General features: G+C 44.1%; 2 protein-coding genes across 6 annotated transcripts; one reads left to right on the top strand and one right to left on the bottom strand.

The window, feature by feature from the left end:
• Window positions 1-49,583: 49,583 nt before the first annotated feature.
• PPP1R3D (protein phosphatase 1 regulatory subunit 3D) lies at window positions 49,584-51,599 on the bottom strand. The gene has a single exon (XM_040435923.1). The coding sequence runs from the start codon at window positions 51,029-51,031 to the stop codon at window positions 50,123-50,125; it is 909 nt and encodes a 302-aa protein (XP_040291857.1). The 5' UTR covers window positions 51,032-51,599; the 3' UTR covers window positions 49,584-50,122.
• Window positions 51,600-51,727: 128 nt separating this feature from the next.
• On the top strand, window positions 51,728-70,024 carry FAM217B (family with sequence similarity 217 member B). 5 transcript variants are annotated; one of them, XM_040435919.1, is made up of 3 exons: window positions 51,728-51,944; window positions 55,423-55,495; window positions 68,844-70,024. In XM_040435919.1, exons 2-3 carry the CDS (start codon window positions 55,458-55,460, stop codon window positions 69,967-69,969), a joined length of 1,164 nt encoding a protein of 387 aa, XP_040291853.1. In that variant the 5' UTR covers window positions 51,728-51,944; window positions 55,423-55,457; the 3' UTR covers window positions 69,970-70,024. The 5 variants fall into 5 exon arrangements, with proteins under 5 accessions (XP_040291853.1, XP_040291854.1, XP_040291852.1 ...); XM_040435920.1 differs by lacking the exon at window positions 51,728-51,944 and adding an exon at window positions 52,065-52,189 and having other exon boundaries at window positions 55,425-55,495; XM_040435918.1 differs by lacking the exon at window positions 51,728-51,944 and adding an exon at window positions 52,065-52,306.
• The last annotated feature ends 2,065 nt before the right edge of the window (window positions 70,025-72,089 follow it).

The following is a 72,089-nucleotide window of genomic DNA, read 5'->3' as shown; positions in this document are numbered from 1 at the left end:
AAAGGGGTAACCCATCACGGGGAGGATGCGTCCCCCAGTGGACATTTGTCTCTGACCACCCAGATACCGCTGTATGATGAAAGACAGCCTGGTGCTCTGCTCCGAGAAAGAATTGGTGCAGATGAGTCCCCAGATGAGGCAAAAGGAACCTGAGGAGATTACCTCAGAGCTAGTCCTGTTCTCTCTGACCACCCAGAGAGATTCTGTATGGTGGAGGACATCCAGCGATGACCCGAAACTGTAGTAGCGGCTGGTGCTAGGGAGCAATGTGGCTGTTTGGTGCACACTAGAACCAGGCATGTGTAATGGCTACAGCCTCTGGAGATGGAGCACAATAGAACCAGACAGATGTAATGACTACAGCATCTGGAGATGGTACAGGTACTCTATCTATGAAGGGAGCAATGTGGCTGCTTGGTGCACACTAGAACCAAACAGGTGCAATAGCTATGACAATTAAAGACGGCCTCTATACCTCGCCTGGAGTGGGAGAATACAGCTGCATAGTGTACTGTAATGGCAACAGGCACTCACTCTGGTGAACCAGGGCTCCCTCTGTATATATGGTTGCGTGTCGCAAGCTAGCACCAGAATGGCTGTTTTGGCTACAGCGCCTGGCGGGAACACTCTCCGACTAGGAGGGTGTGTTGAATATAGCCCCTGGTACAGTGAAATAGCTGTAGTGCTGGGTACAGCATTTGGCAGTGGTACAAGTAACCCCCCGTTAAGAGGAAGGCGTACGTACCTGGGACACCATGTAGATGTGCCGGCATGCTAAACACGTGGCGGGCTGACTTACCTGTGTGCAGCCAGGGGAGTTCCATCCGAAAGTCCACTAGAGGGGATACCAACCCTGGAGAGGAGAGGTTCCTCAGTGGACATTTGTCTTTAACCACCCAGAGACAATCTGTATGGTGAAAGACCGCCTGATGCTCTGTTTCCGAGAGCGAATCGGAGCAGAGGTGTCCCCCGGGCAGCGGATGGAATGGCAGGGAAGGATTTGTCACCAACCTCAGACCTGTCCTGGGAGTGACCCGAGGATGCCGAGGGGGATAGTTGTGACAACCCGAGGTCGTCAGCGGGACCTAGTAGACTGTGCCCCATCCGCAGAAAGGTACCTGGGAGGGCAGAGGTGGCCACAATGTGGGCAGGCAATCGGTGCAGGACAGGATTCTCTATGGCTTTGGACAGGGATGAGGCCCATTCAGGAGAGACTGACACTGAAGGGTAGGTCAGGGCATCAAGAGAGGGCCTGGGAGCTACTGCGCACAAATAGGGACAGGCTGACCGCGTGGCAACCCATTAGCGCAACAGGCGCACGTAATTAAGTGGCGACCACAAGGGAAGGCAGAGGGCTGAGGGGGAGCCTGGAAAAGGAAAACAATGCCAGCCAGAGATTGTCCTACCAGACCCCAGGTGCTATATCCTGATGAGGAGCTGCAGCAGATGCAGAGGAGACCAGGGAGGTTGCAGGAGAGATGGCATCTTCTTCTTCCAGGTGGGGGGGAGATTCGGCCCCCCCCCCCCAACAGAAAGCCTGCGCTTGGCTGGGATAAGAGGATAGGGTAGCCCCTCCCAGAGGCCATGAGGGGCCATTGGGAAAGCCCGGGAAACCTAGGAGAGGGCGGCCTAGCAGGCCCAGAAGCTGGGGCCTCGATTTATGAGGCGGCTGGCAATGGAGCGCCGACATCGGGCGGATCGCGGCAGCCTTCCAACTAGGTGAGGAGGGAGAGGGGGAGAAACGATGCCCGGGGAGGGGCAGACGGAGCACCTGGGGCCCGGGGATGGGGAAAGAGTGGCCTAGTCCAGGGGACTAAAGTAGCGGAGAAGGTCGGGGAAGGAGCGGGGAAAGCCGCAGAGGAAGCGGAGTGGCCAGGGAGGAGGGAAGGAACCCTAGGAGCGGAGAAAAGAGGGAAAGGACCACTAGGATCCCGACTAAAGTGGAACCTACCCCCTGGCTACGAGAGGGAAACTAACCCGGGACCCCTTGGTCAGGGACGAGAAAAGTACTTACCATCCAACGTCTTTGGACTCAACACTTACGTGGGAATGCCGGAAATCCACTGCAGATGCAGTAATGGGGGACTGGGTGACCGTCGATGGTACCTGAGTACATGCCTGCAGGGGGTGCAACTAAAGTGGTAATCCACGATGGAGCCCCATCCTGCAGCAGGTCGAGACCTGCAGAAGAAGGAAAAAATTATAAAAATTAAATAATAAAAAGCAGCAAAACCTACGAAAAAAGAGCAGGTCATGTCTGCCTCCTATGGACACTAGACTAAAACTGAATAGCCTAGTCCCTAGTGGCTGTGGAGAGGGTATAGCCCACCTGGGCGGAGACAACCTTTTTGATATCTAGTGTCGCCTCCTAGTGGTAGCTGGGCATATACCCATGGTGCTGTGTCCCCCAATGATATTAACGAGAAAAAACCCTTGTGAGGTAGAAGCCAATTTTCCCCACTTAAGGGGAAAAAAATTCCAGACTCCAATCAGAATAACTCCCTGGATCAACGACCCCTCTCTAGTAGCTATAGCCTGTAATATTATTACTCTCCAGAAATACATCCAGGCCCCCCTTGAACTCTTTCAGTGAACTCACCATCACCACCTCCTCAGGCAGAGAGTTCCATAGTCTCACTGCTCTTACCGTAAAGAATCCTCTTCTATGTTTGCGTACAAACCTTCTTTCCTCCAGACGCAGAGGATGTCCCCTCGTCACAGTCACAATCCTGGGGATAAATAGATGATGGGAGAGAACTCTGTACTGACCTCTTCGTCTTTTTTCTAAAGTGAATAACCCTAATTTTAATAATCTATCAGGGTACTGAAGTCCAGCCATTCCAGTTATTACTTTAGTTGCCCTCCTCTGAATCCTCTCCAGCTCTGCTATGTCTGCCTTGTTCACAGGAGCCCAGAACTGTACACAGTACAGTGGTCAGTGGTCTGACTAGTGATTTGTAAAGTGGTAGGACTATGTTCTCATCACGGGCATCTGTGCCCCTTTTGATGCAACCCATTATCTATTTGGCCTTGCCAGCAGCTGCCTGACAATGGTTTCTATAGCTTAGTTTGCTGTTCACTAAAATTCCTAGGTTCTTTTCCATGTCAATGTTACCCAGTGTTTTACCATTTAGTATGTACGGGTGACTTGCATTATTCCTTCCCATGTGCATAATCTTTCATTTGTCAGTGTTAAACCTCCTCTGCCACTTCTCTGCCCAAGCCTCCGATCTATCCAGATCCATCTGTAGTAGTATACTGTCCTCTTCAGTGTTAATTGATTTACACAGTTTGGTGTCATCTGCAAAAATTTATATTTTACTGTGCAAGCCTTCTACAAGATCATTAATAAATATATTGAAGAGAATAGGGCCCAATACTGACCCCTGAGGTACTCCACTAGTGACAGTGACTCAATCTGAGTGTGTACCATTAATAACCACCCTCTGTTTTCTATCACTGAGCCAGTTACTTACCCACATACAGACATTTTCCTCCAGTCCAAGCATTCTCATTTTATATACTAACCTTTTATGCTGTACAGTGTCAAATGCTTTGGAGAAGTCCAGATATACCACATCCATTGATTTGCCGCTGTCAAGTCTAGAACTTACCTCTTCATAGAAACTGATTCAATTAGTTTGACATGACCAATCCCTCCTGAAGCCATGCTGATATGGCATTATTTGCTTATTTTCATTGACTTAGTCCAAGATAGCATCTCTTAGAAAACCTTCAGTTTACCCACGACAGCTTGTGGGTGTGGGTCTTACTAGGCATATGAATAAATGTAGATATTAAAGAGATTGTCAGCTAGGTTTAGCTTATAGAGCTGAGGACATGGGCTGCTAGATAACCACTAGCACATCCACAATATACATTTCCCATAGCTCTCTGTGCTTTAATTCAATAAAAAAAAAAACTATTTTATATATATGCAAATGAGGCTAGTAAGGAGCCCAAGGGGCTGTTACCAATGTTTCAGGAGCCCAGCCACACCCACTGTGAAGGAGCCCAGCACCGCCCCGTATCCTCCGAATCTCCTCCTTGCTCCCCCGACGTCACAGAGTTGAAGCGCTGTAATCTTAAGCATGCGCGAGTATGCCGCATGTGAGTGCCGTCATAGTGTTCCTTCCCTGTGCTGGCATCAGCCTCAGGGAATGAACTGCGCATGCGCTAGCTTCCATGCGCGAGATTACGGCGCTTCAACTATGTGACATCAGGGGAGTAAGGACGAGATTTAGAGGATGCGGGCCGATGCTGGGCTCCTTCACAGTGGGCGTGGCTGGGTTCCTGAAACGTTGGTAACAGCCCCTTAGGCTCCTTACTAGCATCATTTGCATATATATAAAATAGTTTTTTTTTATTGAATAAAAGCACTCAGAGTTATGGAAAATGTATATTGTAGACGTGCTAGTGGTGATCGAGCAGCACATGTCCTCAGCTCTATAAGCCTAAACTAGCTGACAGAATCCCTTTAATAAAGATGCGATTAGTGCAGTGTAAGAACACTTACCATGACAATATCAAAGAGATCTTCAGTCAAAGTGAGCAAAGCTTTATTCTTCGCACTTCCAGCACATATCAGAATATTTCTAATCTTTTCATACCAAGCTACCATGTAAAGAACAATGAGAAAAACAATCATTATAGAGCATTAAGGCTGGTCCATGGAAGGAAAATATTTTAGTTGTGGCACATTAGTATTGTAGAAATAACTGGTTAGATACAGTATGCGCAAAAAAAGAAGGTTCAGCAGCAAAAAAGTCAATAAAAACACTTATCTTCTGAACAAGTCCCTGGCTGATCGCTGTCGTGAGCCATTCTTCACCACTGGAAGTCATACATTTGGAACACTTATAAACCACATTGAGTAACAGAGACACATTCTTTATGTCTTTCTTATCCAGTTCCTGAAAAAAGCATAAGCAACATCTGATGCGTGAAAAGAACGTAATAAATAACATATATGGCGTGATTATTATCTACGTTAACAATGCAGGAATAAATATACCATGACGCAGAACTACTCATTTTGGGCTAGAAATTATGGAGAGAATTTATCATGAGGGTAATATTTGAAGAATTTTGAAATCAGTAAAAAGCAATGATAACATAATTGCCTCCATAAACTTTAACCAGTTCAAGACTAGTCTACATGTCTTTGAAAGCCATAACTTTTTTCCACCTCAGTTCCGAAAATAATTTTGAGGGTTTTTTTGAGATTATATGGGGCTTTATTTTTGTGTCATTTTTATTTTAGCTATCTCAATTCAAGTACTTTATTCACATGACATGACTATGGCTCCGTACTTCTCCATAATGTCCTATACGGGGATTCTGTATGATTCAGAGAGATGAGAAGGGAAGCACAGTCTCCGGTCTCTATGCGTACTCTGAGGGGAGCAGCTAGCTAGTGGACTGAGACAACTGAGAATTATAGATGTAGCATGCAAATGAGAAAACTGATACAAAATGTGTACAAAGTACAGAGAAGATACCCTGGAAACCAGCTGATCAACTTTTAGAAGTAACTCTTTGCTGCAGTTTTGAGAACTGGACTCCTTCTGTAGAAATCCTTCAAGGGAATGAAATTCATGTCTTCTTAAAGCATGGTCAACGCGTGCTTCTAACTAATAAACGTAAAAATAATAATCCACATAAAAATCCACATTACCACTCTAAATTGCTCTATATTATCAGGTTTACACATCTATTGCTGTATACTACCTTGAGATCTTCTTTAACAGACATTGTTACATATGGGAGAAAACTACCTGTAAAAAAAACAATTAAAAAATTGAGAAATCAGGGCGCTAGGGCACCTTTGATTTATTGGTGGCAAAATAATATTACAAGAAACTATTTAACACCCCCGCCCCCCCCCCCCCCCCCCCCGCAAAAGTCACAATAAAATTGAAAATAAAACATGAAAATCTCACTTTTATTATTAATTTATGTCTCAAGTAAATATAGCTGGTGCATTTCAACAGTGATGGCCAGTTCGCACAAGTCCTGCGAGGCGCAGGTAAGTCCTTACTTGTGCCTGTGCGCGAGCGGGTCTGAAAACAAGTGCGGTCAGCGGGAGCAGGCAGCTCCGAGAACAGCCACCGGGGGCCTTCATCGGGCTGTTCTCGGAACTGCCTGCTCCCGGTGACCGCATTTGTTTTCAGACTGGCTCGCGGCACAGGCACAGGTAAGGGCTTACCTGCGCCTCGCCGGACTTGTGAAAAAATAAGGCAGCCCGCATATGTTCGCGGGCGAACAATGCGAACTGGCCATCACTGCATTTCAACCCCTTAGGACTCATTCAGATGAACGTAAGGGCTCCGTGCCCATGCTGTGGACCACAATGGTGCAGATGCGTACCCGTTGACTTGAATAAGTCCACGATCCGCAATATAAGCAAAAGATAGAACATGTCCCGAAAGCCCATGGAAGTGCTTTGCAGTGCAGCTGAAGGCATCTGTGTTGGTCCCATGTTCATATGTGCCCGCATTGCTGAGAAAAATTATATTTACATATATGCAAATGAGCCTCTAGGGCATTACACCTACAGGCTCTACTCTACAACGGCCGTGCCCTCTGCACATTGATTGACAGGGACAGGCAGTGTAAACGTAATCACTACCTGGACCCGTAAAAGTGGAGAGGGGCTCAGCTGTTGCAGAGAGAGCAGAGCCTCTAGGTGTAACGGCAACACCCTCGTACTAATAATTAATGCAAAGTTTGTTGAAGGTGAGGAGCCCAGCCCAGCTGCCTACAGGATGGAAAGGTAAGTATTCTCCCAGCACAGCGCTCCACCTCCACAAAGGTGCTCCACTGCCACCAATGATTGCATACAACCCTGTCAGTCAAAGGGAAGGGGGGAGTATAATTAGCACTAGAGGCGTAGCTGTAGCGATGCTCAAAGCGCTAGAGCTCAGCACTTGGTGCTCCAACTGTCTGATTTGCATAAAAATAAAAATCCTCCTATCTCAGGAACACTGCAACCTACAGAAATATATAAGGTATCGTTTTAAAGGGGTTGTCAGGGTTCAGAGCTGAACCTGGATATAACCTCCTTTGTACTCGTTTACCATGTAGGATAGAAGCACTTCTTTCTCCAATGCTCCCCCTTGTGTTGCGCTGCATAGCACAGCACAAGGCTGTTTCTTGTGAGCTGGTGACATACTGGGCTTCACAAGACTATGCCAATCTGAGACTTCTGCCTAGTAGAGAGCCCGATGTCACCAGCTCAAGTGGGCAGTCTATAACCCAGATTAGCTCTATACACCGCCCACTTGAGCTGGTGATGTTACTGGGCTCCCTGCTAGGCGTAGTCTCACATTGGCATAGTGTTGTGAAGCCTACTATGTCAACGGCTTTCAACAAATAGCCTTGTGCTGCGCGATGCAGCGCAACACAAGGGGGAGCATCGGAGCAATCCTATCCTACATGGTAAACCAGTACAAAGGAGGTTATATCTGGGTTCAGTTCTGAACCCAGAAAACCCCTTTCATCATTTAAATATTGTTTAATATTCCTAGTTTATTAGGTTTGATCATGCTGACAGATGTTCTTTAACCCTTTCAGTCCTGGGATGAGAATTGACCACCACATCTAAGAGGTTAAATCCCAGCATCAGAGTAATGCTAGTAACTACAGCAGGGCCGTGTCACTAACAGCCAGGCCCCTGCCCAGATTGTCGAAGCACAGCTTCTGTGCCCGCTGGATCAGTGTGCCATACATGTACAGTGCGGTGTGCAAACGCTATGCTGGCTGCACTGTACAGTGCGGGTCCTTAATGGGTTAAGCGACTCATAACACTAATTAGGGAATAAGTGTTTATCTGCTGGGGGGGGAGAGACTGCTGGGACCCCAAGGGATAATGAGAACAGGTGTCTAAAAGAGGCTGCCAAACTGCCTCATGAGAGTGCAGCTGCTCTATGTCCACCTCTCCATTCACTTCTATGGTAATTCCAGAAACACTGTACTCAGTCCCAAAGGCAGTTCGGCAGCCAGTTGTAGACCCCTGTTCTTGTGATCCCTTGAGGTCTCAGCAGTCGGACCCCCAGCAATCAAACACTTATTCCCTATTTTCATCAGTAAGATAAGAATTGAGCTATGTTTAGGAGGTCAGAGATAAGGAGCCATCAGCTCAGCTGCCTGATGGAACCGAGTGAAAATTCAGTGTCTACTACTAGAAAAACTCAAGGCTTCATAGAGACACGGGATCATCATTTTTAATAACCAAAACTGAAAAAAAGATTTTTTAGTTCAAAGTGAGTACAATGCAATAATAACAATAAAAAAAAATGCCCCCAAAAATATCCATAGCCTTTAAAGGGGTTATCTTAACCACCTCAGCCCCCATGGCTTAAACACCCTGAAAGACCAGGCCACTTTTTACACTTCTGACCTACACTACTTTCATTGTTTATTGCTCGGTCATGCAACTTACCACCCAAATGAATTTTACCTCCTTTTCTTCTCACTAATAGAGCTTTCATTTGGTGGTATTTCATTGCTGCTGACATTTTTACTTTTTTTGTTATTAATCGAAATTTAACGATTTTTTTGCAAAAAAATGACATTTTTCACTTTCAGTTGTAAAATTTTGCAAAAAAAACGAGATCCATATAGAAATTTTGCTCTAAATTTATTGTTCTACATGTCTTTGATAAAAAAAAAATGTTTGGGTAAAAAAAAAAAATGGTTTGGGTAAAAGTTATAGCGTTTACAAACTATGGTACAAAAATGTGAATTTCCGCTTTTTGAAGCAGCTCTGACTTTCTGAGCACCTGTCATGTTTCCTGAGGTTCTACAATGGCCAGACAGTACAAACACCCCACAAATGACCCCATTTCGGAAAGTAGACACCCTAAAGTATTCGCTGATGGGCATAGTGAGTTCATAGAACTTTTTATTTTTTGTCACAAGTTAGCGGAAAATGATGATTTTTATTTTTTTATTTTTCTTACAAAGTCTCATATTCCACTAACTTGTGACAAAAAATAAAAACTTCCATGAACTCACTATTGCCCATCAGCGAATACCTTGGGATGTCTTCTTTCCAAAATGGGGTCACTTGTGGGGTAGTTATACTGCCCTGGCATTCTAGGGGCCCAAATGTGTGGTAAGGAGTTTGAAATCAAATTCTGTAAAAAATGACCAGTGAAATCCGAAAGGTGCTCTTTGGAATATGGGCCCCTTTGCCCACCTAGGCTGCAAAAAAGTGTCACACATCTGGTATCTCCGTATTCAGGAGAAGTTGGGGAATGTGTTTTGGGGTGTCATTTTACATATACCCATGCTGGGTGAGAGAAATATCTTGGCAAAAGACAACTTTGTATAAAAAAATGGTAAAAGTTGTCTTTTGCCAAGATATTTCTCTCACCCAGCATGGGTATATGTAAAATGACACCACAAAACACATTCCCCAACTTCTCCTGAATACGGAGATACCAGATGTGTGACACTTTTTTGCAGCCTAGGTGGGCAAAGGGGCCCATATTCCAAAGAGCACCTTTCGGATTTCACTGGTCATTTTTTACAGAATTTGATTTCAAACTCCTTACCACACATTTGGGCCCCTAGAATGCCAGGGCAGTATAACTACCCCACAAGTGACCCCATTTTGGAAAGAAGACACCCAAGGTATTCGCTGTTGGGCATAGTGAGTTCATGGAAGTTTTTATTTTTTGTCACAAGTTAGTGGAATATGAGACTTTGTAAGAAAAAAAAAAAAAAATCATCATTTTCCACTAACTTGTGACAAAAAATAAAAAATTCTAGGGACTCGCCATGCCCCTCACGGCATACCTTGGGGTGTCTTCTTTCCAAAATGGGGTCACTTGTGGGGTAGTTATACTGCCCTGGCATTTTCCAGGGGCCCTAATGTGTGGTAAGTAGGTAAATGACCTGTGAAATCCTAAAGGTGCTCTTTGGAATGTGGGCCCCTTTGCCCACCTAGGCTGCAAAAAAGTGTCACACATGTGGTATCGCCGTATTCAGGAGAAGTTGGGGAATGTGTTTTGGGGTGTCATTTTACATATACCCATGCTGGGTGAGAGAAATATCTTGGCAAAAGACAACTTTTCCCATTTTTTTATACAAAGTTGGAATTTGACCAAGATATTTCTCTCACCCAGCATGGGTATATGTAAAATGACACCCCAAAACACATTCCCCAACTTCTCCTGAGTACGGCGATACCAGATGTGTGACACTTTTTTGCAGCCTAGATGCGCAAAGGTGCCCAAATTTCTTTTAGGAGGGCATTTTTAGACATTTGGATACCAGACTTCTTCTCACGCTTTGGGGCCCCTAGAATGCCAGGGCAGTATAAATACCCCACATGTGACCCCATTTTGGAAAGAAGACACCCCAAGGTATTCAATGAGGGGCATGGCGAGTTCATAGAAATTTATTTTTTTGGCACAAGTTAGCGGAAATTGATTTTTTTTTTTTTTTTCTCACAAAGTCTCCCTTTCCGCTAACTTGGGACAAAAATTTCAATCTTTCATGGACTCAATATGCCCCTCAGCGAATACCTTGGGGTGTCTTCTTTCCGAAATGGGGTCACATGTGGGGTATTTATACTGCTATAAGTCTGGAATATAAATGTCTAAAAAATTTTACGCATTTGGATTCCGTGAGGGGTATGGTGAGTTCATGTGAGATTTTATTTTTTGACACAAGTTAGTGGAATATGAGACTTTGTAAGAAAAAAATAAAATAATTCCGCTAACTTGGGCCAAAAAAATGTCTGAATGGAGCCTTACAGGGGGGTGATCAATGACAGGGGGGTGATCAATGACAGGCGGGTGATCAGAGAGTCTATATGGGGTGATCACCCCCCTGTCATTGATCACCCCCCTGTAAGGCTCCATTCAGATATCCGTATGTGTTTTGCAGATCCGATCCATGTATCCGTAAAAATCATACGGACATCTGAATGCAGCCTGACAGGGGGGTGATGAATGACAGGGAGGGTGATCAATGACAGGGGGGTGATCAGGGAGTCTATATGGGGTGATCACCCCCCCCTGGAAGGCTCCAGGGAGACGCCTGTATGTGTTTTGCGGATCCGATCCATCTATCAGTGGATCCGTAAAAATCATGCGGACGTCTGAATGGAGCTTTACAGGGGGGTGATCAATGACAGGGGGGTAATCAATGACAGGGGGGTGATCAGGGAGTCTATATGGGGTAATCACCACAGTCATTGATCACGCCCCCCCCCCCCCCCATTCAGACGTCCGTATGCGTTTTGGGGATCCGATCCATCTATCAGTGGATCCGTAAAAATCATGCGGACATCTGAATGGGGCTTTACAGGGGGGTGATCAATGACAGGGGGGTAATCAATGACAGGGGGGTAATCAATGACAGGGGGGTGATCAGGGAGTCTATATGGGGTGATCACCACAGTCATTGATCACGCCCCTGTAAGGCTCCATTCAGACGTCCGTATGCGTTTTGGGGATCCGATCCATCTATCAGTGGATCCGTAAAAATCATGCGGACATCTGAATGGAGCTTTACAGGGGGGTGATCAATGACAGGGGGGTAATCAATGACAGGGGGGTAATCAGGGAGTCTATATGGGGTGATCACCACAGTCATTGATCACGCCCCTGTAAGGCTCCATTCAGACGTCCGTATGCGTTTTGCGGATCCGATCCATCTATCAGTGGATCCGTAAAAATCATGCGGACATCTGAATGGTCCCCTTACAGGGGGGTGATCAATGACAGGGGGGTAATCAATGACAGGGGGGTAATCAGGGAGTCTATATGGGGTGATCACCACAGTCATTGATCACGCCCCTGTAAGGCTCCATTCAGACGTCCGTATGCGTTTTGAGGATCCGATCCATCTATCAGTGGATCCGTAAAAATCATGCGGACATCTGAATGGAGCTTTACAGGGGGGTGATCAATGACAGGGGTGTAATCAATGACAGGGGGGTGATCAGGGAGTCTATATGGGGTGATCACCACAGTCATTGATCACGCCCCTGTAAGGCTCCATTCAGACATCCGTATGCGTTTTGCGGATCCGATCCATCTATCAGTGGATCCGTAAAAATCATGCGGACATCTGAATGGAGCTTTACAGGGGGTTGATCAATGACAGGGGGGTAATCAATGACAGGGGGGTGATCAGGGAGTCTATATGGGGTGATCACCACAGTCATTGATCACGCCCCTGTAAGGCTCCATTCAGACGTCCGTATGCGTTTTGCGGATCCGATCCATCTATCAGTGGATCCGTAAAAATCATGCGGACATCTGAATGGTCCCCTTACAGGGGGGTGATCAATGACAGGGGGGTAATCAATGACAGGGGGGTGATCAGGGAGTCTATATGGGGTGATCACCACAGTCATTGATCACGCCCCTGTAAGGCTCCATTCAGACGTCCGTATGCGTTTTGCGGATCCGATCCATCTATCAGTGGATCCGTAAAAATCATGCGGACATCTGAATGGAGCTTTACAGGGGGTTGATCAATGACAGGGGGGTAATCAATGACAGGGGGGTGATCAGGGAGTCTATATGGGGTGATCAGGGGTGATCAAGGGTGAATAAGGGGTTAATAAGTGACAGGGGGGGGTGTAGTGTAGTGGTGCTTGGTGCAACATATTACTGAGCTACCTGTGTCCTCTGGTGGTCGATCCAAACAAAGGGGACCACCAGAGGACCAGGTAGCAGGTATATTAGACGCTGTTATCAAAACAGCGTCTAATATACCTGTTAGGGGTTAAAAAAAACACATCTCCAGCCTGCCAGCGAACGATCGCCGCTGGCAGGCTGGAGATCCATTCTCTTACCTTCCGTTCCTGTGAGCGCGCGCGCCTGTGTGCGCGCGTTCACAGGAAATCTCGGCTCGCGCGAGATGACGCATATATGCGTGACTCTGCGCAGGGCTGCCGCCTCCGGAACGCGAATCTGCGTTAGGCGGTTAAAGGGAGTCTGTCACCACAATTTGCCCTTATAGACCACTTACATAGCACTGTAGCATAACTATAGATCAGTCAAATGGTACCTTGGTCTTTTTGTCTGGATGTTCACCAGGGGCAAAAATTTAGTTTTATTCATATGTAAATGAGGGCTCAGAAGTGCCCAGGGGCGGCGTTCGGGCTGTAAGTGCCCAGGCCGCTCTGCCTTCTTCTCACATAAAGCCTCCCCAGCCTGTTGCTTGGCCCGCCCTGTAAGCCTCTTACGTCATCCAGTGTACTGGCCGATATCCCGACGGCGCATGCACACTGCATGGAATGATGCTGCTGCCCACAATGGTCATCACAGTGCGCATGCGCTGGCGGGATATCGGCCAGTACAATGGATGACGTAAGAGGCTTACAGGGCGGGCCAAGCAACAGGCTGGGGAGGGGTTATGTGAGAAGAAGGCAGAGCGGCCTGGGCACTTACAGCCCGAACGCCGCCCCTGGGCACTTGTGAGCCCTCATTTACATATGAATAAAACTCAGTTTTTGCTCCTGGTGAACATCCAGACAAAAAGACAAAGGTACCATTTGACTGATCTATAGTTATGCTACAGTGCTATGTAGGTGGTCTATAAGGGCAAATTGTGGTGACAGACTCCCTTTAAGTCTAAAAGATCTCCCCCAATGTCCGGGCCCCTTGTATACATTATACTTACCTGTTTCCCAACACCTCCATCGCTCCGGATCCCTGCACGTCAACGGAGGGGTGCAACAAATAGCAGGCCGCGACAGTGGCCAGCCTCCCGTACAGCGTAAACAGAGCGACGCGGGTTCCGGGGAACAGATAACTATACAGTATACGAAGGGCCCAGGCATTAGGGGGGGATCTTTTAGACCTTTAACTGTTAGATGAGTGGGGTCCGACCGTCGTATCTCTTGTTTGAATTCAGCTGAGGGTGCGTACTCCACTCAAACCCTAGGGCACCGCTGTCCCATAGACACGAAACAAGCGGCAGTGCACGTGCTCGACCACCTCTCTATTCATAAGGGGGACACAACAGTTGGAACCGCTACCTAACATACATCAGTTGTATTAGTCTGGGAGCTGATATAGACGCAGCCTCCATAGTCTGCAGTGTTTTTCTGTCAGGCATCACATACATGTGAAGTTATCCAATATAGGGAGCAGCTATACCATTATAACAAATCATCACATCCCTTGTCAGTCAGGTAATGGCAATGCTGAGCAACAAAAACCCTACAATGGCGGCCATATTAGTGGTCACACAGGGAAACCGAAATAAACTAACTGAACAGAGGACTGCAGGATTCTTCTGATTCAAGAAGCCATCCTTCCTAAACACGACGTCTTTCTGTATAAGGTCTCCAGTGACATAAACCCGGGAAGACAGCGTCTTGGCTTCAGATCACTGGGTGAGCAGCGGTAATCAGCTCCTGTGCCGTTATCCTCCGCCTCTACTAAAGCCGAGGTGCGCAGTCGCCATTACCTCAGGGGAGGACGTCAGGATTTTCCCGCCATTGCGCAGTCATAAAGCGGACAGGATCTGGAAGGCGTGGCCTGCTGCGTCTCCGCTGCCTCTAGCCAATCAGACGCCGTGTTCCTGTTGTCCTGTGATGGCGGAAGCTTAGAGAGGACTGAGGTGAGGAGGAGCCCGGCAGTGTAGCGTCACTAGATAGAAGCTGGCGCTGGGCTCCATAACGTTACTATATCATTTGGGTTGGACAGTTTTACCGCCATGTCTTCCCTGCCAGGACGTGATACCTTCTTAGAGTAATCTATAGGGGTTTAAAGGAGAAGTCCTGGGGGTATAAGGGGGTTGTCCATTGCTTAGTGTGCATGGTGCACTGGCAGCCCTTTGAAATGCATTGAGACTGTGAGGTGAGCCACCCACATTATACCTGTATGAGCTACCCACCTTATATACGGTAAATACTTGAGGTGCTCCACCGTGTCCTTATCACCTGCTGCTTGGGGGACATGTTGCTGTTGCGGCCGGTCACTGGCACACAGGACTCGCGTATGTTGAGGAAGTTTACAAGAGGGGACAGAAGCGCCATTCACACGTCTATAGTTCTGGGTCCACATCCGTTCTGTAATTTTCTGGAACAGGTGCGGACCCATTCATTTCAATGGGGACACAAAAGATGCAGACAGCACACCGTGTGTTGTCCACATCCGTAATTCTGTTCTGCGGCCCCGCAAAAAAGATAGCGCATGCCGTATTCTTGACAACAATAGTTATTTCTATCATAGGGCCGGCCGAATGTGGAACGCACATGGCCGGTATCCCTGTTTTGCAGGAACAGTCTGCAATAAATGCTGAGCAATACTTACCTAGTGGATCCAGCGCCGCCACCTCTGGCTCTCCTGGCCATCAGTGATGGCCAGTTCGCCAGCGAACACATGCGCGCTGCCATCTTGACTCACAAGTCCGGCGATGCACAGGTAAGCCATTACCTGTGCCGGGAGCCGATCTGAAATCAAATGCGATCACCGGGAGCAGGCAGTTCCGAGAACAGCCCAATGAAGGCCCCCGGCGGCTGTTCTCGGAACTGCCTGCTCCCGGTGACCGCATTTATTTCAGACCGGCACAGGTAAGGGCTTACCTGTGCATCGCCGTACTTGTGAGTCAAGATGGCAGCCCGCATATGTTTGCAGGCGAACACTACGAACTGGCCATCACTGCTGGCCATGCCCAGTTTACCCATCTGCAGAGGTGACATCCACCACATATCATTGCTTCAGCCAATCTCTGGTCTCTGGCAGAAGCTGGCTGACCCCTGTAACACCTAAAGCACCTGTCTATTCTCTGCCATCAAAGGTTGGGTGTGCATCTGTATTTCAGCCTGTAAACAGGCCGTAAGTGTCTGCATCAGGAATAGCCCTTTAGAGGTCATTCACACGACCGTATATTTGGTCCGCATCCAATCCACATTTTTTGCGGATTGAATGTGGCCCAATTTATTTGAACGTGACCGCAAAAGATGTGGACAGCACATCGTGTGCTGTCCGCATCCGTATGTCTATTCCGCGGCCCCGCAAAAAAAAATAATATATAGAACATATCCTTTGTCCATTTTGCAGACAAGAATAGGCATTTACAACGGAAAATGCAAATGTGATCGCACACTACATCCAGCACTCTGCCCTCCATGCTGGATGAGACATTGGTTTATATTTTGGCCAAAGCATAGTAAGCCACTCACCGCGTCAAGGTCGTCTCAATTGAGTGGTCCCTAACTCTTGTTCCTACCTGTTCATGGGCCATGACAGCCACATAAAATCCAGGGAATGTAGGTCAGCATGCAAGCCAAGTACACTTTGCTTGTAACCCCGTCCGGTGCCATTACAGCTTTCATCGGATCCAGGGATGCAAGTACCAACATGCATGCTGAACCCACCATATACTTCTCCTGGAGCCAGATGGCTAATGGTAGGTTCTGTGTAAGCAGACTCAGTTTTATACTGACTTTAAAACCAGCCTTCAGGACAGATTGACTGGTCAGGTGTGCATGACTCAAAGGAGATCGCCACGCCTCCAATATACTTGGCTTGCATGCTGACCTACATTCCCTGGATTTTGTGTGGCTGTCATGGCCCATGAACAGGTAGGAACAAGAGTTAGGGACCACTCAATTGAGACGACCTTGACGCGGTGAGTGGCTTACTATGCTTTGGCCAAAATATAAACCAATGTCTCATCCAGCATGGAGGGCAGAGTGCTGGATGTAGTGTGCGATCACATTTGCATTTTCCGTTGTATATGTATTTCGCCATAGTGATCTGCACCTGCAGGCAGGTTGTGCTGACTCAACCCCCCACCTTTTTTTCTTCAAGAATAGGCATTTGACTATAATAAACCGGCACTCTTCACTTGGTCAGACACACAGAGAGCAATGTATGTAAGATGTACATTTATTTCATTTGAACGTCAATCGTAGAGGTAGTTTCTTTATAGTAAAAGAAAATAAATATCACTTAAAGGGAGGGGTATTACCCTTCCATAAAATGGTACAAAAACTGATAAAAATAGTACATATAGTTAATACATGGTAAAATTATAAAATTGCATAGATTAATACATGGTGGAATTATAAAAGTGAGATCCTGGTTTCACCCTTTTAGTGGGGAGGAGGTTCCCCGTAATTGTAATGCTGCGTCAATGGAAGATGTGGATTTCCTCAATGGTAGCCTGGTAATCAGGCGTGAGAGAGTTTTTTGTGAATGGTCAATGTGCAAATATATGGGTGACAGAGTGAATGGTCATTCAGCGATCATTTCCACCATATATTGCTATCCATTAATTCAATCCCCCCCCCCCCAAAAAAAATCGGTCATAAAGTGTCACTCTGTAATCTCTAAAGTGGTGAGTCTGTTGATGAGCCCCAGATGGCTTTTAATGCAGTAAGTTTGTTGGTTAGAGGGTTAATAGTCTATTGTTGCCTTACTTTAAGTTGTATACCAGTCACTGTTATTACCAGGGTATTAGTATGTCAGTCCGGTGCTAAGCCTAGTGTGGCGTCCCACACGATATCAAGGCTCGCACCCTGACTGTATTTACCTTCTCCAATGGTTTCGCTGGTTGTAGCTGCCGATGTGCCTTTCAGGACTTTGTGCTGTAAGTTTTCTCCTTTGGCGTCCCACATGTGTATGACGTCACGTTTCTGTCTGGCGTCCCACGTGTCTCGGACCGGTCGGCGCTCACTGTTAGCGGTTTTTAGGGAAGGTTTTAATTGGAAGCGCTTCCAAGATGTTCAGTGGTCGTATCCAACCAGTGATTTTGCTGCGGGTTTGTTTATGCTTTCATCACCATACGCGTTTCGGGGGTCTAAACTGCCTCATTCATTAGTGAATCTGTCAACATACAGACGGTTGTATTATCATGACGGAAGCGCTTTTGCTGATCCATGACGGTTCCAGCAAATACGCAGATGCGAAAGTAGTCTAGATGGACCACAAAGAAGAGGTAAACATTATAGTTTTTTTTATAAATATGTTATGCTTGGTTAAAAATATATATATATATATTTACATCCTTTACTTTAGTGACAGAAACTAGTGTGCACCACTGCCAGCATGCCATCTGTTACTTGGAAACAGTCAACAAGCTTGTTCACAGATCCAACTACCAGCTTAGGGTACTTTCACACTTGCGGCAGAGTGATCCAGCAAACAGTTCCGTCACCGGAACTGCCTGCCGGATCCGTCAATACGTATGCCAACTGATGACATTTGTAAGACTGATCAGGATCCTGATTCGTCTTACAAATGCATTGAAATGCCGGATCCGTCTTTCCGGTGTCATCTGGAAAAATGGATCCGGCATGCTCCTGATGAGGTGGCGGACGGTCTCCTGAGGGATCTCCTCCCAGACCTAGACTAAAGCATCTGCCAACTCCTGGACAGTCTGTGGTGCAACGTAACGTTGGTGGATAGAGCGAGACATGATGTCCCAGATGTGCACAATTGGATTCAGGTCTGGGGAACGGGCGGGCCAGTCCATAGCATCAATGCCTTCGTCTTGCAGGAACTGCTGACACACTCCAGCCACATGAGGTCTAGCATTGTCTTGCATTAGGAGGAACCCAGGGCCAACCGCACCAGCATATGGTCTCACAAGGGGTCTGAGGATCTCATCTCGGTACCTAATGGCAGTCAGGCTACCTCTGGCGAGCACATGGAGGGCTGTGCGGTCCTCCAAAGAAATGCCACTCCGCACCATTACTGACCTAATGCCAAACCGGTCATGCTGGAGGATGTTGCAGGCAGCAGAACGTTCTCCACGGCGTCTCCAGACTCTGTCACGTCTGTCACATGTGCTCAGTGTGAACCTGCTTTCATCTGTGAAGAGCACAGGGCGCCAGTGGCGAATTTGCCAATCTTGGTGTTCTCTGGCAAATGCCAAACGTCCTGCACGGTGTTGGGCTGTAAGCACAACCCCCACCTGTGGACGTCGGGCCCTCATATCACCCTCATGGAGTCTGTTTCTGACCATTTGAGCAGACACATGCACATTTGTGGCCTGCTGGAGGTCATTTTGCAGGGCTCTGGCAGTGCTCCTCCTGTTCCTCCTTGCACAAAGGCGGAGGTAGCGGTCCTGCTGCTGGGTTGTTGCGCTCCAACGGCCTCCTCCACCTCTCCTGTTGTACTGGCCTGTCTCCTGGTAGCGCCTCCATGCTCTGGACACTACGCTGACAGACACAGCAAACCTTCTTGCCACAGCTCGCATTGATGTGCCATCCTGGATAAGCTGCACTACCTGAGCCACTTGTGTGGGTTGTAGACTCCGTCTCATGCTACCACTAGAGTGAAAGCACCGCCAACATTAAAAAGTGACCAAAACATCAGCCAGGAAGCATAGGAACTGAGAAGTGGTCTGTGGTCAACACCTGCAGAACCACTCCTTTATTGGGGGTGTCTTGCTAATTGCCTATAATTTCCACCTGTTGTCTATCCCATTTGCACAACAGCATGTGAAATTGATTGTCACTCAATGTTGCTTCCTAAGTGGACAGTTTGATTTCACAGAAGTGTGATTGACTTGGAGTTACATTGTGTTGTTTAAGTGTTCCCTTTATTTTTTTGAGCAGTGTACATAGTGACTCCACCTGAGAAATGTGACCGTCTCCTCCTCCCTGTACTGATGCTATTGATTAGTATACAGGACTGTGCAATGGAGCAGCAAAAATGTGCCTTATCTCATCGAGTAAACATCGGCTACAGTGCCAGGTACTGATTTTGAAAAATAAAATCACGTGAAAGGTCCTCTTTAACCTCTTAAGGACACAGGGCGTACAGGTACGCCCTGATGTCCTGGTACTTAAGGACACATGGCATATCTGTACGCCCTGTGTATTTCCGATCACCGCCGCGCAGTGAGCAGGCACCCTGGGACAATGTGCGGGGGAGGGATCCTGTGTCCCCCCCCCCCCCGTGTCGGCGATCGCAGCAAACCGCAGGTCAGTTCAGACCTGCGGTTTCCTGCGTTTCTGGGTCATTCGGGTCTCTGGGGACCCGACAACCCGGAACAGGATGGTGATCGGTGGTGTGATAATACACCACCAATCACCATCCTGCGATCCTGAGTGGTGATGGTGACATCACCTCTCAGGATCACTTCTGATTGGCTGCAGGGGCGGGCAGGCGGTTTAAATTATTGCAGTGCTCCTCTCCTCCTTTCTGTGTCCGGGAGCGAGGAGAGAGGAGGCTGCATCGATCTCCAGAGCCAGCACCCCCATATCTGCCCAGCACCCCCCTTATGACCCTCCACAGTGCCATCTGGCACTAAATGGTATTTAGGGAAAGGTTAGGTTAGGCAGGGAAAGTTTAGTGAAAAAAAAAAAAAAGTTTCAACTGTTGCTTTACCCTAATTGGGTGTCTGGGGTCCACTGTGTGACCCTAGACCCGCCAGGGGTGCTGTAGCTTCCCACCCCCATCCCGACACACACACAGATTTTTTGGGGGGCAAGCAGTTATTATTATTTTTTTCTGCGTACACTGACTGTAGCCGGCACTCTTAGCGTCCGGCCACTGTTAGCGCATCGCACACCCCACTGCTGATCAGCTTCGGACGGCTGATCAGTGAGTTAGAATTTATTAATATTTTTTTTTGCCTTTTTTTTTTCTGTTAGTTTTAGGGATAAGTCCGCGAACACCCGTGCCCCCACACACACGCACACTAAATAAAGATTTCCACGCACACACACACACACACTCCCCTATGGCCCACCGGATGTTCTTGGCCGAGGAGGCATACGCCCAGCATACGCCCAGCATACGACCCTGTGGCCCACACTAGTACGAGCGGCTCTGGGGCTCGTACTAGTTTTCCGGTCCACCGGAGCCCCCTACCGGTGAACTTGCATGGTGTACCCCAGAGCATTTTGAGCCTGCGATTCCTGATTTTGTTGACCAAGCAGGAATCCAGATTCCCACAGTGGAGTTCACTGAATATGACTATTTTAGTCTTTTTTCCAGTGACCACTTTGTGAATCTGATGGTGGAGCAAACGAACGTGTTCGCCCAACAGTTTATTGCTCAACACCCGGGCTCCTTTTTGGCTAGGGCCGGTGGCTGGACTCCGGTCAGTGCAGCCAAGATGAGGATGTTTTGGTGCCTCGTGCTGCACATGGGCCTAGTCAAAAAACACAGTGTCAGACATTACTGGAGTGGGGACGTCCTCTACCAGACCCCACTTTACAGTACGGCCATGACACGTACCCGGTTTGAAGCCATCCAGAAATGCCTGCATTATGCAGATAATGCAGCATCCCCCCCAAGGTGATCCTGCCTATGACCGCCTGTACAAAATCAGGCCGGTCATCGATGACTTTGGGGCCAAATTTTTGGAGGCCTATGTACCTGGAAGGGAGGTCGCGGTTGATGAGTCTCTCATTGCTTTCAAGGGGAGACTCATTTTCCACCAGTATGTTCCCTCTAAGCGGGCGAGGTATGGCGTGAAGCTGTACAAACTTTGTGAGAGTACCTCAGGGTACACTTACAAGTTTTGTGTGTATGAGGGGCGAGATTCCCATATTGAACCCCCAGAATGTCCCCCCCATTCTGGGTGTTAGCGGGAAACTTGTGTGGGACCTTATGCAACCACTGCTAGATAAAGGTTACCACCTGTACGTGGATAACTTTTATACTAGTAGTCCCTCACCGCCAGATCCACGTCCGCTTGTGGGACTGCGGAAAAATCAACGCGGCCTCCCTACCCACCCCCTCCAGGTACCTATCCCCAGGGGTGAGACCCGTGCCTTTACCAGTGGAAACCTGTTGCTGGTCAGATATTAGGACAAGAGAGATGTCCTTGTACTGTCACAATTCACGTTAACGGCATCACTCCTGCCCTGTGTGAGGTACACCGTGGCAACGGTCCTCAACCCCGATTGTATCGTCGACTACAAACGGTATATGGGAGGAGTTGATCTCTCTGATCAAGTCCTCAAGCCATATAATGCCATGCGAAAAACAGTTGCATGGTACAAAAAAGTTGCGGTCTACTTGGTACAGGTTGCCTTGTACAACTCTTTTGTGCTGTCCCAGAGCGCTGGCAGCACAGGGAAATTCCTTCAGTTCTATGAGGCAGTCCTCAAGGCCCTTGTCTTTTCTGACCGGGAAAGAGCAGGCCGGAGTACCTCGGGAACTGGAGGCACCCGGATCGTCCCTGGCCGACACTTTCCAGGTGTGGTCCCCCATACTGGAAAGAAGGGACGGTCCCAAAAAAAAGTGCAGAGTGTGTCACCGGAGGGGGATCGTGCCCTGATCATCCGGGCTTCTGCATTGACGGTTGCTTCAGGGAGTACCACACTTCCATGGAGTACTAAATTTATAATCCCCTTCCCCAATTTTAATTCCATTTAGCCACTGACAATCGTAAAAAAACTATGGTTCTCATACTTGAGACACTAAAACATTATTTTTTTTATTTTATATTATTTTGTAAAACTAAAATAAATTATAAAAAAAGTAGACATATTAGGTATTGCCACGTCTGTAAGAATCTGCTCTATAAAAATACCCCATGACCTAACCCCTCAGATGAACACAGTAAAAAAATTATATAAAAACTGTGCCAAAACAGCAATTTTTTGGCAAATTTTCCATTTTCATTTTTTTCCAGTAACAAAGCAAGGGTTAACAGCCAAACAAAACGTAATATTTATTACCCTGATTCAGCAGTTTACAGAAACACCCCATATGTGGTCGTAAAACGGCTGTATGACCAAACGGCAGGGTGCAGAATGAAAGGAACGCCGTATGGTTTCTGGAAGGCAGATTTTGATGGCCTTTTGTTTTTGGTACCATGTTCCATTTGAAGCAACCCTGATGCACCCCTAGAGTAGAAACTCCATAAAAGCGACCACATCTAAGAAACTACACCCTCAAGGTATTCAAAACTGATTTTACAAACTTTATTAACCCTTTAGGTGTTCCTCAACAGTTTATGGCAAATGGAGATTAAATTTCAGAATTTCTATTTTTGGTAACCTTGCCTCACAAAAATGTAATATAGAGCAACCAAAAATCATATGTATCCTAAAAATAGTCCCAACAAAACTGCCACCTTATCCCGTAGTTTCCAAAATGGGGTCAGTTTTATGGAGTTTCTACTCTAGGGGTGCATCAGGGGGGCTTCAAATGGGACATGGTGTAAATAAACCAGTCCAGCAAGATCTGCCTTCCAAAAACCATACGGCGCACCATTCCCTTTACGCCCTACTGTGTGCCCGTACAATAGTTTACGGCCACATATGGGGTGTTTCTGCAAGCTACAGAATCGGGGCAATAAATATAGCATTTTGTTTGGCTGTTAACCCTTGCTTTGTTACTGGAAAAAATTGATTAAAATGGAAAATTTGCCCAAAAATCAAAATTCTAGAATTTTATCTCCATTTGCCATTAACTCTTGTGGAACACCTAAAGGTTTTTTTTTTTGTTTTTGTTTTTTTTTGTAATATATCTTTATTGTTTTTTTACAGACATTACAAATCCTTCAGTTTTTTTTATTAATTTACATTCAGTAAGACCACCCCCCCTTCCATAAGCCGCCACTTGTTCCAATAAAAGAGAAAAAATAAAAAAATTAAATTATTATATATTTCTCTCCCCTCCCCTCCACGTCTCCCCAGCCCATCCACCCAGAATCATCTACCAATTAATTTAGCCATTTCTGCCATATTCTGGCAAATCTTGATTTTTTAAGATTATTTAACAGGTGAAATTCCTCACTGGCCAGTGAAACCCTAGTGGAGCTCTCCCATTCATTGACCATGGGAGCAGCACTGTTCCCCCCCCCCCCCCCCCCCCCAATGTCGAACAATGCATCTCCTAGCATGGAATAGGAGTTTGGATGCTATCTCTCGGTGCTGAGGGGTATCCACTCCTTCCATCACCCCCAAAATACAGTCTTCAAATTGCCTAGGTACTTTAAACCGATGGTATTCCTCTATTTTATCGTTAACCTTTGCCCAGAACTCTCGAATTCTTACGCATGTCCAAAGTATTTGTATCGTCTACTCCTATCTCTCCACATTTTTGACAACCAAACGCCTTGGATTTATAACACTTCATTAAAGTCTTGGGAGAGTAGTAAACACGATACAGTATGTTAAATTGGATGATTCTATGCGAAAAATTCTTTAAGACCCTACTTTTTTCCTGTATGGACATTTCCCAAAACTCTTCCCATTGGGGATTTAAAGCCCCTTGCCATTTATACATTAAAGGTAGTCTTTCACACAGATTCACCCTATTAACCTAATAACAGTGTTATGTCCACGGCATCCCCCCTATTAAACCGGTGCTTACCGTTTGTTCCTTGCTAACATCGTTGTGGAGAAAAACACTTTTAATCCGCATGCAAATGAGTCTGTGAAGGTGCCCAGGGGCGGCGTTACAACGGCCGGTGCCCAGGCCCCTGGGTCATTTTCATACGAAGGCACTCCCCCTCCGCCGCGTCTGCCCGCCCTTAGTCTCTGTTCTAACCTCCCTCCCGTAATCCCGCGCATGTACCGATGAACGCGATATCGGCGCGTGCGCATTGAATGAGCACTGTCGGGCCGGGGCATCGCAGTGCTCATTCCGAGTCACCCATGGCACCAAATATCGCAACTGACCAGCAAGAAAATACAAGAATAGGTCAGGTAAGGCCGCCCCGCCCTCATCCCAGCTCCTCTGTAGGGACTTAATGGCCAGTTTTCGTCTGTTCCTACCCCATATGAATGTTGCCATGAGAGAGTGCAATTTATCAAAGAACTTACGTGGAATGGGTACACATGCATGTTCCAGCAGGTACAAAGCCTTGGGTTGGAGAATCATTTTGATTATATTTATGCGGCCCATGGTGGACAGCGGTAAGGTATTCCAGGACTTAAACTTATCCACAAAGTATGACACCAAGGGACTTGTGTTCAGTTAATGTGAAATAACGGGGTCTTTAGTGATAATTACACCTAAATACTTAAATTTATCTACTACTATGAAATTTTGATACACTGATGGCCACTCCGAGGCCCATAATTCCCGATTTTGCCCAATTTATACATAGACCAGAGAAGACTCCAAACTGCTCAATTAGGGTAATTGCTCTAGGCAAGGTGGATTCTACTGAGTCCATGTACAAAATAAGGTCATCAGCATACAGACCCAGCCTATCTTCCCTGTTTCCCATAGCTATACCTTTAAAAATACTATCCTGCCGGATTCTTAATGCCAAATGTTCAATAGCTACCGCAAACAACAGGGGAGACAAAGGACATCCCTGCCTGGTTCCTCTGTATAGTTTAAATGTTGACGACAGGGAGCCATTAATCATAATATTCGCGGATGGGGAATTATAAATGATATTGACCCACCTGATGAACATAGGACCAAAGCCAAAAAACCTGAGGACATGTATCAAATAAGGCCATTCTACTGAGTCAAACGCTTTGGCCGTGTCTAACGCGGCCAAAGCCCATAATTTCCAGTCTGCACATCCCAGCTGAGCAATAACCTGTGCCCTTCGTATGTTGCTAGAGGTAGATCTACCAGGGATAAAGTCAGACTGGTTTTCGTGTATAATGGATGATATAGCTCTGTTCAGTCTGTTTGCTAATAATTTGGTGAGAATTTTGTAGTCTAGGTTTAATAGCGATATAGGCGATATGACCCACACTCTAAGGGATACTTATCGGGCTTTAACAGGACTACAATAGAGGCCTCGTACAGCGACTCTGGAAGTGCATCAGTATTCAGGGACGCTTTGTACATGCGCAGGAGCTGCGGTGCCAAAATGTCTGCATACCTAGAATACACCTCTAGTGGGATCCCATCCGGTCCAGGGGCTTTGCCTGAATTTAACCCTGAGATCGCCTCACTCACTTCCTCCAAGGTGATCTCCCCATCCAGCATTTCCCTATCCGATGCAGACAACTGCGGGTAGGAAACCTCCTGAAGGTAGTCCTCTAGTGCTTGAGTGGAATACTGAGCCCGAGAGCAGTATAGGTCCTGATAGAATTCCCTGAATCGGTCCAATATACCTTCAGGCTCAGATACCACCATCCCACTATTGTCTGTAATACGTAGTATCGGTGGAGACATGTTGTTCCTCCTCACTACCTGTGCCAACACTTTGCCTACTCTGCTGCCTTGTTCAAAGGTTTGTTGCTGCAAAAAAAAGCATCTTGCGATCACTTTTCTCCTGCAAATGGTTCATGTAATGTCTACCTTTCATCATCCAATCCCTCCTGTTCTCTTCAGTAGGGTCAGAGACATATGCAAGTTCTGCATTCCTGCACTGCGTGCCCAAATCTTCCTCCTTACGGCGAGTAAATTTCTTAATGTAAGAGATGGACGACTTGAGGCACCCGCGCAGGAATGCCTTCAAAGTCTCCCACAGCAGGGCTGGGTCTGTGTCAGCTAAGTTAACAGCAAGAAATGCATGAAGCTGGTCAGGTATCCTATCATTTAGGGACATTAAAGATAGCCAGAACGGGTGTATGCGCTGTTTGGGTATGCGAGTAGCAGTATAGGGGTCAGTGATCGAGGCCATTATAGGTGCATGGTCAGACGGACCTTGGGGCCCATAATGTATCTCTCGCGTTGCCATGAAAGTGCCAGGGGTGCCCAGGAGGTAGTCAATCCTAGACAAGGCTCCCCTAGAGGGAGTGAAGCAAGAGAATTCGATTCTATCTGGGTACCTCTCCCTCCAGATGTCAATCCATCCCAGCTCAGACAATAGGCGCGCCAGGGCGGTTTTACTTGATGTCTGTCTATAGGAACTATTGGACGGGTTGCGGAATCTATCTTTCAAATCATCCAGGAGCAGATTAACCACCTCAGCCCCCAGTGCTTAAACACCCTGAAAGACCAGGCCACTTTTTACACTTCTGACCTACACTACTTTCACCGTTTATTGCTCGGTCATGCAACTTACCACCCAAATGAATTTTACCTCCTTTTCTTCTCACTAATAGAGCTTTCATTTGGTGGTATTTCATTGCTGCTGACATTTTTACTTTTTTTGTTATTAATCGAAATTTAACGATTTTTTTGCAAAAAAATGACATTTTTCACTTTCAGTTGTAAAATTTTGCAAAAAAAACGAGATCCATATAGAAATTTTGCTCTAAATTTATTGTTCTACATGTCTTTGATAAAAAAAAAAAATGTTTGGGTAAAAAAAAAAATGGTTTGGGTAAAAGTTATAGCGTTTACAAACTATGGTACAAAAATGTGAATTTCCGCTTTTTGAAGCAGCTCTGACTTTCTGAGCACCTGTCATGTTTCCTGAGGTTCTACAATGGCCAGACAGTACAAACACCCCACAAATGACCCCATTTCGGAAAGTACACACCCTAAGGTATTCGCTGATGGGCATGGCAAGTTCCTAGAATTTTTTATTTTTTGTCACAAGTTAGTGGAAAATGATGATTATTTTTTTTTTTTTTTTTTTCATACAAAGTCTCATATTCCACTAACTTGTGACAAAAAATAAAAACTTCCATGAACTCACTATGCCCATCAGCGAATACCTTGGGGTCTCTTCTTTCTAAAATGGGGTCACTTGTGGGGTAGTTATACTGCCCTGGCATTCTAGGGGCCCAAATGTGTGGTAAGGAGTTTGAAATCAAATTCTGTAAAAAATGACCTGTGAAATCCGAAAGGTGCTCTTTGGAATATGGGCCCCTTTGCCCACCTAGGCTGCAAAAAAGTGTCACACATCTGGTATCTCTGTATTCAGGAGAAGTTGAGGAATGTGTTTTGGGGTGTCTTTTTACATATACCCATGCTGGGTGAGATAAATATCTTGGTCAAATGCCAACTTTGTATAAAAAAATGGGAAAAGTTGTCTTTTGCCAAGATATTTCTCTCACCCAGCATGGGTATATGTAAAATGACACCCCAAAACACATTCCCCAACTTCTCCTGAGTACGGAGATACCAGATGTGTGACACTTTTTTTGCAGCCTAGGTGGGCAAAGGGGCCCATATTCCAAAGAGCACCTTTCGGATTTCACAGGTCATTTTTTACAGAATTTGATTTCAAACTCCTTACCACACATTTGGGCCCCTAGAATGCCAGGGCAGTATAACTACCCCACAAGTGACCCCATTTTGGAAAGAAGAGACCCCAAGGTATTCTCTGATGGGCATAGTGAGTTCATGGAAGTTTTTATTTTTTGTCACAAGTTAGTGGAATATGAGACTTTGTATGAAAAAAAAAAAAAAAATCAGCATTTTCCACTAACTTGTGACAAAAAATAAAAAATTCTAGGAACTCGCCATGCCCCTCACGGAATACCTTGGGGTGTCTTCTTTCCAAAATGGGGTCACTTGTGGGGTAGTTATACTGCCCTGGCATTTTCCAGGGGCCCTAATGTGTGGTAAGTAGGTAAATGACCTGTGAAATCCTAAAGGTGCTCTTTGGAATATGGGCCCCTTTGCCCACCTAGGCTGCAAAAAAGTGTCACACATCTGGTATCGCCGTACTCAGGAGAAGTTGGGCAATGTGTTTTGGGGTGTCATTTTACATATACCCATGCTGGGTGAGAGAAATATCTCGGCAAAAGACAACTTTTCCCATTTTTTTATACAAAGTTGGCATTTGACCGAGATATTTCTCTCACCCAGCATGGGTATATGTAAAATGACACCCCAAAACACATTCCCCAACTTCTCCTGAGTACGGCGATACCAGATGTGTGACACTTTTTTGCAGCCTAGATGCGCAAAGGTGCCCAAATTCCTTTTAGGAGGGCATTTTTAGACATTTGGATACCAGACTTCTTCTCACGCTTTGGGGCCCCTAGAATGCCAGGGCAGTATAAATACCCCACATGTGACCCCATTTTGGAAAGAAGACACCCCAAGGTATTCAATGAGGGGCATGGCGAGTTCATAGAAATTTTTTTTTTTTGGCACAAGTTAGCGGAAATTGATATTTTTAATTTTTTTCTCACAAAGTCTCCCGTTCCGCTAACTTGGGACAAAAATTTCAATCTTTCATGGACTCAATATGCCCCTCACGGAATACCTGGGGGTGTCTTCTTTCCGAAATGGGGTCACATGTGGGGTATTTATACTGCCCTGGCATTCTAGGGGCCCTAAAGTGTGAGAAGAAGTCTGGAATATAAATGTCTAAAAAATTTTACGCATTTGGATTCCGTGAGGGGTATGGCGAGTTCATGTGAGATTTTATTTTTTGACACAAGTTAGTGGAATATGAGACTTTGTAAGAAAAAAAAATAATAATTCCGCTAACTTGGGCCAAAAAAATGTCTGAATGGAGCCTTACAGAGGGTGATCAATGACAGGGGGGTGATCAATGACAGGGGGGGTGATCAATGACAGGGGGTTGATCAATGACAGGGGGGTGATCAATGACAGGGGGGTGATCAGGGAGTCTATAGTGCATCCGTAAAAATCATGCGGACATCTGAATGGAGCTTTACAGGGGGTGATCAGGGAGTCTATATGGGGTGATAACCACAGTCATTGATCATGCCCCTGTAAGGCTTCATTCAGACGTCCGGATGCGTTTTGCGGATCCGATCCATCTATCAGTGCATCCGTAAAAATCATGCGGACATCTGAATGGAGCTTTACAGGGGGGTAATCAATGACAGGGGGGTAATCAATGACAGGGGGGTGATCAGGGAGTCTATATGGGGTGATCAGGGGCTAATAAGGGGTTAATAAGTGACGGGGGGGTGTAGTGTAGTGTAGTGGTGCTTGGTGCTACTTTACTGAGCTACCTGTGTCCTCTGGTGGTCGATCCAAACAAAGGGGACCACCAGAGGACCAGGTAGCAGGTATATTAGACGCTGTTATCAAAACAGCGTCTAATATACCTGTTAGGGGTTAAAAAAAACACATCTCCAGCCTGGCAGGCTGGAGATCAACTCTCTTACCTTCCGTTTCTGTGAGCGCGCGCGCCTGTGTGCGCGCGTTCACAGGAAGTCTCGCGTCTCGCGAGATGACGCATATATGCGTGACTGTGCGCAGCGCTGCCACCTCCGGAACGCGATCCTGCGTTAGGCGGTCCGGAGGTGGTTAAGATCCCCCATGCCGAGAATCCCGGCTGACGGAAATTGTGCTGCGAGCAGTGAGAGATTGGCAGGAGGAGGATTGTACATATTCAGTATCACATGAGGTATTCCATTAATATGAGCATATACAAAAACAAATTTCCCCTCTGGGTCCACATTCGTGTGATGGGGTTCCCATCGAACCGCACGATGAATCAATAATGACACCCCTTTAGAGTAAGAGTTACCATATGCACTTTCCACCCACTGAGCCCAGGGTTTCCTAACTCTCCCTCCAGTTTCTGTGGTAAGGTTTGTTTCCTGCAGTCCTAGAATATGTGGAGCATAGCTGCGGATATGTGAGAACACAGCCATTCGTTTCCTAGGTCCACCTAAACCTCTGACATTCCAGGACATCACTCTTAGACCCGCCATAATGAATACCAGTTATAGAAATAAGGATAATCACCCAGCTCCTGGGGTCCACTATGGCGAGGATAATGTTCATTGTATATAACACTCATAGCTTGACTATTAGACATTACCGTAATAGCGTAAAACATTGCGTATACTTTTAACCACCCCAACAGTGGGTGAACTGTTAAAACATAATCACATCCATAATAACAATTGGCCATGTGCTTGGGGGACCTGCACGGTGTAAATAGGTGGTAACCCAATGCAGGTGGAGTAGCTGGCTCCCCCCATTCTCAGTAATACTTGCCGGTTACATGAGTGACTTTGAAGAAGAACTGCATACAATTAACCCTCGGTGTAACTGAGTCCACATAAAAATGAGGCAATACATTACCAAACTCTGAACCAGGGTAACTTTGAAAAATAGAAGTATAAAAAAATAAGAAAAGAGGGTGTTCATGGTGCAGTCCTTGCAGAAGCTTTTTCGTCTCCCTTGCGCATATCAATAGAGGCCTCAACTACAAGCCAGATCATTTGGGAGGGGAACGACGGTGTCTCCCAAATAACCAGTCCTCCGCTTCAGCAGGGTTGGAAAAGAAAAGTGATTTGTCGCCGTCCACCACTCTCAAGCGTGCTGGGTACGCCATGGAATACTTGAGGTTCAGCTCCCGAAGGCGCCTTTTAACCGCCTCCGGACCGCCTAACGCAGGATCGCGTACCGGAGGCGGCAGCTCCAGGCACAGTCACGCATATATGCGTCATCTCGCGAGACGCGAGATTTCCTGTGAACGCGCGCACACACAACTTGTGACAAAAAATAAAAACTTCCATGAACTCACTATGCCCATCACGAAATACCTGGGGGTGTCTTCTTTCCAAAATGGTGTCACTTGTGGGGTAGTTATACTGCCTTGGCATTCTAGGGGCCCTAATGTGTGGTAAATAGTTTGAAATCAAAATGTGTAAAAAAATGACCTGTGAAATCCTAAAGGTGCTCTTTGGAATGTGGGCCCCTTTGCGCACCTAGGCTGCAAAAAAGTGTCACATATCTGGTATCGCCGTACTCAGGAGAAGTTGGGCAATGTGTTTTGGGGTGTCATTTTACATATACCCATGCTGGGTGAGAGAAATATCTCGGTCAAATGCCAACTTTGTATAAAAAAATGGGAAAAGTTGTCTTTTGCCGAGATATTTCTCTCACCCAGCATGGGTATATGTAAAATGACACTCCAAAACACATTGCCCAACTTCTCCTGAGTACGGCGATACCAGATGTGTGACACTTTTTTGCAGCCTAGGTGGGCAAAGGGGCCCACATTCCAAAGAGCACCTTTCGGATTTCACAGGTCATTTTTTACACATTTTGATTTCAAACTACTTACCACACATTAGGGCCCCTAGAATGCCAGGGCAGTATAACTACCCCACAAGTGACCCCATTTTGGAAAGAAGACACCCCAAGGTATTTTGTGATGGGCATAGTGAGTTCATGGAAGTTTTTATTTTTTGTCACAAGTTAGTGGAATATGAGACTTTGTAAGGAAATTTTTTTTTTTTTTTAAATCATAATTTTCCGCTAACTTGTGACAAAAAATAAAAAGTTCTATGAACTCACTATGCCCATCAGCGAATACCTTAGGGTGTCTACTTTTCGAAATGGGGTCATTTGTGGGGTTTTTCTACTGTCTGGCCATTGTAGAACCTCAGGAAACATGACAGGTGCTCAGAAAGTCAGAGCTGCTTCAAAAAGCGGAAATTCACATTTTTGTACCATAGTTTGTAAACGCTATAACTTTTACCCAAACCATTTTTTTTTTTTACCCAAACATTTTCTTTTAATCAAAGACATGTAGAACAATAAATTTAGAGAAAAATGTATATATGGATGTCGTTTTAAAAAAAAAAAATTACAACTGAAAGTGAAAAATTTCATTTTTTGCAAAAATTTCATTAAATTTCGATTAATAACAAAAAAAGTAAAAATGTCAGCAGCAACGAAATACCACCAAATGAAAGCTCTATTAGTGAGAAGTAAAGGAGGTAAAATTCATTTGGGTGGTAAGTTGCATAACCAAGCAATAAACCGTGAAAGTAGTGTAGTGCAGAAGTGTAAAAAGTGGCCTAGTCATTAAGGGTGTTTAAGCTAGGGGGGCTGAGGTGGTTAATAGAGACAAAGGTAGCATGTTTCTTCTGAAGGTCAGCAGAGAAATCTGGATACAGAGAAATGTTCGCTGAGCCCAGCGAGATGGTTTGTGCGACTCTAGCTTGCGCCAGAATGAGATCCCTGTCACGCCAGTTTAGCATGCGGGCTAGTAGGGGTCTTGGGGGGGCACCAGGAGGTAGCGGCCTAGCAGGAACTTGGTGTGCCCTTTCGACTGTATACGCAGATGAAAAAACAGCATTGGGGAACACCTCTTTAAACCAACCCTCCAGGAAGGCTGCTGGATCTCGACCTTCAGCCCGCTCTGGCATGCCGATGATGCGCATATTGTTGCGCTGTGCGCGGTTTTCAAGATCATCACATTTTTGACGGTATAACTCCACAGATGCCTCTACTGCGGTGATCCTTGCCGGTAAGGGGTTGGTCAGATCCTCCAAGTCCGACACCCGAGTCTCGGTTAGCCGGACCCGCTCACGCAGCTGGTGCACGTCCTGGCGCAATAGGCCTAAGTCCACCCGTACCTCCTCTATCTTCCCTGTCAGGGAGACCTGGCACCCGGTAATGGCCGCCATAAGTTGTTGGTGGGAGGTTTGCAGGGTAAATTCGGGTTCAGCCTCTGCATCAGAGTGTGGCTGCTGTGTCATCTGGCTCCTGGTGCTGGCCGCACGTGTCGGTGACGGGGCCACGGCGCCATGTTGGGCATCCTGTCTAGCGAACTCCTTTAGTCACTCCGCCGCCATCTGCGCTTTGCTGGGACTCATGATTCAGGTCTAGCACTTACTGCTGACCCAGGTGATCTTGCCAGGTCAGAATTCGGCAAATGTAGGAGTCAGGATGGCTCAGGATAGCTGGTGGGAGCTGGGAGGGGGTATCTTTGCCGATATCCTATATGCCCTTTCCACAAAGTTTTTGTAATCGGAGATGCCCTGGCTCAGTTGTTCTATCAACCATGTTTGTATGAAGACGCGGGGGTCTTACCCCTCCGCGCCTTCTTCGATTCCAAGGCATCTCAGATTAGCCCTCCTAGAGCTGTTGTCTAAATACAGTAATTTGTTTTTTAGTTCCTTATTTTCTGCCATTAAAAATGTATTTTCTTTGGCTACTGTCTGCATTAAGTCTTCCACATCTGATGTCCTTTTTTCCACTTCCATCAAACTATCTTTATATTTTTGTACATCCGCCCTGAGGAGTCCCACCGACTCCCTAATGTGTCCAGTCTGGAGAGAGAGGTCCTGTATCGCCAGATTACATTTTTTTTATTTCTTGAAATATATCTTGCAGGCTTGGAGCCTGCTCTGGGGTATTTTTCCCCACCTCGTTTATCTGTTTTTTGCCTCTCTCCCCTATCTGCGAGCCCTCCTCAGATAGCACCAGGCCAGAATTTTCCCTCAGAAGAACTTCTCCCTCTTGATCTAAAGACCCATCTTCTTTCTTTTTCTTTGTGGGGCTGATCTGTCCACACATATTAGTCAAAAGGAGCTGCTTCGATCTTTCAATTCTTTTGGGCATTGGAGAGACCGAAGTGTACAGCTTCGATTGTCCCTTTGACTTTTTCCCTGTACCCTGTCTCGCCATCTTCTAGCCTCTCCCCTAACCACCCTTGCCTCCTCCCCCAGCAGCCCCAAGATGTTCACCAATATAGAGACCCGCAAAGGGGGGGAGTACCCATGCAACCTCAATAAACAACAATGTATCAGTCCAGCATACACAGATGTATAGAACAACCAGGTCTACTTTCCTCTAACCACAATCAATTAGCCATCCTTCTTTGCTTTAGTAGGTTAGTAACGTTAGTTAATTATAAAGTTTGCGGATTATATGACCGTCTATTTCAGAAGGTTGGTAGCCCATAGGTCATTGGCAATCCCCAGTAACTTGAATTGTTTAGGTTAATTCATATTAGTTCACATTAGTTCGTTATTTCCCAGTGTTCTCCCATATCATGTGTAACATTGCTCTTCAGTAGCAGCTCCCATATGTAGTGGCGTCTCAGTCTTCCCCAAGTGCGTTAAGGATTAGCCCATAGAAGTAAATTGAGTGGATTCCCCTTAGTGTGTCACCAGCTTTTCCAATTGCTCCAAGTACAGGCTAATCAGAGTAATCTATATCGATTAAAACTTTGTCCCACCAATCGTGGACTCCCCCTGCCACCTGTAGCCCACCGCTTAAGGTCTTATAGCCCGTAACCCGCAATCAATTGCGTTCCTCCTCCTCTGCCATGATCTAAATTCAGGGTGCCTACTGTATGTGAAGGGAGGGGGGGCACTCAAATCCCTCCTGTGTGTTTTAGGACCTGCTATCATGGCCCCCTCCAACCCCCCGGTCCGCACCCTCACTTGCTGTTATATCCAATTTTGAATAACACAATTCCAGAGATAAAATAAAAGGACATCTGTCTTCTCACCGCGCTGCCAGGGGGTGGAGGCAGGAAAAAGGACGCACACACCCGTCGGTCCGAGTCACCTACTGTCGCTCCTGGATCTCACATGCAGCTCCACTCTGCTCTCGATCTCCTAAGGCAGGGGGCGCTCTGTATGCTTGTACCACATACGGATGAGGAAGACAACCGGCAGGGCGGCAACAGGCAATGGCACAAGCGGCAAGGCGGTAGTCAGCCGAGGCCCGAAGGAGCTTGTGACCGAAGTGGTAACAGTAGCAACTTCAGGGCAGTAGTCAGGACGGCCCCAATCAGAACGGCCCCAGTGCGGCAATCGAATCAGCCAGAACGGCCTCGAGGCAGTAGCTGTAACAGCCTCAGAGCGATGGTCGGAGCGGCGTCAGAGCATTGGGTAAGAGCGGGCTCACATTGGGCTGGGAGCTCGAGCGCCGGAAGGGGGGTGCGCACGTCACCAGCGTGTGTCCGCACGCATGCTCCTCCTCCGTTACAGCCTGTGGAACACCTAAATGGTTAACAACGTTTGTAAAATCAGTTTTGAATACCTTGAGGGGTGTAGTTTCTAGAATGAGGGCATTTTTGGGTGGTTTCTATTATGTAAGCCTCACAAAGTGACTTCAGACCTGAACTGGTCCCTAAAAATTGGATTTTTGAAAATTTCTGAAAAATATAAAGATTTGCTTCTAAACTTCTAAGCCTTGTAACGTCCCCAAAAACTAAAATGTCATTCCCAAAATGATCCAAACATGAAGTAGACATATGGAGAATGTAAAGTAATAACTATTTTTGGAGGTATTACTATGTATTATAGAAGTAGAGAAATTGAAACTTGGAAATTTGCTATTTTTTCCAAAATTTTGGTAAATTTGGTATTTTTTATAAATAAAAATTATTTTTTTTTACTTCATTTTACCAGTGTCATGAAGTACAATATGTGACGAAAATACAATCTCAGAATGGCCTGGATAAGTCAAAGCGTTTTAAAGTTATCACCACTTAAAGTGACACTGGTCAGATTTTCAAAAAAAGGCCTGGTGAAATATGGCTGTGCCCTCAAGGAGTTAAGGCAATTCCTTGCATTACTGAAATAAATGGACTTTTGCATGATATTCAAATTTTTCGAGTTTCACCTGTAGGGGCACCAGAAACTGGTGACAGAGGCTGTGATTAAAATGCTGGGTCACTTATTTGAATTAAAGGAGTTGTGCAGTGTCAGATATTGATGACTTATCCTCAGGATAGATCATTAATAACCGATCAGCGGGGGTCCGACTCTGGTAGCCATGCTGGTAGACACTGAAGAGGACGCAGTGCTTGAACAGCTCTATTTTTTTGTGGAGTGGTTGTCGTGTGGTTGGTGTGTGTGTGTGTGTGTTTGGTATTGGATTTCCCTTTGCAGGATGTCCACTTTCACCCTGTCATCAACTGACCATGTCTTCTTGCACTGGCTGGTCTTCCGCTGTTTTGGAGAGCAAACTGAAATGATTGAGAAGAAACCGCGGAGGAAGCGGATGTGGGTGCATACTATACTTTCGCAGCGGGCCAGCAAAGGTCTCTTTGTTGGCTTGTACGCTGAGCTCCGTGCGCACCCTCAGAAGTTCTTCAATTATTGCTGCATGTCATTGTCTACGTTTGATAGGCTGTTGGGGGAGTTGAGGCCTTCCTTAACCTTCCAGGACACCAATATGCGGCAGAGTGTGTCACCTGAAGAACATCTTATTATTACTTTAAGGTAAGACTACATATATTATCTGACTAATACTTGAATGACACCCTGTTTTCAAATATATAGTTTTGTCAATGGCCTATGTCTTCTGAACTTTTCATCTTCAATGCATAAGTACGTAAAGATAATAGACATGTATTTAAAATCGTTCATTTGTATTCATAAACTGTATGTGCTTAGATTAGTCACACCATAATCCAGTTCCGCAGGGGTTAATAATTTAAATGCAGCCTGTAATGATGAGGACTCTTCACCTGTGTGTATATGTTAATTGTCTAGAACTTTATGAAGGTAAATGCTATTCCTTATTTAGTATTATCTAAGAATATAAACAATAGCTTTAAAATCTACCACTATGTGCTCAGTTCATTTATACTTTCCAGCCACATTGCCATTAAATAATGTCAAGAAGTAATAGTCAAGTAGTATATATTTGTAAACGTATGCTATTAAAGTGTATACATAAATTATTTTTTTTTCTTTTCAGATATCTGGCGACTGGAAATTATTTTTCATCTTTACATTTTGATATTCAAATGGGGACCTCCACAATTGCTGGCGTGGTACGGGCTATATGTTCCGCCATTTGGTTGACCCTGGAGGCTTCAGTGCTGCCACAACCAACCAGGCAGCAATTCCCAAATTGTATTGGTGCCCTTGACGGGAAGCACATACGGGTTAGGAAGCCATCGAACTCAGGGTCCCGATTCTATAATTATAAGCAGTTTTTATCTGTAGTTTTGTTGGCCTTGGCTGACAATGGGTTCTATGGAAGTATTGCAGATGCTCGCATGTGGAGTGCACATTCAGTATTTTTGCTAATAAAGTGCACATTCAGTGCACATTCAGTATTTTTGCTAATTCAGTATTTTTGCTAATAAATGGCGGGTTTTCCAGTTGGCAATACAGCTGGCACCACAAAATGTCAATGTGGTCATCAAGGCATGTGTAGTGCTGCATAACTACATACACACCTATGAGGCCACACCTGATGAAGACGCCCAAGTCTACAGTACAAAAAAAAGAGACAATGCAGCAGCACCCTGCAAATCAGATAAAGTACAATAATGGCAAAAATATTGGTGCTAATGCTACGCTTATTTATAAAGTGAGATGCTTGGCCAATGCATTTTGTACAAAACCATCTGAGCCCGTCTGCCGTACGTCAAGGCGATCTCTGTTAGACGGGTCCTAACACTAAATACTACCTGTTATGCGCCATAATGACCGCCATAAAGTTCAGGGAGTGTTGGATCCACATGCATGCTGGATTCACTCTGCTTTTTACCATTTTTGGTGCCATAATGGCAGGAAAGGTATAGAATGGGCTCGGCATACATGTTGGTACCTACATCCCTTGTAATGGAGGCCATTATGGCACCAAAAATGGTAAAAAGCAGAGTGAATCCAGCATGCATGTGTATCCAACACTCCCTGAACTTTATGGCTGCCATTATGGCGCATAACAGGTAGTATTTAGTGTTAGGACCCGTCTAACAGAGATCGCCTTGACGTACGGAGGACGGGCTCAGATGGTTTTGTACAAAATGCATTGGCCAAGCATCTCACTTTATAAATAAGTGTAGCATTAGCACTATAATTTTTGGCATTATTGTACTTTATCTGATTTGCAGGGTGCTGCTGCATTGACTCTTTTTTTTCCTCTAGGTCCTTGCCATGGCAGCGTGCACCTGCGCACTGGGAGGTGCTGACTAACCCCCTTTTTTTGCAGATTTACAATGCTGGAGATGTGGCACTCCAGCGAATCGTGCACTCCTGATTAGCCTGTCTGCCCCATAGGTTGATTTTAATTAGTTTCAGTATAAAGCTGTAGACTGCTCTCACTACATTCATTGGAAGCTGTCTGGCACAAGGAAAGGTATAGAGTGGGCTCGGTATGCATGTTGGTACCTGCATCCCTTGTAATGGAGGCCCTTATGGCACCAAAAATGGTAAAAAGCAGAGTGAATCCAGCATGCATGTGGCTCCAACACTCCCTGAACTTTATGGCTGCCATTATGGCGCATAACAGGTAGTATTTAGTGTTAGGACCCGTCTAACAGAGATCGCCTTGACGTACGGCAGACGGGCTTAGATGGTTTTGTACAAAATGCATTGGCCACGCATCTCACTTTATAAATAAGCGTAGCATTAGCACTATAATTTTTGGCATTATTGTACTTTATCTGATTTGCAGGGTGCTGCTGCATTGTCTCTTTTTTTTCCTCTAGGTCTTTGCCATGGCGGCGTGCACCTGCGCACTGGGAGGTGCTGACTAACCCCCTTTTTTTGCAAGTCTACAGTACACCATCAGGAAGAGACAACATTACTACTTGGATGATCTGGATCTGCTGGACTGAGAGTGAGGGAGTTATTTTCTGATTATTTTATGTCCCCTATCGGTTCATTCCCTTTTCACTAGTAGTCCTCAACTCATGGAAGTTTGTGTTTGCCAGTATTTTTTGCTAACCTGGATGGTTATTTTTTAGTTAGTTTGGGGATTTTTTAGTTAGGGACTCGCAAGATAATGAGGACCCTTGACGTGGATTGCGAACTTACATATTTTGCTTACATATATTGTTTATAGCACGGTATGTGAAATATGTACTAATACCTTATTCATACAAAGTGTACAATTTTGCCTCAAATGTATGCATGTTTTCCCATCACCATTAATAAAGTTTTAGTGGTGCTGATTCTCATGTTTTTCAAAATATCTGTACATGTGTAATGGCGATTATTTCTAACATGTTATGTATATATGTCTAATAAAGCTATTTTGTTATAATACAGTTTCTACACAATAACCGCAAGAATATGATTGTGTGTGTATAATTGTTTTAATAATTACAATAGTTACCGAAAGTGTTTAATAAAAGTGTAAAATGATTATTGTGTTGTCTGTGTTTGTGCAACATAAAAAGATAATTATGCCCTGTATATAATAAAGTGAACAAACTATAAAAATTTGGAACCAAAAACTGTTTATTAACACAGAAAATTGTCAACTAGATTATTTTTGTTTTTGTAATGTAAAAAAATAAACATTTTGGCAAAGAAATATATTATAAATTTACAATACGCCTAGATGGCGAGGAGGGACCGTGATGCTGAGAGGCAGGGTAGCCAGTTTCGGAAGGGGTCCCAGAGTACTGGGATGGCCTTGTTTGAGAAGAGGGGGACACATGGTGAGCGTAGCTGGTTTCCCCCTGATTCTGAGAGGCAGGGTAGCCAGTTTGGGAAGGGGGCCCAGAGTAATGGGATGGCCCTGTTTGAGAAGAGGGGGGCACATGGTGGGCATAGCTCGATTCCCCCTGATAATGGGGCCCATATTGTGGAATAGGTGGGCCATAATGAGCCTTGGGAGGAGGGAAATGTTGTGGACCCTGTGTGGGCTGATGCATTGGCAGGGGGCAAAACATGTGCCCATGGAGGTGCAAATTTTCAAGGGCAATAAACATCTCTGTAGGGTCGTTGGGGGGAGTGGCTGTCTCCAGAGCAATTTCAATTGCCATTCTTGTTCGCATTAATCGTTCTGGAGGCAGCTGGCGCAAAAAATGGTCCAGACTCCGGCCAAACAGATCGTGATGATCCTCCTGCCGGGCTCTAGATAAATAATCTAGAACTTGCATATTGACATTAGTCTTGGCAGGAGGCATTGGCCGGCGTCTGGCCCGGCTGGGTAGAGACAAACGGGGGGAAAATCTGCAGGATGTTGCAGGGGCGGGTCCAGGCACACTCTCAATCTGCCCAGCCCCAGAGGTCGCCTCTTCTTCAGATGCACTGGAAAGCTGGCAGACTCTTCCTCTTCCTCTAGGTTGTCCTCCGTTCTTCAAAGAATAGAATAAAAAATAAACATTACTATAAGAACAATATTTATGATTACAATTAATAATTGCACATATTCCTATCATGAGCATAATACATTTGTCACATAGTACTACATGACCTAAAATACATATGAATTAGCTACATTGTGCAAATGAAAAGTGTCATAAATTCCTATTCCACTTGTCATGTTCTTCAACTACTTTTGATAAATAAAGAAGGAAAGGGAATGATTGCTAACGCCTACTATGACATTAGACATTTTTAAATTGTTAACAATCACAGTACCTACATAGTCTACCTACAGTGTTCATAGATTTCAGCTAGGTATACCCGACAACATGACAGCCGGCAATAAGTTGCGTGTAGTGCTGCAGTAAATTATTATTGAAGCAATTGAGTATTCTTTTCATAATTAAGTAATATTATAAGAACAAAAAAAAATTATATACTCCCCCCCCCCCCCCCAAAAAAAAAACATCAGACCACCTGCCATCAGTCCCCAACACCCTTTGTTCCACCCTGTGCGATCAGCCCAAGTGCATCAGTTCCCCCCTGGCCCATCGTCTCCATTCCCCCTGTGGCCTCAGCTCTCCCCCCTCTGTGCCATCAGCTGTCCCCCCTTGTGCCATAATCTCTGCTGCCCTGCTCCTCCTGACACCCGGAGTGCACAGTGTCATTGGTTGCTATGACGCCGTGCACTCCAGGCGATTGGCCTTAGTTGCGCATTCACCTTTCACCAACTTACCTTTCCAGCAGGGCCACCCGCTACACTCCATAGTTTTGTGCTGCTCTGCGCCTGACGTCACACAGCGCATCAGGTCACGGTGTGCTTGCGTCAGGAGGTCAGTGCAGTGCAGGACCATGGACGTACCGTTGAGTGTCTGGAGGCCCCCTGCTGGAAGGGTGAGTATTGTGGGCCAGCTGGAGACTACGGAGCAGGAGTAATAGCAAGCACTTCACTCCCACTCTGTGGTCACGTGACACAAAATAATCATCAATGCAAAACATTTACAACAAGGAATTGTTGATGTCTAATTACTCTAATCTGAGAAAATATGGGGTTCAGCGGCACTCCTTGTTGAAGGTTGGGAGGTGCTCAGTGGTAGGGGTACGTGCAATTATTATCAAAAGACCACGGCACTCTGTAAATATTTTTAGTTGCTTATTTTATTTCATATCTTTAGGATATATATTTTTCTTTTGTATATCCATCCAAAAGTAATAGCCACTGGCCAACGTTTCGGTCTAATGTTAGACCTTGTTCACGGCCTATTATATAAATAAGTACATAATTACATTTAAATATCTATACTGATCAGGCACAAAGTTAATTACATGCATATCGTGATAACAAAATGGACAATGTTTAAAGAGATATAACATTGATAAGGGGAGAACAAGACGTCTATCATCGATGAGAATACATAATGGGAATACAAAATATGGATGGGTCCGGTTCTACATTGGTGGGACAAAATGTCAATGTAGTAGCCAGTGTGTAAAATGTACTTACGCACGGAGCTCCATGACTTTAGAGAGGAACATCAGCTGCTCCTTAAATATATAAGGCCTTTTCTTTGGTTGTGGCAGAACCACTACATCCATGATGTTTGATTTCTTTGCGAAATTGGTCTCGGCAGCTCCGCCGACGATTCTTGACCTCTTCAACTTGTAATAAAATGAGAAGAAATGAAAATGTAGGCAAATATAAAATTCGACAGAGGATTACATATTTCTTGACCTCTATACTAGGGAGGATAAACGTATGACATGGACTACATACGAGGGAGGATAAACGTATGACATGGACTACATACGAGGGAGGATAACGTATGACATGGACTAGATACTGAAGGAGGACAGCAAGGATCAAACATGTATACATTGTCTACTTACTCAAATTATTACAACTTTGCCCTTGGGTTTTCTCTCAGATGGTGGCGAAAGCTGTTGTGTTACCTCCAACCAGGCCGCATCCTTCTTATAGCGGTCCTGGTACTCAACAAATAAACAACGCAAATCCCAGTCCTGCACAAGGACTATCAGCTTCTCGATGTCCATCATTTTTGCTCCGCAAGGGCTGAGAAATCTTGCTGCTATATTTCAAGCTCCTGTCTCAAGCCAGACGATGAGAAACTCCTACTTCCTGTCTGAGATGCCTTGAGTGTTGCATCCGGATACAATGCGTTTTTCACGCAGCCCCATTCACTTCTATGGGGCCTGCGTTACGTGAAAAAATGCAGAATATAGAACCTGCTGGGATTTTCACGCAACGCACAAGTGATGCGTGAAAATCACCGCTCATCTGCACAGCTTCATTGAAGTGAATGGGTCAGGATTCAGTGCGGGTGCAATGCGTTCACCTCACGCATTGCACCCGCACGGAATTCTCGCCCGTGTGAAAGAATTGTGCCATAAGGGGGTCATCAATAAACATAAAAATAGCAGAGTTGGATTCTGTTGACATTAGCACATCACTAAAGTCAGACAGTTTAAGAGGGTTATTCTGGTGAGCCAAGCGCTGGAGTCCATTCAGTACCTAACACAAGTCCCGAAGGCACAACATTCCTGAGCACCTAACTATCCGCGACTCTTTCCCCCCAACAAGATTTCATTCTGTACTGTATATATGAGGACTGTGGAGTCCAGAGCGCAGCTTGACCTGGAGCTGCTCAGTGCTGATTTTAGCAAAATAATTCAAATACATGACTCAGCATTTCAATCAAGGTCCCTGCTCTGTCCTCAGCCTCTCGGACACATAAAACAGAACAAACATACCACAGTAAATGTGCATAGAAAGTTTATTGTGTAAGAGATTTTTCTGAGTTAAAGTCAAATTCCAAATACACTAATTATTCTGTGATAAACAAAAAATAAAATTACAAAATTGAACAAACGTATTTGGCTACTTTCACACTGGCGTTTCTGGGTCCGCTTGTGAGATCCATTTCAGGGCTCTCACAAGCAGCCCAAAGCGGATCAGTTCAGCCCCAATGCATTCTGAATGGATAAGAATCCATTCAGAATGCATCAATTTGGCTGCGTTTGGTCTCCGTTGCGTTTTTTAGACAGTCACTAAAACGCAGCTTGCAGCATTTTGGTGACCGTCTGACGATGCGGAGCCAAACGGATCTGTCCTGACTTACAATGTAAGTCAATGGGTACGAATCCGTTTTTCACTGACACAATATGGTGCAATTGAAAACGGATCCGTCCCCAATTTTGACTTAGACTTTTTTTTGAATGAATAATGCAAACGGATCCGTTCTTAACGGATACAAGCGTTTGCATTATCGGTGCGGATCCATCTGTGCAGATATAAGACAGATCCGCACCGAACGTGAGTGTGAAAGTAGCCTAAGACATAAAGGTCCAACAGTCTGATCATATTGTTACCAGTAGTAGGCTTAATAACCAAAATAGCACTTAGATGTCGATTGATATATTTGGCACAAAACTTTGAATCAGTACAAGTTTATTATCTAGAAGCCAGCAATGTGATGTACTATTATTTACTGTATGTGGGACGCACAGTGGTACAGATCTCCCAAGTGGTCAAATTAGTCAAAATTACAGATGCCAGAGATGGGAGAAGGATAACACCCTAGACTTCCTCCAGGAAGTTTTACAGATCTTGTAAAGTTACAGTAATTGTATGCAGACAGCAGGCAGTGTGGGGCGGTAATATTTCACGATGTAGGAGGAGTATGTAGCACACAAGATTCCTTATGACATCTCTGACTCGCCCATTATACACTTCTCGTATCCAGGGGTTATGAACACCCTGCAATCCATCAGCGGTGGCCGTGCACACTATAGGAAAAATGCTGGCTTATGTGTACTCCCACAGTCCCGGCCACCAGAGAGGCCAGGACTTTTCTTATAGTGTGCAAGCACGGCCACCGCTGCTGGATTGGAGGGTGGTCCTAACCCTTGGTCCTAAACGAGCAGTGTATAATATGATGCGAAAATGAATTAAGCCAGCAAAGTACATTAGTAAGCGCCTTGTATTAGCTTTCTCTACATGATAAATTGTATTTGTTACAGATTAACCCCTTTAAGGAAATAAGCAGGTGCAATCTGGTGCCGAATCTTAAAATTACAGATTTTGTAATTTTTCAGTTTCTTACAAGTTGGCACTAGTATAGGGAATTGTAAGGCCTCCTGCACACCTGGCACCTTTACTGTACATCCATCTTTCTCTGACTTTATAACGCCTAGAGATTTAAGGTTACAGGAAAATCTGTATTATTGCAAATTGCCCATTCTAGCAGCTTTTATGGAGTCAGCTCTCCATCATAAACTAATGGCAGGACTTTCCTGTCTTTGGATTAGTGACAAACCTTAAAGGGCTTTCCGGGACATTATAATCGGTAGCCTATCCCTAAGATCAGATTGCTGGGTGTCCGACTCTCAACATCCCCATGACTAGCTGTTTGTATGGCCTGCAGAGCTCGGGATAGTGCTGAAACCTACTGGTTGGCAGATCAGTGCCGTACGTTCTTTGTGGCTGTATGTAGCTCTGTCCTTTTCACTTGGATGGGATGGAGCTGCAGTACCACGCACAATGTAAAGCGCTGGAGAAGAGTCTGCAGAGGTCGCTCAACTGCCGAGGCTGATTGGTGGAGGTGCCGAGAGTCAGACCCCCTGCCATACTGATGATTTATCTTGAAGACATGATTCTAGGGGACATGATTCTTGTGACAGTGTTGAATTACTGTAGTGTCAGATCACTCCAGAAGCCAATGTGACTTTTAGTTAGACGTGAATACCATAGCACTATTATGGTGGAGCCACATGTTCAGGTTTTCTGATGCAGTTTTTGAAGCCAAGACCAGATGTGTATCATAAAGGTAAAGTACATTTGAAGAACACACTCTATCTCCACTCATTTTTTAATCCACATGACTTCAAAAGGTGCATCAAGGCACCTGAAAGTCTAAACCCAGTATAACTGACCATGGATTTGCATTGCATTATGCTTCAAAACCGCAGTAATAAAATGACACAAAATTCCAACTTTAGTTGTAGTAGTTTGTTTCTTATAACTGATAAGGCTAAGTTCACATTTGAGTAGGGCGTTCCAGTATGCTGTTCTGGCAGAGGAGCATAGCCGGACACCACCACAGCCCGCTGGATGCTTATCCTCTATAATGGAATCGGTCGGATTATTGCTGCACTCGAGTCTCGACGGATCTCATTATAGCCAAGGGTATCCACCCTGTCAGTGTGCTGCCATGCCAGATACAGCAATTCCAGTATTCTGCTCAAAATATCAGAGTGCCGTATACTGATGTGAATGTAGCCAGTTGTATAAACTGGCAGCATGTACACACTGTCACTGAGGAATACTGCATTCCCCTCTGCATTGCCGGCTATACTGTGTACTTTGTCACACAAACCGCCAGTCTGTGCCGAAGACCTTATTCATGCACACTAATGTTATTCAGTGCAGTTTTTTACACTGTCCATACTGCAACTATGCTGCAGGCTCAATTATCCATATTTGTATAGTATGCTAACCACAGACTCCTTGTATACACAGGTCCATGTACTTCTGTAATAAAATGGCTGAGAAATTATAGAAAATATTGCATAAAAACACTGACAATACAGTTGAAGAGGTTGTCTGATTAAAAAAATACATTTTATTTTAGAAATGGTGCCAACCCTTGTAAACGGGCAATGTCTGGATTTAGGGCTCATGCACACGAACGTATTTTTTTTCCGTGTCTATTCTGTTTTTTTTTTTGCTGACTGTATGCGGAACAGTTTACTTCAATGGGTCCACAAAAAAAAAAACGGAAGTTACTCCGTGTGCATTCCGTTTTCGTATGTCCGTATTTTAGTTCCTCAAAAAAATAGAACATGTCCTATTATTGTCCGCATTACGAACAAGGATAGTACGGTTGTATTAGGGGCCAGCTGTTCCGTTCCGCAAAATACGGAATGCACACGGATGTCATCCGTATTTTTTGCGGACCACAAAATACATACGGTTGTGTGCATGAGGCCTTACAGCTCGTCGCTGTTCACTTGAATACCAAAAAAGGAAGAAATCAATTTTGTAATAATACTAATTGTGGAGGGGGGGCTATAGAAGAAACATGCAGTACTTTCAGTCTGTATTCATCAGCGTATTGAAATACAATTCTGTTAATAAGCCCTAAGCTATTTACTTTGGGCATTATAAATTTGTGGGTGAAGAATCGATAATGTGATCCCTATACAAACTAACATACTGTATGCAGTCTGTGCAGCGTGAAACAGCATCCCCTCATAAATCATTGTATGTTTCTTAGCTACTGAAACATTGAAGAGAAGACTTTACGCTGACCTTTCATTTCACCAGTTCAAAGACCGGCGATTTAACCCCCTTCCTGACCAGGTGCACTTTCATTTTTTTTTTTTGTATATGTGCCTTTGAAAGCCATAACTTTTTTCCGTTAGGTTATGTAAATAATTTTTCCGCCTTTTTGGTGATACAAAAGGAAAAATAGTGCAACTAAAATACTTTTTAAAAATTACATCCCCTTTCCATAGTGGTCATTTTGATATAGGGGGTGTATAGGTTATGGTTGGGAAGGGGCAGGAATAAAAGCTGCAGTGTGACTTGTGATTTTTTTTTTTATATTATGAAGGTTTTTTTTATACTTTGTGTCTCTTTGTTATGGGGGAATACAGTCCCCAGAGGCTTTACAAAGCTTTGAAGCCTCGGTGCAGAGCTGATCTGGGTCTGCTAAGATCCAGCAGTTCATGCAGACACCTGGCCCACAGCAATCACTTGATCACTAGGGCAGGAGGCGGCGGCATTGCTGCCTCCTGGTTAGTATATACAGTGCTCATTGACACTCCTGTAAAAACTTCCCTGGGGGGAGCCCAGCTGTCGCTGACAATTTTCTCCCCACTACCCCAGCTGCACGATTATCTCTGCTAGGATGTTCAGGAATGTCCTTGCACATAAGCACAGACCCCCTGGGAGTATATAGTCAACCGGTGGTCCGTTTAGCTAACAGACTTATATATTTTAACTCCAGCTGAGTGCAATCAGATATAAGTGGAAACTATAGAGGTTGAAGAATTAGTAGTCACGACCAGCCTGCAACCATGCAATAGCAATTATGCTATCAGCATAGAGTCTAACGACTTATCAGTGAACAGTCATGCAAGGCCTTGTTCACATCTGTGTTAGAGGTTCCAATCAGGGCCTTTGTTGCAGATTCCATGAAAAAGAGCAGACAAAAAAGTCCTAAAAAAGCTGACATCTCAATCGGTTCGGCTCCTTTGGTTTTAGTTATCTGCCTAATCCAGCAATTCCATTATTTTCATTGTTCTGCTCCATTAATGGAGCAGATCAACAGAAATAACTAGTGCAAATGTGAACATGACCTGATCATGTCACTCTAATGAATGCGTCATTTTCCAGTGTAAGCAGCTCCTGTGCGTTGTGGTGTGTAGTTCTGGCCGGAGCAGAGAAGCTTCTAGCAAGTCATTTACCTTCAGTGAATGAATTCAGACTTCATTATAGATTTACAAACCCTGTCTACAATTTAAAAAGCATACTACAAGTTTAGACGAGGTGGGTTGGTGTACATTTGGGGCATTTTGCTAGAAGTTAGCCTCTTACTCTCCCTTACGTCAGCTGAAGCTGGCAACTATATATATCATGGTTAGGAGATAAATGTTGATGAATACAAGACCCATTTCTTTTCAGGCACATCTTGGGATCTCAGGCAAGTTGAAGCAAGTTGCTATGTAACAGCTGACTGTGACTAGTGATGTTTGTTTCAATAAAGTCATGTAAGAAGACAAGATAATATTCTGTAGTAAGTATGAAACATCCTGAAGATTTAGTACAGTTGCATAACATGGAGCCCTGCAGTCCTGTCGCTGTGATTTCTTGTGTACATAGTTTAGGCAAGTTGTATATAAAATAAGAGTTTGCATAGTTCATTATCCCATTATCCAGAAATGGCCTGTTGATTTGAGATAATTGCATGTTACATCAAGCTATACTATAGGCAAAGGTCCAGATCACTCATTGTTTTTTCCTGAAGCTGTTTTTCTGGGTAGTTTTGACCTGAGATTTTTTTAAATCATGCCCATGTTTGCCATTTCCTGAAGAACTGCAAACCTTCAAGTCTTAAACTGGGCTCTAACTATCACTGTTTCAGATCTATTTGAGTTTAAGGGACTTGTGCTGCTCAGGCTCAAATGTGCTTAACAAGACAGCCATTCTCTGAAGTAACGGTCCCTTTATATGGGATGATATCACAGCAGATTGTCGGGAAAGAAGCGTTTCTTCCTGACAATCTGCTGATCGCTAGCAGAGGAGACCGGTGCATTTACATGCAGCGATCTCCTTCAGAGTATGGGGAGGAGCGATCACTAATGCCATCGCTTTTCTCCATAAGTACTTGTTTGCCGGCAGGATATTGTGTTTACAGCTTTAATTAACAGTGTTAATTGGGTTATGGATTCCGTAACCACGGACCATAACGAAATTGCATGACGGAATGCCTTTAGAGGCATTCCGTTATTCATTCCGTCATAATAGAAGTCTATGGTCTGCATAACGGATCCGTACGGTTTCCGTTCTGCAGGAGAGGACTCCAGCATAACGTAAACTGGACGTTTCCGTTATACAGGCCATAGACTTCTATTATGACAGAATGAATAACGGAATGCCTCTAGTCATTCCGTTATGGAATTGCGCTATGGTCCCTGGTAACGGAATCCATAACGCAATTCAGTAGATACCACAACACGAACCCGCACTTCAAAATATGAAATTTGCTCATCCCTATATATAATGTTCTTTTCATTGGAGGCTGTAAGTATAAATCTTATGCTTTGGTTATACAGTGGTCCCTCAAGTTACAATATTAATTGGTTCCAGGACGACCATTGTATGTCGAAACTATTTTAAGTTCAGTAATCGGTTCCGAAGCCCCCAAAATGTCATCCAAGATAAGGGAAAATGAAGATTTAAGAAAAATAAGCAGATAACTAAGACAGATAAAACAAGTCCTTACATATAACAGTCAGAAATAGCTGCTAACTAGCAACTAATCCAGCATTTTTACCAGAGAAGTGGCCTTGATTGCTTGGCTCTGAGTCTGAGACATTGTAGGTTGAGTCTAGTTTCAACTTACGATGGGTCAGAAAAGACCATTGTGTGTTGAAAAGATTGTATCCTGAGGGATCACTGTGTATTAATGATTGAGTAAAACCTTTAGGGTATGGGTCACACGGTCAGGTTTCTGGATGCAGTTTTGGAAGCCAAGACCAGAAGTGAATTTAAAAAAGAGGAGAAGTCGTATCTGTCTTTTATACTTTCTCTCCTTTTATGATCCACTCCTGATTTTGGCTTCCAAAACTGCATCAGGAAACCTGACCTTATGGCCGCCCCTTTACTCTTCATGTCCTTATCTAATATCTCCAGCACAATAGTTAACAGCATGCACCAGCAGGCTACACACAGCACGTAATACATAGTCCAGCAGTAATCACCAGTGACAGGGCTTATTCTAGATGGTGTTTATCCTGAACACACTGGAAATCTATTGTATCCAGGTTATTTTTTCAGTAAAAGATTGTAACTGCATGAGAGCTACTCGATCAGATGAAATGGATCCAGCTTTGCTCACAGTCTTTTGGTATTTTAAGTCTGTAGCTTTTTGATATAAAGGTATAGTTTTTCCCGTAGTTGTTATCCCAGTAATCTTTGCTGCCAACCTGGTACTTTATAGCAAATTGTACCATTGAGCAGATTTGCTGGAGAAAAGGTGGTAATGGAATAACAAAGGCAAATACGTCAGTGTTAGGAACAGCCGTGTCATCGCTATTTTGCCAAATTGCCCGTACTTCAAAATGAGTTTTCCAGTTGGTGAATGAATACCGCACTGAAACCATTTTCTCAAAGGCAAGATTCATCACTCGAATAGTGCCAGAAATCCCTAGCTCCTCCGAACTAGTAACTTGCTCTAAGCAGACACAGTATTCCTGCAGACGCTCCGAGAGATCTCCACACTCTGCAGGCTGTTTGAAGTCTGGCTCCAAATATTCAATGGAAACTTCCAAATCTTGGCTACAACACAAGTCTGAGTTGATCGACAACCGCGAGAGAACGTGTAGAGGGATGGTTGGGTTGTCACCAGTGTTGAATACCTTCACTTCAGCCAATTCCAAACCAAGTGAATCTGCAAACCTGACTTTATGGCACTGAGGCCGACATTTGCCGGTGTTTCTTCTCTCTGGAGAACAAGGCAGGGACTTTGTTCTGCGGCGCATTATAGGTCGCAATTCCGGATCGCAGCTGATGCTCACCTTTTTCTCTGGCCGATGGGGGCGGCCTGCTCTGTGCTGCTCTTTGGTTAAGCAGACTGCTGGTCTGCCAAATCCTTTAGCCAGTTGTGCATTTTGGTAAAGGTTATTAATGGAACTTAAGCTGCGGGGGAGGCCAAGCTCAGCTTGTACTTTGCGGCTGCGAAGCATTATAGAAGGATGCAGCGTGGAAGACATGGTCATCTGATGACGAATGGTGAATGTCTACATAATGGAGTTTATCCAGTAGCTTTTTATCCTATTTGGCTGCCCTGTGAGAAGTTGGATGCAGCAGATGCTTTAGTCCCAGCGGCAGTCCAATCTGCGCAGAAGCCCCTTATCTACAAGAATGGAGGAGAGTAAATGCACCTTTTCCAATTCCGGGTTTAGCAGAAGCTGTGTGCTCACACCCCCAGTCTGTCAGCGGCAGATGACCTTATGAATGAACACTCCCACCAGACGGCAGACAGCACTGGAGGACATGATTCAGCTGGTATTCAGTGCTGTGCAGGCAGGAATATGACAGAGCTATAACACCTTACCGTGCATTTCCTTCCTGTGCAGCAGCCATAGGGGAGGGAATAGTATTGCTGCGTGTCAGCTGTGTGCATGTCCTTCCTGGTGATTGGATCAGTGCCTTTTCATATTGTCCTGGCCCGGCCTCTCTAGTAGAACATTCCTTCCCCTTGGGCCACACAGTCAGGATTCTGCATGCAGTTCTGGAAGCAGAAATCCTAAGGAGAGAAAGTATAAAGGACAGATACGACGTCTCCTCGTTCTTGAATTCACTCCTGGTCTTTGATTCCAAAACTGCATGCAGAAGCCTGATCGTGTGGCTGTGCCCTTCCTGCTGTTAATAATATAGTAGACCAGTGTGGCACACTTGGTGGTGGAGCTGTTAAGAAATGAGATTTTGCAGAACAGCGTGTAGACGATTTTCTGTGTGCTAAATGAATTCCCTGACAAAATCAAGGAACTCTGTATCAGTCCGGACATTGAGGCATTCCTTTTCATCACGTACATCCGCCTTGCCACTGTGAACAAGCATGGGCAGCTGCACATACATCACATGCGTCTCCTGTCTGCACTGAAGAAGCAGCAGAATCTGTTGTCTCAGGTATCCGTGCTAATCTATAGTGTGCCAGGCTCTACCCATAATCCTTTGCTGTGGTAATGACAGCCCTGTGCCTCTGAGGTTTGGGGGTGGAGTTGTGGTTTATTTACTCATCTCACAGCAAGAATTTCTCCAGGGCCAGCAGCACATAGAAACATAGAATGTGTCGGCAGATAAGAACCATTTGGCCCATCTAGTCTGCCCAAGCAGTGCTAGGGTGATGGCAGATAACGGAGACAGGCAGGCAGGTAAGGAGGGTGCAGTGAGGAGGACGGCTTCTGTCACGCTGGGCATGTGCTTTATGTTTTGCAGTAGGGGGCTACAGGACTGACACAGTATGACCAGGAACAGAGCAGAAAAGCATGGTAACGTAAGAAAGGATGTCTGTAATTGCACTATGGTGAAGTAACATGAAGATGCATGTATGTTTATTACTTCTGCTTTACTAAAGCGCCTTCTTACAGTTCTCATTTCAGGTTGTCATTGTGAGAAGATTGCATTCTCTTGTGATCAGTATGAAATATTGATAAGGCACATATGAAGCGCGTGCGTATGTCTTCTTCATGAAAGCTGTTATCTGATATACATATTTAAATGATTTGGGTAGTGAGAATTATTTGGAATTAATGGAAGTCTGAATTATTTATTTGATGTCCGTACTGTTACATTCTGAAATGAATTAAATGAAATGTGTATTTTAATGATTGCATATAAGCTTTGGTGAGTTAAAGAGGACCCGTCACCACTCCTGACATCCTTGATTTAAGGCTTCTTTCACACCAGCGTTAGGCTTGTCCGGCAGGGGACGCTGCATCCCCCGCCCGTCCCTATTATAGTGAATGGGGCCGGGCTGGACTTCGGGCAGCACACGTGTGCAAGCGTAACGCCAGTGTGAAAGAAGTCTAATAGCTTCATGCATTCCCCATGTAATAACAATTCTGGAGCATCTATTCTCATGTCTGTATGTCGTGCTATTCCTCTGTTATTTCTACTAGAAGTTATTAATGAATTGCTATTAGCCTTCAGTAAGGGTACAGAGGGGAGGTAACCAGTTGGGGGTGTACCTGCACAGACTGACTCTAGCCAATCAGTGCTGCCACTGTCAGACCATTAGGTGATAGTTCAGTAAAGGCCCCTATATACGGGTCAACACAGCAGGCAATTATCAGGAACACTCCTTGCCCTGATCATATGAAGGGGCCGTTAGACTACATTCACAAAAATGACCATGAAAATAGGACACACTGTCAGTTTTTCATGGCCATATTTCTACCATTTTTGCATCCATTTTCTGACCCCCAGCAGTAATAATGTCCCCCATAGTGGCCCCAGCAGTAATAATGTCCCCCATAGTGGCCCCCCACCAGTAAAAGTGAGCCCCAGTAGTAATAATGTCCCTCATAGTGGCCCCCAGCAGTAATAATGTGCCCCATAGTGGCCGCCAGAAGTAACATTGTCCCCAATAGTGGCCCCCAGCAGTAATAATGTCCCCCATAGTGGCCCCCAGCAGTAATAATGTCACGTAAAGTGGCCTCAGCTGTAGTAATGCCCCCATAGTGCTCCTCAGCTGTAATTCTTTAGCAGAAAAAAAATGACTCACCTCATCCACTTGCACTCATTCTGCGCTCCCAGCATGATTGCGTGGTGGTCTCATCATTCTTGAGCACAGATCCTTCGGCAGGTCCTTCATAACACCACGCAACAAAAATAAAAACTTTTCGTCTGCTACTGGGCAAAAACCATTTGTCCTATACTAAATCGAGTGTGCGGATTAAAAATCTGAAGTCAGAATTGTTGTAATACGTCACAAAATTTTGCTATGCATAAGTATGCCTAAATAAATAAAGCACTTGGAAAGCATTGAATAATTTTGACCAGAACGAGTTTTACTCCAACAATTACCTGATCTACATCAAAGTTTGCGTAGTAAACCCCTAAAAGACTATATTGCACAAGTGTACCCATTTTTAACGGACGTTAGACAGGTGCACTCTTGTCTAAGTGACCATGAAAAACGGCCCCATTGTTTTTATTGGGGTCTGTCTGGCCATGAAAATTGCCAAAAATAGGACATGTCCTATTTTTTGATGGCAGCTGTTCACTGGCCGGTAAAAAGATGAACGTAGCCGGTTTGTGTGAACGTAGCCTTAGGGCTCATGTTCACGTTGCGTTTGAACCTTCTGTTGGATATATATATGGTGGTAGGTTTTAATGATGTATTCCTCCTATTGAATGCTTTGACTCATGTTACTGTATAGACTTACTGTTATACTCCTTAAACTTTCATGGAGATAAAATCTTTGACTACTCTTTAGTGATCAGTTCAAAAAGGTACACTGACTTATACCAGCCTTTCACCAGACTACATAAGGTACACTGACTTATACCAGCCTTTCACCAGACTACATAAGGTACACTGACTTATACCAGCCTTTCACCAGACTACATAAGGTACACTGACTTATACCAGAATTCATAAGGTATAATGACTTATACCAGCCTTTCACCAGACTTCATAAGGTACACTGACTTATACCAGCCTTTCACCAGACTACATAAGGTATAATGACTTATACCAGCCTTTCACCAGACTACATAAGATATACTGACTTATACCAGCCTATCACCAGACTACATAAGATATACTGACTTATACCAGCCTTTCACCAGACTACATAAGGTATAATGACTTATACCAGCCTTTCACCAGACTACATAAGGTACACTGACTTATACCAGCCTTTCACCAGACTACATAAGGTATAATGACTTATACCAGCCTTTCACCAGACTACATAAGGTATAATGACTTATACCAGCCTTTCACCAGACTACATAAGGTATAATAACTTATACCAGCCTATCAGGTATAATGACTTATACCAGCCTATCACCAGACTACATAAGGTATAATGACTTATACCAGCCTATCACCAGACTACATAAGGTATAATGACTTATACCAGCCTTTCACCAGACTACATAAGGTATAATGACTTATACCAGCCTTTCACCAGACTACATAAGGTATAATGACTTATACCAGCCTTTCACCAGACTACATAAGGTATAATGACTTATGCCAGCCTATTACCAGACTACATAAGATATACTGACTTATACCAGCCTACATAAGGTACAATTACTTATACCAGCCTTTCACCAGACTACATAAGATATAATGACTTATACCAGCTTTTCACCAGACTCCATAAGGTACACTGACTTATACCAGCCTTTCACCAGACTACATAAGATATACTGACTTATACCAGCCTTTCACCAGACTACATAAGGTATAATGTCTTATAAAGTCCTGATGCATATGCCAAATGCTCACTGTTCCTCTTTCACCTTTCTCTCCTCTGTTTGGGGCTTTTGTATATTAGTCTTATTTCTTTTAATAAAGATGAAAGAACATTATTGCTTGCTACATCACAGATTGTCCTGATTTCTGATATCTCTTTTTTTTTTTCCCCAGAGGAATTGAATATTTGAAATAAAATAATAAATGCTATGAAAAAAGTCAGCAGACCTACAACCATTCATGAAAGGTAGTTGTCTACTTTTTTGAGTAGTTTTAGTCTCCTAGAAACACATTGGACTCTGTTTACTCTCACAATAGTTTACTTCCACTCTTAGGGCTTCTACATGCTTGTTTGTTCTGGCGTTTTTCTCCATATGGCTGCAGTTTTTATGTTTTTTTTTATTTGTTTTTTAAACAACTGTGTGAACTACCGGTAAATTTTTTTACGGCATTTTGCCCCTCAAAATGACACCTACGGTAATTAACAAAACATCACTATTTAAAGAAAAAACTTTCACATTATACGCTTTTTTGTAGCATTTTTTTAGGCATTTTGCCCATATATAGAGTTGTTGCGATACCATATTTTTGATTCGGTTTCGATACCATGAAAAAGTATTGCGATACTCGATACCATTCGATACCACGCGAAAAAAATAAACCAAAAAAGCCACGTGCATTCCGCATTTTAAAAAATGGCGAATCGCGCAGTTTTTATTTATTTTTTCTGTTCCGGTGTTCACCGCATAGATTTTTTAAAATATTTTAATAGTTTAGACTTTTCTGACGTGGCAATATGTAATATGTTTATTATTTATACATTTTATATGTGAAATTGGGAAAAGGGGGTGATTCATACTTAATATTTTGGTGGTGGGGTTTTTTCCTTTTTTTTTTTACACTTTTTATTTAATAACTATTTCCCCCCTTAGGGGCCAGAACCTCGGATCTTTTCATCCCTTGTCCTATTCACCCTAATAGAGCTCTATCAGAGTGAATAGGACCTCACACTGTCCCTGCTGCTCTGTGCTCTGTGCACACCGCATCAGGGATGTTACCATGGCAGCCAGGGCTTCAGGAGCATCCTGGCTGCCATGGTAACCGATCGGAGACCCAGGCTTACACAGCTGGGGCTCCGATCAGAAGCTGCCACTGCACCACCAATGAGGGGGAGGGGAGAGGACCCTGTGGCCACTGCCACCAATGATTTTAATACTGGGGGGTTGAGAGGGGCCGGCGCACTGTGCCACCAATGATTTTAATGGGATGGGGGGTTGAGGGGGAAGGGGCACAATGCACCACCAAAGATTTTAATGGGGTGGGGGGTTGGGGGGGGGCGCACTGCACCACCAATGATAATTACCCCTTAATACAGGAGGCGAGTACTGGCAGATAAGCGGCAGTTAACCCCTCAGGTGCCGCACCTGAGGGGTTAACTGCTGCTGATCGCAACTCCCTGTCAGGGGCAGGGTGCCGGCTATGCGATTCTGCTGCCGGCACCCGCCTCCTGTATTATGGGTTAAAGTCTACTTTTCCTGGGTTCAGACTAAGTATTAGGCTACACAGAGCGGCGCCCAGCGATGTCCCAGCACTTACTATTATTCCTGGGCACCGCTCCGTTCGCCTGTTGTGCCCCATTACTGTCTCCTCTCCTGCTCCATATGCTGATTACTATCGGAGTAATGGGGAGGAGACATCAGTGGGGTCAACTCCTGCAGATCAGCTGTTTGACGGGGCCGTGGTGCATATGAGAGCAGTGTGGTCTGATTAGGGTTGTTGCGGGTATCGAAATTTCGATACCCAATCAATACTTTTGTCCCGGTATCGTATCGATACTGGGCTGTGCTTCTGCGCAGTCTAGTATCTCTGAACATGAGCGCGCTGCTGTCAGCGCGCTCATGTTCTCTCAGCAGCATGGGGAGAAAGAAGCTGTGCTCCCTCCCCCTGTGCTGCCGCTGCCACCAATGAGAAGAGAGGGGCGGAGGAGGGGCGGGCGCACTGCGCCACCAATGATAGTACTTTTCCTACACAGAGCAGCGCCCAGCGATGTCCCAGCACTCACCATTATTCCTGGGCGTCGCTCAGTTCACCCGCAGTGCCCCATTACTGTCTCCTCTCCTGCTCCATATGCTGATTACTATCCGAGCGATGGGGAGGAGACATCAGCTTCACTAGTGGGCGTTCCTTCTCCCTGGCTGTAGCGCTGTCGAATCACAGCGCAGGAAGAAGGAACGCCCACTAGTGACGCTGATGTCTCCTCCCCATCGCTCCGATAGTAATCAGCATGTGGAGCAGGAGAGGAGACAGTAATGGGGCACAGCAGGCAAACGGAGCGGCGCCCAGGAATAATAGTAAGTGCTGGGACATTGCTGGGCGCCGCTTTGTGTAGGAAAAGTCGTATCATTGGTGGCGCCCGGCCCTCCTCCGCCGCCCCTCTCTTCTCATTGGTGGCAGTGGCGGCAGCAGCAGCACAGGGGGGAGGGAGGACTGCTTCCTTCTCTCCGTGCTGCTGAGAGAACATGAGCACGCTGACAGCAGAGCGCTCATGTTCAGAGATACTAGACTGCGCAGAAGCACAGCCCAGTATCGAAAAAATGGAAATCCCGGTATCGTATCGATACCGGGACAAAAGTATTGATTGGGTATCGAAATTTCGATACCCGCAACAACCTTACCCATATAGTTGGTGTCATTTATTAAACTGGTGTAAAGTAGAACTGGCTTATTTGCCCATAGCAACCAATCAGATTCCACCTTTCATTTTCCAAAGGAGCTGTCAAAAATGAAAGGTAAAAATTGTTTACTATGGGCAACAGTTTGATGAATGACCTCCAAGTGTTTTTTTCATGGTTTTTTTCTATGCCCTGTTATTTTTTTTATAGGATAGCATGTACTCCTATGATGTCGCATCCTCTGTAGCAGTATTGGAACATTAAAAAAGCCATGCAAAAACAGCATAAAAAAAAAACAAAACACACTTGCACATTCAAATGGGATAAAAACACCAGACAATTAGGGAAATAATGCAGCAATTTAAAAAAATGTGATTGGTCCGAAAAATGCACTCAAGGGTGAAAAAATGGCACTGCAAAAAAATGCCTGTTTATGCTACCAGTTAAACCTATGTGTGACGCTGGCCTTAAACAAGTTGTCCTGGATTTTTATATTGATAGCCTTTCCTCAGGATTTACCATCAATATCTGATCGGCATGGGACTGACACCTTACACCCCTGCTGATCAGCTGTTCCAAATAGTTCTGGTGCTGGAACTACACAGCTCTGTCTTTTCCATCGTGGTCAGACTTGGCTACTTCAGTGCGGCTCCCATTGAAGTGAGGGCTCATGCACACGACCGTATGTATTTTGCGGCCCGCAAAAAACGGATCTGCAAAAAATACAGATTGAGTCCGTGTGCATTCCATATTTTGCGGAACGGAACAGCTGGCCCCTAATAGAACAGTCCTATCCTTTTCAGTAATGCGGACAATAATATGACAGGTTCTATTTTTTTGCGGAACTGAAATACGGAAACGGAATGCACACTGAGTAAGAGTCCATTCAGACGTCCGTAGTGCATTGTGGATTCGCAATACACCCGGCCGGCACGCCCATATTGCAATTGCGGACAAGAATAGGACATTTTCTTTTTTTTTCCGGAAGATCGGGAAAGCGTTCCGGAAATACAGATGCGGAGAGCACATAGTGTGCTCTCCGCATCCGTTCCGCAATTCCACAAATATACAGATGTGTGAATGGAGCCTAATTTCAGTTTTTTTTGTGGGCCCATTAAAATGAATGGTTTCGCATACGGTCCGCAAAAAAAACGGAATGGACAGGGAGAGAAAATACGTTTGTGTGCATGAGCCCTGAATGTAAGCAACAGTGCAATTACTAGCTTGATCCTCTATATAGTGGACAGACCTATGTAGTTCTGACTCTTATTACTGGTGCTGGAAATTCTCCTAGGATATAAAAATCCTAGAAAATACTTTTAAAGCTATCCCATTAAACTCTTAAGCAGCTTCTTTGCAAGAAAAAAAATATATAGTTTTTGTACTAGCAACATTTTAATTCTGATAGACTTGAGGTCATAATAGGATAGGTTTCACCTTTTGACTTTTGTTGAGTCCAGTGTTGTCATGCATAAGCGACATATGTCAGCAGAATCTCATATTGCAGCCTTAGGATTTGGGCCTGTAATTTCAAAGTATATGAATATAAAAATTAAGATACTACACAGTGGTTTTCACATTTTTAATGTGCAGCCAAAACCCTTGTTTAACTCCTTAAAGAGGACCTTTCACCGATCCTGACATTGTGAACTAAGTATCATGACATATACAGCGGCGCCCAGGGATCTCACTGCACTTACTATTATCCCTGGGCGCCGCTCCGTTCTCCCGTTATGTCCTCCGGTATGTTCGGGGACTTGGTTATAGTAGGCGGAGTCTGCCCTTGTTCTGCGGGCGTCTCCTTCTCCTAGGCTGTAGCGCTGGCCAATCGCAGCGCAGAGCTCACAGCCTGGGAGAAAAAATCCTGTCATGATACTTAGTTCACAATGTCAGGATCGGTGAAAGGTCCTCTTTAAGGACACAGCCATATTTCACCTTAAGGACCAGGCCATTTTTTGCAAATCTGACCAGTGTCACTTTAAGTGGTGATAACTTTAAAACGCTTTGACTTATCCAGGCCATTTTGAGATTGTTTTTTCTTCACATATTGTACTTCACGACATTGGTAAAATAGAGTAAAAAAATTTATTTTTATTTATTAAAAAAATACCAATTCTACCAAAGTTTTGGAAAAAATTGCAAATTTCCAAGTTTCAATTTCTCTACTTCTATAATACATAGTAATACCTCCAAAAATAGTTATTACTTTACATTCCCCATATGTCTACTTCATGTTTGGATCGTTTTGGGAATGACATTTTAGTTTTTGGGGACGTTACAAGGCTTAGAAGTTTAGAAGCAAATCTTGAAATTTTTCAGAAATTTTCAAAAACCCAATTTTTAGGGACCAGTTTAGGTCTGAAGTCACTTTGTGAGGGTTACATAATAGAAACCACCCAAAAATGACCCCATTGGAAAATGGAGATAAAATTTCATAATTTAAATTTTTGGGCAAATTTTCAATTTTTATCCATTTTTTCCAGTAACAAAGCAAGGGTTAACAGCTTAACAAAATGCTATATTTATTGCCCCGATTCTGTAGTTTGCAGAAACACTCCATATTTGGTCATAAACTACTGTACGGGCACACAGTAGGGCGTAGAGGGAAAGGAATGCCGTATGGTTTTTGGAAGGCAGATTTTGCTGGACTGGTTTATTTACACCATGTCCCATTTGAATCCTCCCTGATGCACCCCTAGAGTAGAAACTCCATAAAAGTGACACCATCTAAGAAACTACACCCCTCAAGGTATTCAAAACTGATTTTACAAACTTTGTTAACCCTTTAGGTGTTGCACAAGAGTTATTGGCAAATGGAGATGAAATTTGAGAATTAAAATTTTTGGGCAAATTTTCCATTTTAATCCATTTTTTCCAGTAACAAAGCAAGGGTTAACAGCCAAACAAAATGCTATATTTATTGCCCTGATTCTGTAGTTTGCAGAAACACCCCATATGTGGCCGTAAACTACTGTATGGGCACACAGTAGGGCGTAGAGGGAAAGGTGCGCCGTATTGTTTTTGGAAGGCAGATTTTTCTGGACTGGTTTATTTACACCATGTCCCATTTGAAGCCCCCCTGATGCACCCCTAGAGTAGAAACTCCATAAAAGTGACACCATCTAAGAAACTACACCCCTCAAGGTATTCAAAACTGATTTTACAAACTTTGTTAACCCTTTAGGTGTTGCACAAGAGTTATTGGCAAATGGAGATGAAATTTGAGAATTAAAATTTTTGGGCAAATTTTCCATTTTAATCCATTTTTTCCAGTAACAAAGCAAGGGTTAACAGCCAAACAAAATGCTATATTTATTGCCCTGATTCTGTAGTTTGCAGAAACACCCCATATGTGGCCGTAAACTACTGTATGGGCACACAGTAGGGCGTAGAGGGACAGGTGCGCCGTATGGTTTTTGGAAGGCAGATTTTGCTGGACTGGTTTATTTACACCATGTCCCATTTGAAGCCCCCATGATGCACCCCTAGAGTAGAAACTCCATAAAAGTGACCCCATCTAAGAAACTACACCCCTCAATGTATTCAAAACTGATTTTACAAACTTTGTTAACCCTTTAGGTGTTGCACAAGAGTTATTGGCAAATAGAGATGGAAAATTTGCCAAAAAAATTTAATTCTCAAATTTCATTTTAATCCATTTTTTCCAGTAAGAAATCAAGGGTTAACAGCCAAACAAAATCCTATATTTATTGCCCCGATTCTGTAGTTTGCATAAACACCCCATATGTTGCCTTAAACTACTGTACTGGCACACAGTAGGGTGTAGAGGGAAAGGTGTGCCGTGTGGTTTTTGGAAGACAGATTTTGCTGGACTGGTTTATTTACACCATGTCCCGTTTGAAGCCCCCCTGATGCACCCCTAGAATAGAAACTCCATAAAAGTGACCCCATTTTGGAAACTACGGGATAAGGTGGCAGTTTGGTTGGGACTATTCTTAGGGTACATATGATTTTTGGTTTATCTATATTAAATTTTTCTGAGGCAAGGTTACCAGAAATAGAAATTCTGAAATTTCATCTCCATTTGCCAGAAATAAGGTTAATTCCCTTAGGATACGGGGGTGTAATCCGTTATTTAAAACATGTTAAAAAAAAAATAGACATATTTGGTATCACCGCATCCGCAATGACCAGCTCTATAATAATATCATATAATCTAAAATAAAAATAATCATTACGCCCAAAAAGATTTTTTTGTTAGCTCACCTCCCAAAAAACATAATGTTAATCAATCAAAAAGTCGTATGTACCCCAAAATGGTAGCAATAAAAACTTCACCTCATCCTGTAAAAAATGAGCCCCCACACAAGATAATATCCAGAAAAATAAAGAAATATGGCTCTAAGAAAATTGCAACACAAAAACATGATTTTTTTTCTAAAAATGCTCTTATTGTGTAAAACATAAAAAATAAAAAAATAAAATAGACGTTGCATCCGTAATGACTGGATCTATAAAAATATCACATGATCTACCCCATCAAGTAAACGGTATAAAAAATAAAAAAAAATTGAAAAATGACACCAGTTTTTTTGTGACTTCACCTCCTAAAAAATGAGATAAAAAGCAACCAGAAAGCCAATTGTACTCTAAAATGGTGCCAATAAAAACGACAGCTTGTCCTGCACAAAATAAGCCCTCACGCTGCTCATTCAACAAAAAATAAAAAAGTTATCGCTCTTAAAAACCCTGACAGAAAATTCCATGTTAGAAAATTCAGATGCCGCTCCCTCCCTTCTGAGCCCTGGCCCAGGCTCGGACTGGCCCACAGGGGTACAGGTGAATCCCCCGGTGGGCCCCTGAGCAAGGTGGGCCCCTAGTCTCCCACCCCCTGCACAAGTGGCACATGACACAGTTGACTTACTGCACTACAGACATATATTCAATGTACAGCACCTCAACCAGCCTATGTTCATATAAAAAATGTGATAGTTTATTAAAGACACTACTCAGTTTATTATTATAGACACGATCAGAGCTGAGATGACTTCTAGTTATAGAGGAAAGCTAGCCGGTATCCTCTTCTCCCCAGGACCTACCTTCTCAAAGTTGCTGCATGGCCCCCCATAGTCAATCATCTGGTAGCATCTTGCTGATGTGTGAGCAGGTAATATTTGAATGTATCCATACGGTGGGCCCCCAAAATAAATTTTACTGGTGGGCCCTAGGCACCCCAGTCCGACACTGCCCTGGCCTATCCTCAAATACCAGTTGAAGACCACAGTTGGGGTGGTACTGTATTCAGGAGAAAGTGGGTAGCAAATTGTGGGGGGATATTTTCCTGTTATCTTTTGTGAAAAATAAAGTTTGGGCCTAAAGCACCATATTTTTGTAAAATAAAAAAATTCAATTTTTCATTTTCACACCCAAGTATTAAAGGATAACTGTCGTATTTATATATTATTATTTTTTGAGTATTGGATTGTGGTGATTAATATCACCTTGGTGGCCCTATTTCAACTTTTCACTGTGTATTCAATTACCCCTTAATTCCACATTTTTGTTCCCTGTACTGCCTATTTTTACCTGTGCTTAAAATAGGGTTGCTATGCATGGTCTGTCTATCTGTTGATAGACGAAGCACGCAGATGCAGGCTCACATTACTGACAGCCAGGGACTGTAAGTAAATTATTAAAGCCAGGTCCTCCCCAGCAGCTGATAACAGTGCCTGGGCTGTCTGCACTTCTCCCTGTCCCTGCGCTTGGCAGACGCTCCCTCACTCAGCAGAGCTGGAGAATGCAGAGTTGGAGCAGCGCAGACCAGGGAAGGGAGATCTGCCATCTGCTCAGTGTATAAATGAAAGCAACATGTGGTAAGAGGACCCCTTTGTGCTGCACTAGATTAACCCTTTAGGGGGGGAGAGCTCTGGTTACTGACACTTTTGGGGGCTATTGTTACTGGCTAGTGCATGTGAGGAGCTCAATGCATTGTGGGTAGTGAGGGCAGGCGGGATTAGCCTCAGGGTGAGGGCAGTGGTGGCCATCTTAACTGAATAGTGAAATTGCAGTTTTATGCAGACTGGTTGCTAAGGGCTGAATCTTATTAAATATGGGGTAAGTCAGTCTAATAGTAACTAATTCTGGAATATCATGTTATTAGTAACAACATATATGAAAATTGAAATTAGGGTCTAAATGTGACAGTTATCCTTTAAAAATTCTATGAAACACCTGTTGAGTGAAGTGCTTGCTACACCCCTTAAAAATTCCTTGGGTGCTGTAGTTTACAAAATGTGGTCACTTTTTAGGGGTTTTGACTGTGGGGGAACCTCAGGGTCTGTTCAAATGCAACATGGTGCCCAAAGACCATTCCAGCAAAATATTCCCTCCAAAAACCATATGCAGCTCCTTGCCTTCGTGTGCCCAAACAGCGGTATATGACCACATATGGGGTGTTTCTGCAAAATCAGGTTAATAAATATTGAGGTTTGTTTTGTTGTTAACCCTTGATGTGTTCCAGGAAAAAAATAATTACAATTGAAAATCTGCAAAAAAAGTGAAATTTTTAAATTCCTATGGAATGTGGAATATGGCAACCAATAGTCTTTTACATTGGGACAGCGGGCATCCGTTTGCCCTCAAGAAATTATTATTATTACTTGTCTCACCTTTTTATTCTGTCTATATAGTTGTTTACAATCTATATTTAATATACACCGGAATATAGGATTGTTTCTGACCATACTGGAGTGGAGTTTATGAAATGTTTCCCCTCCCTCTGTTCTAGTTCTAGTAATAACTGTGTCCATGGCCAGTATTGTCATATCTGGTGCCTTTATAGTGTTTTGCCGTTCTATTTCTCATACTGCCTGCACACTATATTCCTCTTTGCGTTTTCCCTATTACCAGTAGTGATATATAATATACTGGATTTGATAGCATCGGTTCCCCCTTTACCTGTATAGCACACCTGCTCTTGCCTCCCGGGCTGTAATGCCTTGCTTTGTCACTCGGCCTGCTTGGGGGCGTGTCAGTTGAACACACACACATTCCTGATTGGCCGAGTGTACCGGCACACATGCCCCCCCGGGGGGAGGGGCTTATATGATATCAACCTGGCGTTCTGGCGGCCACACGCAACAGTGGGGTTCTTCTGCAGCAACCTGCGCCACTCACTTGCCCACATCGCTCCTGAGGAAGCGGGGTGATAGTTTCCCATGCAGAAACGCGTCGAGCAACTGCTACCTATTAATAGTAGTTATACAGAAGGCAGGGCAGTATGCAGCTTGAATGTCTCGCTGCAATATACTGGTTGACTAGTGCTATATAGGGCTCCCTCCCAGGTGCACCATACAGGTGCTCAGTATTTTTTACTGGGTTGTGAGTATTGGGGAGTGTATGGTCCAGTCCAAAACAGTTGCCCTGGTGGCTACAATATAATGCCTGGGTGTGATACTGGCTGAAACAATAGTAAGCCAATTATAAAACCTACACACCACAGGTGTTTCATTTCAGGTATCCAGGTGTGTAGATGGCACATAGATAAAGCCCCTCTTTACACACTTGGTTCCCTGTTTGCCTGTTGAATACCAAAAAGGGTGTATAAGCCCGTTTTAAATATTGGTCTTTATTAAAATATATATATATTTTTTTAACGTTCTACCAGGCTGTGAATTAATACCTAAAGGGTTAACAACATTTCTAAAACCAGTTTTGAATAGTTTGAGGGTGTCGTTTCTAAAATGGGGTCATTTATGGGTTGGTTCTATTATGTAAGCCCCACAAAGTGACTTCAGAACTGAACTGGTCCTTAAAAAAGTTGACTTTGGAAATTTTTCAAAAAATTTCAAAAATTACTTCTAAAATTCTAAACCTTCTAATGTCCTAAAATAATAAAATTACATTACCGAAATGATGCCAACATAAAGTAGACATATGGGGAATGTTAATGAATATTTTATGAGGCATCACTATCTTAGGGCTCATGCATACGGCCGCCGTTGTGCGGCCGTTCTGTACATTGGGGACCGCAATTTGCGGTTCGTAGGCACAAACAGAAACACCACGGAAGCAGTCCGTAGTGCTTCCGATCCGTGCTTCTGTTCCGCACCGCATCTCCTGGATTGTGGACCCATTCATGTGAATGGGTCTGCATCCGTGATGAAGGGTGCATACGGCCGGTGCCTGTGTATTGCGGACCCGCTGTGGGCGGGCCGCAATACGGCCACGGCCGGGCAATGGTCGTGTGCATGAGCCCTTAAAAGCAGAGAGATTCAAATTTAGAAAGCAGTGAATTTTTTAAAATTTAAGTAAACTTATAAATTAAGATAAAACATATTGACTCAAATTTACCATTAATATGAAGTACAATGTGTCACTAGAAAACAGTCTATGAATGGCTTGGATAAGTAAAAGCGTTCCAAAGTTATTACCACATAAAGTGACACATGTCAGATTTGCAAAATTAGGCTGGTCAGGAGGGGGGTAAATGGCCTGGTCTGGAAATGGTAAACACCTGTTTTTCTCAAAAATGTTCAACTATTTCCAGTTTTACACTTCCACATGCCTTTTGGAAACAGTGGATGGGACTTAACAGGAGCGGCATAGCCTCACACAATCCAACAGATTTAATATAATTAACCTGAGAAGCTGCTATAAATTATAGTGCAAGCTCATAGATTAGCTTTTCTGGCATACAGACAGGCAAGGATGCAACAGATTTAATAACCACTTAAAGGGGTTGTCTCACTCCAGCAAATAGCATTTATTATGTAGAGAAAGTTAATACAAGCCACTTACTAATGTATTTTGATTGTCCATATTGCTTTCTTTGCTGGATTCATTTTTCCATCACATTATGCAGTGCTCATTTCCATGGTTACGACCACCCTGCAATCCATCAGTGATGGTCGTTTGCACACAACTTCCTCTACATAAATGCTATTTGCTGAAGTGAGACAACTCCTTAAAGTACCGGGCCGATTAAGTTGTATATTTTCAGGACACCATTTAATTTACCATGTCTGTTATTGGAAAATGGGAGAAAAATTCTTGTGGGGTTATCCTGAAAAAACCCCACACAATTTCACCAAGGTTTTTGGGGTTTTTACATCACTCATGGCATTCACTGTGCGCTAAAAATGAGATGATGACCTTATTCTGCGGCTCAATACAAATACGGTGATATTTTTTGTTTTACTTATTAAAAAGAAAAATCAGAAAAAATAAAAAAAATTCTTTGCATCGCCATATTTTTATTTTTTTTATTACGTCCACAGAACTGTATGAGGACTTGTTTTTTTATGGAACAAACTGTAGTTTTTATTTGTGCCATTTTTGTGGTATGTACGACTTTTATGATCACTGTTATAAAATTTTGGGGGAGGTGACTAAAATGTGGTTTTTATTTTTTTTCCGTTACAGCGTTCACTACACAGGAATTCTTTTTAAATATTTTAATAGTTCCGACATTTTTGGATGCAGCAATACCTGATATGTTTATTTTTTTATTTTTAATATATTTGTATTTGTAAAATTGGGAAAGGGGAGTGGTTTAAACTTTTAATATTTGAAATTCTTTTTTAAACTTTTTTTTAACTTAGGGGGCTAGAATCTGGGACCTTTTGATCCCTTGTCCTATTCTACCTAATAGAGATCTATTAGGGTGAATAGGATTTTGACATGCTCCCTGCTGAGCTGTGCTTGGTGCACAGCATCTCAGGGAGCTTACCATGGCAGCTTGGGAAACTTTAGAGGCGTTCAGGCTGCCATGGTAACCTTTGGACACCCCGCAATTTCTCTACAGGGGCCTCGATCGAAAAGCAGATTCTGCTCTGCCTTGCCTCACAGATGCTGCGATTGGTGTTGATAGCGGCATCTGAGGCGTTTAATGACAGGGTTCAGCGCGATTGATGTTCCCCGTAAGTGCAGCCGGGTGTCTGGAGCGGACAGTTCCCTGTCAATGCAGCCTGTTCCATACATTCCCTCAACCATGGAGCAGACTGAGGCCTGTGCTTCTTGCATGTTACCACGACGCAGTTAGACTAAAACCACCAAATGAAATTCTGGTTTTAATAAATTCCCCTCAAAATCTTATTTGGATAATCGCCAGCGGCTGGTAATGTATGTGTTTTTGCAGAGGATCCTTTACCGATGGCTCATGTCATATTACTCCCTCGCTTGTGCGAACTGCAGTAAAGAATTCATTACTTTCATATTATATTCATGAACGAAAGAGCATAAAGCAATTAGTTTCACTACTTTATATACCTGTAATTGGAGGAACAATGCCATCATTACAGCTTAAAGGGATAATGTTGTGAAATCAATTGTCTGTGCTATTGTGTGGACCCTGCTGGGCACATTAACTATGTATATTGCAACTGGAACCAAAACTGTTTACTTTTTTATTAGACTGCATTTACCTACAGTATACACACACATTGACTAGTAAAAGGCCTAACATGAAAATTCACAGCATCCCTCTGGGAGATTTCAGCTCTAAACGATTTCCTCAATGATTGCACAGTGTCGTTTTTTACATTATGCATAGTAATAATCTAAACTCAGATTACAGCAATCTAAACTACGTCCTAAACTCAAAACGACATTATATTTACTCACTGTTACTGCAGTCATTTTACTGTATGTGCATTATATATGTACTATAAAATGTTTTTATAAGTAAACATATACTTTAAATCTTCCAATAAGAGCCTCTATACACAGGCTGAGAATTGGGGCAATTATCGAGTATAAAGGATTGCGCCCAATAGTTTTCCTGTGTCATCCCCGCTCATTGTCCACTTTTTTAAGACCTGGCGTTAGCGAGGAAAAGTTGCAGATTGCAGCGCAACTAACCGCCTAATATAGGCGTATTTCAGGATAATAAATGCCCTCATAATGTCAGCACATTTATAAATGTCCACATTAATATAAAGTACTTGTTTTATTTTTATCCAGTGCTGGTTTTGCTTCTCATGAAAAATGTAAAGCTCAAGAAATGAAAAAGGAGTCGTTAAATGAATGTTGTTATGGAAACCAGCTTACAAATGACACCCTTTCTCCAAAAAACAGATTACAGCATTATTCCAGCACGTCAGACAGCAGAATGCTAGAACCAGTTAAATGTACGGAGCGGCATGAGGCAGTTTGGGCTCTAAGTAATATGTCATCCATTGACAATACGACCAGCTCTCAATATAGAAGGCAGTCTCTGGAAAAACTATTCATGGGCTTTGAGTCAGTCCGGCTCTCAACAGAAGATGAGGACAGTGCCAGTGACCTTTCAGATTCTGAAAGAGTTCCTATCCCACCTTCACCACTGACACCTCCTAAGCTGAATCTACGAGCCGAAGAGATCAATCCTGGTTATTTCAGTCAGCATGTGAAACATGGGTGCGAAGATTATGAGTTTCCAGATTTTCTGCCTCCACCTTACAACTCCTGGAACCTTCACCAGGTCTCCATGTTTCTCAATAAAGAAGGCAAAAATACTTTACAGTCGACAGCATCAGCCCCCCTAGAGAGATATGTTGACCGTCTTCTCCAGTTAGAATGGCTTCAAATGCAAACTGTGCAATCTGAAAAGGCAAAAAAGTCTAGACCTCAGACAGTTCCTGCAACATGCCGTAATGGAAAATCTCCAGGAAAATGTAAACCTTGGCAAAGTCCATTGCCTACCAAACTTTTATCTGGTTCAGATAGTGTTCCCAAAACAAACAATGGACAGGATAAAAATTCTCGCAAAAAATATACCCACCGTGAACTCTGTGGCGCAATGTGTTTGCAAAAAAGCTGCTCAAAAGTTTCTGGAACAGGAGAGATTCTCCCATCTGCACCGAAACAAACTCATGATGTGAAATGTAAGAAAAAAACAGTAACAAACTGTCATCAAACAAAAGACATGTTATTTACTGACTCCAAGATGCTTTGTGCTGGCAATATTAGACCTGAGAGGCAAATTTCCGTTTTGAGTAATACAGAAAGCCTCCCGAAGCAGACCAAAGCCAGTAAAATGAGGAAAAGTGCACTGTCAGTCAATAGTCATGTCACAAATAGACACTGTCTAGCAGAACAAAAAAAGTAAAAGCAAAAAGTCAACAGTGAGGTATTGTCAGTTTTTAAGTAAAATATAGTATATATGACATTGTCTACTCTGCTTCTTTAAAATATAGGAAAATCCGAAAACACAGACCAGTTCCATTTGACAGAATATGGTCCTGTTCACATCTGCGTTGGACGCTTTTCAGGAGACTTCATTTTATATTTTGTCACATTTAATGGAAAAATATATAGTGAAGAAGGACCTGCCCTCACTTTCTTGACGATATGAAGAGACTTTTATTCAAAGCATAATAGCATCATCAGTGACTACCTCATAGTAACATGATGACATCACTGGGCAGAGTGTATGTATTTAAATCTTGTCTTGCTCACTAATGGAGTATTGCAGGCTTGAGCCAAAACTAGTCACTGATGATGCTATTATGCTTTGAATAAAAGTCTCTTCATATCGTCAAGAAAGTGAGTGCCGGTCCTTCTTCGCTATATACTAGTGGGACGCCTTACCTGGACACATGCACCACATGCAAACCGCAGTTCCGAACCCATCTTCTTCGATATATAATGGAAAAAGTGTTATTTTCATCATCAAAATAATGCCACCTTGGCAGGACCCGTAAGACGTCGCTGGTGGGCACCACATCACGGTTTCAGCACTACTTTCTGTTACAAACAGAGCCTTTTTGTCACAGATAAAACACCATCATTCCCATTTCAGGTTCATTATCACGCAGGCAGATTTTTCAACATTTCTTATTATCTCTGTTCGCTATTTTGAATCTGTGTTTGCTATTACTCAGCTTCCTTCTTAATCAATTATCACATCAAATGCTTTATAACCAGTATAAAGTAGTTGCTCTAGTTTCTACTTAACACTGAACGTTATTTTGTCCTTATGCTTTACATCTAGCTGTGCATGGTGCCCTATAAGTCAATTTAAAGGGGTTCTCCAAAAATGATTTAAAACTGCCATTAGCAAGCTGTCCTGAAGTGGGAGCAGCACTGGTTGTAGTAAGGCCCCGCCATCTCATCTCACCTCCTCCCCCCCCCCCCCCAGGTGCTCTGCATGTGGTGGCAACCAGTCCTACTCGCATTCCAGGACAGGTTTCTGGCAGCCATTTTAAATCATTCCTGAAGAACCATTTAATAACCCCTTCTCCCCTTCTGAACCGGAACTCAGGAGCCCTTGGTGCAGTTTTTCCTTTGCCCTTATAGCTTAACTGGTAGTGCAAAACTGACAAGTATAATACACTCCAGTTAGGGCTGGGCGATGTTGCAAAAGAAAAAATAATTTTGATTATTTTCCATTTAAAAGGGTTCTCCGGTAATGATTTAAAATGGTTGCCAGCAAACTGTCCTAGTATGTGAGCAGGACTGGTAGCCTCCAGAGCTGCCTAGGGGGTGAAGGGTTGGGGCCTCACTATACGCTACACTGCTGTACAATTGATGGTAATGATGTGATCCTGCCTATGCTAGGTCACCATGGATGATCAGCCTGACGTGAACACTTGCCAATGTGTAGTATATGTGAGTGCCAGAGTGTAGTGTGTCGTGAGGCCACCCCCCCCCCCCCCCCCCCCCCCATAGGCAGCTCTGCAAGTAGAGGCAACCAGTCCTGCTCACATTCTAGGACATATTGCTTGTGGCCATTTTAAATCATTCCCGGAGAACCCCTTTAACTATATTTTGCAGGTCAGTACAATAACAGCAATACAAATTTTAAATATTTTTTAATGTTTTACAACCTTTACACAATAAAACAACAAAAAAGTGTCTCATGCCAGGTCTAAAATTGTGGGCGTGGTGTGGGTGGGCAAGGGGACGTCCCAGCAGGCCCATCTCATTCATCATCTTCTATTACTGTTTTAGGCGTAGAAAAAGGTCTAAATGTAAGGCAGCTCAGAAGCTGTCTTACATTTAGAACTGCCGCTGGATGCGCCGAAGTTATGGAGAGATCTGCGCCTCTTCATAATTTCGGCGGCTCCAACGCCAGTTTAGGGCTTTATTAAGACCGGCGTCTAAAACGCTGGTCTTCATAAATGCGCCCCATAATGTTTTTATGTCTCCATTTTCTGAAAGCTGTAATTTTTTTTTTCTGCCTATTGAGCTCTGTGAGAGATTAATATATGCTGGCGGTCATTTTGA

Source organism: Bufo bufo, chromosome 6 (genome assembly GCF_905171765.1).
Source record: "Bufo bufo chromosome 6, aBufBuf1.1, whole genome shotgun sequence".
Taxonomy (NCBI): domain Eukaryota; kingdom Metazoa; phylum Chordata; class Amphibia; order Anura; family Bufonidae; genus Bufo; species Bufo bufo.
Note: the sequence above shows the minus strand (reverse complement) of the source record. Positions and strands in the feature narration are given on the sequence as shown.

What these genes read in the sequence shown, in the direction of transcription:
- FAM217B (XM_040435919.1), top strand. Translation starts at nt 55,458, where the DNA reads ATGAAAAAAGTCAGCAGACCTACAACCATTCATGAAAG. An exon ending in CCTACAACCATTCATGAAAG is followed by an intron (nt 55,496 to 68,843) that starts GTAGTTGTCTAC and finishes ATTTTTATCCAG; the next exon opens with TGCTGGTTTTGCTTCTCATG.
- PPP1R3D (XM_040435923.1), bottom strand. Translation starts at nt 51,031, where the DNA reads ATGACCATGTCTTCCACGCTGCATCCTTCTATAATGCTTCGCAGCCGC.